The sequence below is a fragment of the Manihot esculenta genome, chromosome 9 (genome assembly GCF_001659605.2).
Source record: "Manihot esculenta cultivar AM560-2 chromosome 9, M.esculenta_v8, whole genome shotgun sequence".
NCBI lineage: Eukaryota > Viridiplantae > Streptophyta > Magnoliopsida > Malpighiales > Euphorbiaceae > Manihot > Manihot esculenta.
Window position 1 is genome coordinate 16,447,562 of NC_035169.2, and position 72,089 is coordinate 16,519,650.

Here is a 72,089-nt window from a genome sequence, read left to right on the forward strand (position 1 = left end):
ATCAGGTGGCTGGATGACTTGGGCAGTGAATAGCAGTGATTTGACCAAATCAAAGGCTGTTTTGTAATTTTCATCAAAGCTGAATGGCACGTCCTGCTGTAATAACCTGCACAAAGGCTGAGTTATTTTGGAAAAATCTTTGATAAAACTCCTGTAAAAACCAGCATGGCCTAAGAATGAATGAATCTCCCAAATGCTGGTTGGGTAGGGCAGGCTTTTGATGGTGTCTATTTTTGCTTTGTCAACCTCTATCCCTTTTGCTGAAACAATGTGGCCTAAGATGAGGCCATGGCTGACCATGAAGTGACATTTTTCATAGTTCAAAACCAGATTTTCCTCCAAGCATCTTTGAAGTATCTTCTCCAAGTTGGCTAAGCATTCTTGGAAAGAGTTGCCATACACCGTGAAATCATCCATAAAAACCTCAATAATTTTTCCATATAGTCAAAAAAAATACTCATCATGCACCTTTGGAAGGTGGCTGGTGCATTGCAAAGACCGAAGGGCATCCTCCTAAATGCGAAGGTGCCAAATGGACATGTGAAAGTGGTCTTTTCTTGATCTTTAGGTGCAACGGGGATTTGGTAGAATCCTGAGTATCCATCAAGGCAGCAGTAATGGCTTTTTCCAGCAAGTCTTTCAAGCATTTGGTCCATGAAGGGCAAGGGAAAATGGTCCTTCCTTGTGGCTGCATTGAGCTTTCTATAATCCATGCAAACTCTCTACCCATTTTGCACACGAGTGGGTACTAGCTCTCCTTCAAAATTGGGGACAATGGCAATCCCAGTCTTCTTTGGTACCACATGGATGGGGCTCACCCATTTGCTGTCAGAAATGGGGTAGATCACCCCAATATCTAGGAGCTTCACTATTTCTTTCTTCACAACCTCCATCATTGGTGGATTCAGCCTTCTTTGAGCCTCACGGACAGGTTTGCACTCTTCTTCCATGAGTATTCGATGCATGCATGTTGATGGTGAGATGCCTTTTATGTCTTCCAAGGTCCACCCAATTGCTTCTTTGTGCTTTCTCAACACTTCTAGGAGGCTTTCCTCTTCTTGCTGGCTTAATTGGTTGGAGATGATGACTGGAAGTGTTTTTCTAGCCCCCAAATAGGCATATTTGAGGTGTCCGGACAGAGTTTTCAGGTCTGGTGCAGTTGCTGTCTGTAATACTGCTTGTTGTCTGCTCACTGATTTGGACAGATTATCTGGTGCTGGGTCTGGTGATTTGGGCAAATCACTTTTTGTCATGTCTGTCTGCTCCAGTGATTTGGGCAAGTCAGGAGCTGCCTATACTGGTGATTTGGGCAAATCACCCGCAACCAGCAGTGAACAGTATGTTGTCTAGTCTGTGTCTTTTTCGGTGCTGCTGCTGGTGCTGTCCATTTCTTCAGATCTGCATAAATCAGCATTAAGTGAGTTATCTAGATCAAAATCAAAGATTTCTTTACTTAAATCATCAATAACATTAAGACCATAAATAGGAGAAACATCATTGGGGAATTTCATGGCATCATAAACATTAAACTTGATAACTTCCCCTTAAAACTCCATGGTTAATGTGCCATCATGCACATCAATTTTGGTTCTTGCTGTACTTAAGAATGGTCTGCCAAGTAGAATGTCAGAGGTGGTGTTGCTCTTATCTTCCTCCATGTCAATGACATAAAAATCTGCTGGGAAGACTAGTTGGTCCACTTGCACCAACACATCTTCAAGCACTCCCTTGGGATAGACAACAGATCGATCGGCCAATTGGATTACTATGCTGATGCCCTTGAGTGTTCCTGCATTCAACAAGTTAAAAATGGAAAGGGGCATGACATTAATTGAAGCTCCAAGGTCACACATGGCCTTCTTTATCCCCACATTGCCTATTTTGCATGAAACAGCGAACATTCCTCTATCCTTGCATTTGGTGGGAAGTTTCCTTTGAATGACAGCTGAGACACACTCCCCCACACTTACCTTTTCATGTTCAGCAAGTTTCCTTCGGTTGATGCATAGTTCTTTGAGGAATTTGGCATACCTTAGAATTTGCTTGACAGCATCAAGTAGAGGAATGTTGATCTCTACCTTGCGGAGTGTCTCAAGTTTTTCTTTCTCCTCTTTCTCCTTTTGGGATCTTGCAAATCTTCTTGGAAAGGGGGAGGTACCTTAAATTTCTCCACTGGTTGATGTTCTGCCTTGGTCTTCTTGGAGCTGGATTCTGCCTGGGTTGTTGATTTGGGCAAATCAACTTCTGCCTTCTCTGGTGACTTGGGCAAATCACCACTGCTGGGCAGTGTTGTCTGTCCATCGATTGGGTCCGTGATTTGGGCAGATCAATGATCCTGATCACTTTCCGGCAGTTTCTCCTCAGCAACTTGTTTCTGTATTTTCTCAGGCCTGCTGTCTTACAGCTCTTTTCCACTCCTTAATGTGATGGCACTAGCATTCTGCCTTGGATTTATCTCAGTTTGGGAGGGTAACTTTCCTTGTGATTCAAGTTTGCTCAAAGGATGAAGCCATTTGTCCCATTTGTTGCTCAAGATTTTGCACAGTGTTTGCTAGGGACTTCACTATATCTTCAAGGGGTGCATTGGATTTTTGAGGTGCTGCTGGGGCTGGATTTCTTTGCTGGTAATTTGGATATTGATTGGTCCTTGCATAACTAAAATTTGGGTGATCCTTCCAACCTGGATTGTATGTATTAGAATAGGGATCATACCTTCTTTGCCCATTGAAACCTCCAACTGCATTGACTTGCCGGTCCTCTTCTTGAAGGGAAGGACATAGATCAGTTGGGTGGTTTATATTTGCACATATTCCACATGGCTTGGGCTGCTGAATCTGCTGGACTTGTTGGGCTTGACCCACAACAAGGTTACGGACGACATTGGTGAGATCAGAGATTTGGGATGCCAAAATTGATGTACTCACCTCATTCACCCTTCTTGGTGGCTGTTCTTGGTCTCCAAATTGTTGTGAAGCTGCTGCCATGGTGGAAATTAAATTCCTCATCTCTCGAGGTGATTTGTCTTGAATTGACCCTCCACAAGCTGCATCAATAAACTTCATTTCCGCGGGTAGTAAACCTCTATAGAAATATTCAATGAGAGATTTGTCAAAAATATCAAGCTGAGGGCAGCTTGTGCATAACCTTTTGAACCTCTCCCAGTACTCATACAAGCCTTCAGAATGCTTTTGCCTTATACCACTTATTTCTCGACGGATGCCAATGGCTTTTGATGTTGGAAAGAATTTGCTCAAGAATGCCCTTACCATACCAGCCCATGATGTGATGGATCCGGATGGCATGTAGAATAGCCAATCTTTGGCATAGTCATCAAGGGAAAAAGGGAAGGCTCTAAGTTTGACATGTTCTTCAGAAATCCCTTGAGGTCTCATGGTTGAGCACACAATATGGAATTCCTTTAAATGCTTGTGAGGATCTTCATTTTCTAGGCCTCTAAATTTGGGAGGGAGATGGATCAGACCTGTCTTCAATTCGAAAGGTGCTGTCAATGGGGGATATGCAATGCACAAGGGCGCTTGGTCTCCTGCTGGTTCAGCTAGCTCTCGGAGTGTTCTCTCCCGTGGCTGTGGTGCTTGGACAGGTAGGTTTCTAGCTTGAATTTCAGCTTCTTCATGTGCAACAGAGGGTTCTGTCATTGCTGAATTTTCTGCAGCAACCTGGAATTCTGTTTCTGGTGCAAATTCAGCAGTGGTAGGTGCGGCAGTGGGCGAATCTGTTGGTGCAAAAAATTCTGCAGCAGGGGCAGTAGCAGATTTGTTAGATGGTGTTGTTGATGAAGATGGTTTTGAGGCTTGGTTCCTCAAGTTTGCTTACTTCTTTAAGCTCTTGGCAGTGCGTTCTATCTCCGGATCGTAAAGAAGGGTGTCTTTACGGCCAAACCTGGTCATAAAGGAAAAAATACGTTAGTTTAAATCAAATCCCCGGCAACGGCGCCAATTTTTTATAGCGGTTGTCGATGCCGTAAAAAATAAACCTATTATCAACCAACAAAATAATTTGCAGATAGTGGCAATAGGGTCGAACCACAGGGATTTGACACTACGAATTTTCCTATTAATGACTTGGACAAATAACAAAAGTAAATAAGAGAGGGGGTTTGATTTGATGGTAATGAATTAAAACTAAATAGCAAGATAAAGAAATAATTTAAAAGATAAGAATTTCAATGGGAAAAGGATTCTAGTTGAAGCATGGATGAGTTTCAGTTTGTTTAGAATTGATCATTAACTTTTTGATACTCTTATTTATTTCAATAAGTTAGTTTAGGACGTGGAAGACACTTCTCACAATCCAAATTCCTCCTTAGTTTTAGTTTGATTAGGAAACGTTCGCTAATCGAACTCTAGCTAATAAGTTGCCAAGGAACGTCCTTGGGGCTTTTACCATCGAACAACTGTTAACTGCATTAGGACTTAGAGAAACCCAACTCTAACCTTGCCAACCGCGTGGTCAAGTTTAGATTATGCAACTGATTATACTTGTGATTAAATAACTTAAGCAATTACGGACCTAAATTATTCAAACAATATATTACTCAAGCAATTAAAAGTAACAGGCCTTAATTGATTTTAAAAGCAAAGCAATAATTATAGAAAGATCAAGTTGCATAAATATTGAAAATAAACAAGAGTTAATAATTGAGTATTAAATCTCCCAATTCATCACAAATCTGAAATTTCCAACTTCAACTAGAAAGGAAAAGTGTTTTGCCACTCATGGTGGACAAAATACACAAAAAGAGAAGAAGAAGAATAGGAGAAGAGGCTGCTGTGCCTCTGCCGAGTTTCTGCAGAATTTTTGAGGCTGCTCAGATGCTTTTGCTGGTTTAGATGCTGTCCCCTTTTATAGCTGGAGAATCCTTATCCAATTAGGGTTTGGAAATCCCAATCTTGACTTGGTCTTCTTTGTAGTCTTTGATTCCTCTTTTTTTAATTGTGAATGGAATTCTTTAAGTGAAAGACTTTCTCGTGGCTCTTGGGACTGATCTTGCAGTATTTGAAATGGATTTGGACTTCTCCACTTTTGAATTTCAGTTTTCTGCACTTTTTCCGCTTCTACTGTCTTCCTGCGTCAAAGTGATTTGGGCGGGTGATTTGGTTAAATCACTTGCCCAAATCGTTTCTGTATGTTGCCTCCAGATTTCTGCCTTAGCTTTCTGCTTCTGATCTCTGTAGGTGATTTGGCCAAATCACTTTGACAGCTTTTTCTGCACTTTTTCTCCAACTTTCTATTTTCTTCCTTTTCTACAAAAACATAATAAAAACATAAATTAAGCTAGAAAAATGTGTAATTAAATAGTAATAAATATAATAAAAATGTGGCTAAATTATGCTTGATCAGTTGTCCCCAAACTCTATCCTTTTGATGTGTTCTTTCGAGTCAGTATGTTTGTGCTGAGGTTTTGCTCCTTCTGTTGCATTGTTTTCCATCTTCTTCTGCTTTATCTGACTCGCGGTTGTCGAAGCCGGTCAAAAATAATCTCTCTAGTTATCAACAATTTACAACTGCAGATAGTGGTGAAAGGATCAAATCCACAGGGAATTGAGAACTTATCTATTTTCCTTATCAAGACCAATAAAATAAACTGAAACAAAAATAAACTGAAAAAGAAATAAACTGAAACGAGATAAACGGAAAGCAAAATAAACTGAAAGCAAAATAAACTGAAAGCAAAATAAACTAAAAGCAAAATAAACTGAAAGCAAAACAAACTGAAACGAGATAAAACTAAAAGCAAAATAAACTAAAAGCAAAACAAACTGAAACGAGATAAAACTGAAAACGAGATAAACTAAAAGCGGAATAAAAATAAATTGCAGTAAAAGTAAAATGGGGGGTTTGAAATTGATTTGATTAACAAACTACTGAAAGCAATTAAAATAAGCGAATAATAAAATAAAGAGAAATAAATAATAAGAAAGCTCTAGTTGAAGAATTGGATCCACTTCAGTTGTTGGGATTGATCATTGACACTTAGTTTCTTTTGATTGATTCAATAGATTAGTTATGGAGATGGAAGACGCTTCTCACCACCATGTCTCTCCTTATGATTAAACCAGTTAGGGAACGTCTTCTAATTAATTACTAATTAACAAATTGCCAAGAAACGTCCTTGGGCCTTAGGCATCAAACAATTGTTAATTGCATAAAGAAAGAGAGAGATCCAATCCTAACTACTCAAACGCATGAGATGTTGCTAGATCATACAATTTTCTTAGTTTTTACACCAAGTGTTCTTATGTTTGAATAATACAAGCAATTACGGACTTAAATCACCCAAACTAACATATTATTATCTTGCAATCAAGAATCAATTGGCTATATTGATCAAAACAACAAAGCAACAATGTAATCAAGCATGAAATTACACAAATATTGAATAACCAAAAGATAAACAACTTATGTTCAGATCTCACAATCCATAAAACAACCAAAGTTTCAACCAATCTTCAACTAGAAAAAAAGATTTCAGCCACTCATGGCTGAAACAAAAACCAAAAATAAGGAAAAGAAGAAGAAGAGATGGTGTCACTTGCAATCCCATAAGTGCCTCCAAGGGGGGCTTGAAAGAGAATGGGGAGGCTCCTTATGTGTCTTTTTATACTTGAAAAGTGTTGACCTAGATGATACTTGCTTCCTAATTAGTGAAGAGGCTACCCAAGGTGTCAAGAGGCTGCCCAAAAGACTTTAAGAAGCTGCCCAAAATGCCCTTGGTCCAAGATGTGCCATCCATGCACATGTGAGAAGGGAAAAACGTGGGGCATGTGTTCAACTGCAAGGAGTGGGGTCTTTGGTCTTTGCTTGCTGCCCAAGTGTCTTCAAGATGCTGCCCAAGGTGCCCAAGACTTGCCTTCACACTCTCCTTGCCGCCCATGCACTAATAAGGAAGGTGGAGCCTCTTTTGCAATTTGAATTTTGAATGTGCAAGGCATGAGGTGGCAAGCATGTAATCTTTGGATTTAACTTCCTTAATAAGCTGGATTTTGAAATTCAAAATTTGAATATGAATCTTGAAGATTTGAATTTCAAAATACTTTCCTTATTTGGCTGTTCATATATGGCAACTTGAGACTTGGCTTCTTGAATAAGGAAAAGGCTACTTGGAGATTTGAAATTTGAATTTCAAATTGCTTTGGCTGAATGTTCTTTCCTTCTTTGTCACTTTCCTTATTTAGAACTTTCCTTATTTAGTTTCACTTGAATTAAACTTGGCAGGCTTGCTCTCCTTTGCTCCATTTAAGGCAGTTTTAAGGGTATTTTCTCCAAAATGTCCTTTTTCACCATTTTCTGCAAAATAATGTCAAGAGCACTAAATTAAGCAAAAATCATGTAAATAATCATCAATAATATCAAGATAAAATGAACTAAAATATGTTCTATCATTATCCGATCTAACCATTGGTTTTACTACTTCAGTCCTTGGAGAGGGTTGTCCATCTTCCCCAGGTATAAAAGACTCGATAAAGGGTTGGGCCGAGGCCTTCGTAGTGGTCGAGCTAAAGGAGATCTTGGGGATCAACTGGGATGTTGATCTCTCTTGGGGGGAGGTCCCTCAAGGCTGCAATGACCTTCTCCAGCTGACCCTGTTGGACCAAATCTGCCTTCTCTGGCTAACCTCTGTACGAAAAAAATATGATGTCGAGCAGTGCATGTTCATGTCCAACCTTTGAGACTGCTGAGAAGCTGGTACTGCTAATAATTATTTTCTTGCTTTTCTTTTTTGGTTGTGCTTTCCTTTATCATTTTAAGCTCTAACTTGAGTTGATTTCTCTTTTTTAGCTTCTGCCTTGCCTATGGATAACATTAAGCCCCCAAAGAACTTCACCTTGTCTTGGGAGAGCATTAAGGCCATGCTGGATGCCTTCAAGGCTGGCAGGACCATGGCGGACGTGACTCGCGAGGTCTTCCAGGTCATTGCCTCTACCTCTGCGGGCTGGACCACTGCAACTATCCCAGCTCTAGCATTGGCATCTATTGCAAGGGGCTCTCATTCTACAGATTTGAGGGCTTTTGTCCCTGCTAAGGCTCCAGCTTCAACCAAATGCCCAGCAGCCTCCAAGCTGACTTTCAAGGAGCCCATCGCCATCAGTGAATCTGCTGAGGGCGATTCTAAAGGGGGCGCTGAGGTCTCTCCTTTGGACGTTCAGCCTCTCCAAGCCATCGCTGCTGTTGTGATCGGACGGGCGTCCAATAATCGGGCCCGGACCTCTGAGCCTACTTCTAAGGGCAAGGCTGCTAAGAGGGCTCATGGAGCAGAGCCTGGAAAGACGGAACCTCCCCCCTCTGCTGACAAAGGGAAGGGAGTTGTAGAGCAATTGTCCTCAGCTCCTGATGATATGGATCTAATAGGACAAATTTCTAACAATGGTGTGGAGCAAACTTATATCATTCCAATGGATCCAAGAGTAGTTCAAAATCATATTCATATAATCCATATATATTTAGGGCGTGCTTTAACTCATATGGGACAGATTTGGTGCAACATTTGCAATCATAGGCTGAGGGAGCCTAATCAAACCTATGGGCTAAAACTACATAAAGGAAAGCCTAAAGTGAAGATCAAGTAAGGCTTTTGTGAAGATTCAACTTTGTTATGATGGGCTTGCTAGTTTTATTATTTAAACACTTGTTTTATTTTAGTTTTGTTTGGGCTTGTATTCTGGCCATATTTTATCTTTTAAGTTTTAGAGTGTTGGGCCATGTGGGCTTATATTTTAATACCTATGTGTTATTTTAGTGTGTGATTAGACTTGGGTCTTATGTGTTTAAGTCAGGCCCAAGAAGAGTGTCTTAGGGTTTTATTTGTTTTTCTCCTTACTATATAAGGATAAGAAACAATTGTAAGAGGCAGCTTTTAATCAAACTTTTCAGAATTTCTTTCATGCCTTTGGCGTGTATTGCTTTGAGTGAGAGTGAGGATTTGCTTTCATCAATTGCACCAGGAATCTTGGCTAACTTATCAACTATTCGTTGTGGCATTTGTCGGATTCTCATCTAAATCCTTCGATCATTGGTGTTTCAGCTTCTCTAAGTTTGGGGTGCCATAGGAGGTGGGTTTATCAGATCTTTGGATTCCGTTATCTACTTGTGCGTGTGGGTTTGAGGCTTGTGCCATAGGGTTCCGCGTCAGTTGGTATCAGAGCCAAAGTGAGGTAAATTCTGATTTATCTTAGGATCTAGGGTTTTTGAGTTTTCCTTTTCTTCCTTGTTCTTTCCGGTGAAAGCTTGTGTGTCCATGGCGGCACCTTCTTGATTACTAGTTATAAAAAAAAAAAAATCGAAATCCTAAAAAAAAAAAAAAAAAAATCAAAAGTCAAAAATTGCCTTTACCTTATTTATCTTGATCTGGCCGAAATTGTGGTATGTTTCCTTTTTCGTCCATATTGCCTTACCTATCTCAATTGATTGCTGTAATTTATGGGAATCAATTTTGAATTTTGAATTTGGTTGAATCCAGATTTGGAGATAAAATAATTTCTGCCTATTTCCTAAAGTGCACATTTAAGGAAATTGCATCTAAATTGATTTGATGTCAAATCCTTCTTTTAACACCAGAATTTTCGTCCATGTCTCTGATCTGAGAGAAATTTACATTTTTTTTTCTGATTCTATTTGCAGTGTTTTGATACTTTCCTTTTTGGGTAGATTTAATTAGATCCATATTTAATTTGCTTTGAAGTGAATTAATTTCAAACTTTTGTCCAGGTTCGTTTTTATTTGAATTCAAAGTTTCTTTTTTGATTTAAACTTGCTTTTGCTTCCTTGACATTGCTGGAGTATTGTTTGCTTGGGTCTATACTCTAGGTGATATTTTCAAGTAGCACAAAACCTTGTTCGTGTGTTACTTTCCAAATTGTCAGTGTCTTCTTTCTAGTTTTTGCACGCTTCGTTCTTTCTTTAGGTTTTCTTTTTTTTGTTTCATTAAACGCACCTTGTGGTTAGTTGGTTGACCTTAGTTTCTGAAGTGCAATTGAAGAATCAGCAAAAGAGTGGTAAGTGTGCAAACACTTGAGTTCTTTCTTTTCTAACACAATATTTGCTAGTTCGCTTTGTTCTTTGTTGATTAAAGGTAGGATGAGTAAAGATCAGAATGTCTCACCAGCGTCCACTTCTACAAGAATACCTCAAAGAACTCATAATTGCAATAATGACTGTGATGATTCAGATGTGTTTGTTAATAATGTGTTGCTTGCTGCACATTGTGAGATGCTTGTTGCTAGGCGTGCTCTGAATATGCAGGTTAAGGAAGAAAGCCTAAAACAACGGGAAAACATATTTCACACTAGGTGTTTGGTTAATGGAAAAGTGTGTACTGTCATTATTGATGGAGGTAGTTGTGCAAATGTGGCTAGTGTGTATATGGTGGAGAAATTGGGCTTGGCTTCTATTAAACACCCTAAGCCATACAGATTGCAATGGTTGAACGACTGTGGTGAGGTCAGAGTTACACGCCAGGTGGTTATACCATTTTCTATTGGTAGGTATAAGGATGAGATCTTGTGCGATGTGGTACCTATGCAGGCAAGCCATATATTGTTGGGTAGGCCGTGGCAATATGATAGAAAGGTGCAACATGATGGGCTCAATAACAAGTACTCCTTCACTCATGAAGGACAAAAGCTTATACTCGCTCCTTTATCACCTCAAGAGGTATATGCCGATCACATAAAAATGCTGGAGAGGGAGAGGGAGGCTTCGGCCTTGGCTACAAAGGTGAGTGAGAGCTTGAGTTCTGTGGAAAAAATGAGAGAAAAGAGTGAGTTTGAGGGTAACGAGGCTGGAAAAGAATCAAGACTAGTTCAAGGAGGGAAGATGGAGAAAGAAAAGGAGAAAGAAGAGGCTAAAGTTCCAATGTCAACTTCCATAGAGATTCAAATTGAAGAGGAAGTTGTAATGCAATCATCTAATGTAGTTGTTCTTGAAAATTCCATTAATGAGCTTATAGAAGAGGTTGTGAATGATGGTGGACATGGGGAGCACATGATTGATGAGGTGGAGGAGGTGAATAAGACTGTTTTGGAAGTTGTAGAGGAGAATGGGTCACATCCACATGATCTTTCTATGACTAATATTTTTATGTCTACTTCATTTGTTCTTGATGTGCAGGTTGTTGATGAAAACATCCATGATGAAAGTTTTATACTATTTCCAGCTATTCAAAAGGAGGTCTTTGAAGATACATGCGTGCCTAAAGCTTTTCTTCTTGACATAAATATCAGCAAGATTCGAGGACGAATCTTTTCTAAAGAAAGAGGGAATGATACGGATCCAATAAGACAAATTTCTAACAATGGTGTGGAGCAAACTTATATCATTCCAATGGATCCAAGAGTAGTTCAAAATCATATTCATATAATCAATATATATTTGGGGCGTGCTTCAATTCATATGGGACAGATTTGGTGCAACACTTGCAATCATAGGCTGAGGGAGCCTAATCAAACCTATGGGCTAAAACTACATAAAGGAAAGCCTAAAGTGAAGATCAAGTAAGGCTTTTGTGAAGATTCAACTTTGTTATGATGGGCTTGCTAGTTTTATTATTTAAACACTTGTTTTATTTTAGTTTTGTTTGGGCTTGTATTCTGGCCATATTTTATCTTTTAAGTTTTAGAGTGTTGGGCCATGTGGGCTTATATTTTAATACCTATGTGTTATTTTAGTGTGTGATTAGACTTGGGTCTTATGTGTTTAAGTCAGGCCCAAGAAGAGTGTCTTAGGGTTTTATTTGTTTTTCTCCTTACTATATAAGGATAAGAAACAATTGTAAGAGGCAGCTTTTAATCAAACTTTTCAGAATTTCTTTCATGCCTTTGGCGTGTATTGCTTTGAGTGAGAGTGAGGATTTGCTTTCATCAATTGCACCAGGAATCTTGGCTAACTTATCAACTATTCGTTGTGGCGTTTGTCGGATTCTCATCTAAATCCTTCGATCATTGGTGTTTCAGCTTCTCTAAGTTTGGGGTGCCATAGGAGGTGGGTTTATCAGATCTTTGGATTCCGTTATCTACTTGTGCGTGTGGGTTTGAGGCTTGTGCCATAGGGTTCCGCGTCACCTGACAATGAGCTCCTCAATATCATCGAGGTGACTCTCGAGTCTATGCCAACTTAGGTGGCTGACATGCTCTGTGGCAAGATGTTCAGAGGGGTCTCCGGATGCCTCAGATCCTCATTTTCTCGCCCTCATTAGCCATCTTACCCGTTCTACAAAGAAACAGGCTGCATTCAACACTCATTCCTTAAACGATCTTGGAGATGGCCTCAGGGAGATGTTCCTTATGGTAAGTCGTCTGTTCTTCTTGAGGGCATTCTTAAATTTCTAGTTTTCTTAACTTTGCTTTCCTTTTTTTGTGGTAGGCCTTTGGGATGTTCTGCGAGATTGATGCCAGAAACTGGTCTTATCAAAGCTCGGTGGAGCAGCGCATAGTCAAGGAGCAGCGAGAAGGGAACATCATTGCCACCGATGATGCTCGAGGTCAACTCATTGCTTCCTAGGGAGTCATAAAAGACCTCACCAAACAACTAAGAGGCATGAGGGAGGAGGTCGCTCAGGCTGCCCAGCACGTCTCTGCGGCTGAGTTCCAGCGAGATGAGGCCTTGTCATAGTTGTCTTCTTTGAAAGAGTCCTGTCGTCAATGCGATGAGGCTAGGGCCCAGCATGATGAGGCCTTAGCTCACGTTGATGTCCTGCAGCAGGAGCTTAATAATGACGTCGAGGACTTGAAAGGCATGGCCTCAGCGGTGGAGGAGTCTCGTCTTCAACAACAGCAACTCCATTGAGAGGTCACTGCTCTAGAGGAGAAATGTTCCGCTTTATTGAGGGATGCCAAGGCTGCCGAAGATAGGGTCCGGCTGGCATATGAGGAGCGTCTTCAGGAGTATAAGGACTCTTCTAAACTGAAGGCCAAAATCTAGCAAGCTTGCAAAGCGCGACTTGAGGAATACAAGGCCTCCATGGAGTTGAAGGAGAGAATATATAGGAAGGCCTTCCGCATGTTCGCTTCGAGCTATAATCAAGGCTTGAAGTCAACTAAGGATGCCCCCTCCACCCTGCTAGCAAACTTGCAAGCTCCTAAAGTGGATTATGATGGTGAGAAGGTGTGCTATAGGGAGGATGACAACCCTTTTCCTAAGAGGGCTCCTCACTTGACTACTGAACCCCAAGGGGAAGACACTGTAGATAAACCTTTAAACGATCTAGTCAGTTCTAGTTCCCCCTCCCTAGCTGCCTCTGTAACCCATTCAAACGATTAATAAAGATTTATTTTTCTTTATTCATTTGTGTTTATTTGTATGTATTGAACTCTGCTTTTTATGCCTTATACTTAAGCTATTTTGTGTATATCTCTTATGGATGTTATCGAGCTGGTAGCTCGTGAATTTTAACTTAGCGTATTTTTTTTGCGTATTTAGACAATTTCGAAATATGTAGTCTTTGTGTTTTTCTGGGCTGGTAGCCCCTTTGGACTCGGTTCATTTATATTTATATGGTTGGATTGCCTTTATATCTTTAGCCTGTGAGCTCGTTTTATCCTAATCTGTTTTAGTATACTTAAGCTATCTTTATTCATGCAACCAGCCGGGTTTTCTAGTTCGTTAATCCATTTTAATATACTTAGCCCGTTTTTGCGCATTCTGCTTGTGAGCCCAGCCGGGCTGTTGGCTTGTTTACTTCAGTATACTTAGGCTATTTTTATGTGTTCAGCTTGTGAGCTCAGTCGGGCTGTGAGCTCGATTAATATACTTAGACTGTTTTACATATTCAGTTTGTGAGATCGTCCGAACTGAGTGGTCAACTATTTTAATATACTTAGGCTATTTTAAGTATTTAGCCTGTGAGCTCATCCGGGTTGGGAGCTCGACTATTTTAATATATTTAGGCTATTTTATGCGTTCAGCTTGTGAGCTTGTCTGGGCTGCGAGCTCGATTGTTTTAATATACTTAGGCTACTTTACGCATTCAGCATGTGAGCTCGTCCAGGCTGCAAGCTCGATTGTTTCAATATACTTAGGCTGCTTTACGCGTTCGGCCTATGAACTTGTCCAGGGTGCGAGCTCGATTATTTTATTTTATTTTATTTTGCTTTCTATTTTTCTGAAGCCCTTATTTAGGCTAGGACTGGTTTTTCTTTATAGTTCTTTACTTCGTGTTGTTTCTTCACTAGCTGGGCTTTCCCTATTTTTCCTTCGTACGTTCATTTATAGAGTTTAAAAATAGGGCTTATTATTATCTTAATTTTATTTTTGTTTGCCCAAGAGCTTTGAGGGAGCTGGGTCCATTTTGCGAGATTGGGATCTCATTTCCATGCGGTTGGAGCCTTTTAATTAGGTCGAAGCTGAGTCTTACGTGTTGTTCCTGTGCGATTCGAGCTCTTCTTGTGAGGTCAGAGCCAGGCTTTTATTTCTCTGTTGAGCCGCCGAGATCCGGTCTTAGGTTGACTATGTATTTCTTAGTTTTTCTCTTATGGGCTTATGGCCTTTGTTAGCGTTGGTCCCTCATTGTTAGCCTTTGTTCCCTAGCCGGTTTTATGGTGCCGGGGGTCAAGTTCCGAGACCAGTCACCTACCTCATTGGGGTTTTCTTCTCCTCAGTCGATTTTGTGGTGCTAAGGGTCATATTTCGAGGACGGTCACTTGCCTCACTGAGGGCTTCACTTTCTCAACTAGGTTTTTTGGTGCCGGTGGTCATGTTCAAAGACTGGTCACTTACCTTATTGGGGTCTTCTTCTCCTCGGTCGGTTTTGTGGTATCGGGAGTCATGTTCCAAGGCTCATCACCTACCTCACTGAAGGCTTCAGTTCCTCAACTCAGTTTTTTGGTGCCGGCGGTCATGTTCCGAGACCAGTCACCTACCTCATTGGGGTCTTCTTCTCCTCAGTCAGTTTTGTGGTGCCAGGGGTCATGTTCCGAAGCTGGGCACCTACCTCACTAAGGGCTTCACTTCCTCAACTCGATTTTTTGGTGTCAGCGATCATGTTCCTAGTCTGGCCACCTACCTCATTAGAGTCTTCTTCTCCTCAGTCAGTTTTGTGGTGCTGCGGGTCATGGTCCGAGGCCGTTCACCTACCTCACTGAGGGCTTCACTTCCTCAACTCAGTTTTTCGGTACCAGTGGTCATGTTGCGTGACGGGTCACCTACCTCATAAGGATCTTCTTCTCCTCAGTCGGTTTTATGGTGCCGGGGGTCATGTTCCGAGGCTGGTTACCTACCTCACTGAGGGCTTCGGTACCTGCTTCAGGGATACCAATAGGAAGAGGGAAACGAAAATTTTTATTCATGTCTCAAAAATTAGGGGTTTACATCACATGCCTTTTATGGAAAATACATCTTCAAGTGTTGGATGTTCCAGGCGTGAGACTCCGGATTTCCTTATAGGTCTTTGAATCGGTATACCCTGGGCTCGATGACTTTAGCTATTCTGAAAAGGCCTTCCCAGGTTGGTGCTAGCTTTCCTATGGCCGCTCTCTTCCCTATTGCTTCCAGTCTTCTTAGGGCCAAGTCCCCAAACTTCAGGCTCCTTTCCCAAACCTTCTGATTGTAATATCGGGCTGCCTTCTGTTGGTAAGCAATTGTTCTTATCTGAGCTTCATCTCTGATTTCTTCCAAGACATCCAGATTACTCCTTAATTTTTTCCCATTAGTATTTTCATCACTGAATTGAACTCGGTGGGTGGGGATATGCAGCTCTATGGGGACTACAGCTTTGGTTCCAAACGCCAACGCGAATGGTGTTTCTCCTATTGGGGTCTGGGGCATAGTCCGAAATGCTCAGAGGATGCAGTGCAACTCGGCAGCCCAATTCTTTTTGGCACCATCTAGACGCTTCTTCAGCCCTTCAAGGATAGCTCGGTTCATCACTTCTATTTGGCCATTTGTCCGCGGATGAGCCACCGAGAAAAACTTGTGCCATATGCCCATGTTTCTCATGAAATCATTGAAGGATTTACAGTCAAACAGCTTACCGTTGTCTGATATGAGCGTCCTCAGTATTCCGAATTGGCATATGATGTTGCCCCAGACAAAGTCTATTATCTTGCGAGTTGTGATAGTGGGCACAACTTCTACCTCAGGCCACTTGGAGAAATACTCTACAGCCACTATCACGAATCTCTTTTGCCCCACAGTCTTTGGGAAGGGATCCAGAATGTCTATCCCCCACTGTGAGAACAGCCAAGGGCTAGATATGCTTGACTGTGGTGTGGCCGGACTGTTAATGGCGTTAGCAAACCTTTGGCAGATATCACATCTTTTGATGAATTCTTCTGCTTCCCTTTTAATTGTGGGTCAGTAGTACCATTATTGAAAAATCTTATTTGCCAATGTAGTTGCCCCTTCATGAACCCCACAGACTCCCTGATGTATCTCCCAAATTACTCTGGCTACTTCTTCCGAGCCCACGTATCTTAGCCATAGGCTGGATTTCCCTCTTTGGTATAGAGTTTCTCTCACTGCTTGGTAATTGGCAGTCTTAGCTGCAATTTTTTGAGCTTTTTCTTTGTATTCGGGTAACTTTTCTGCTTCTAGGTATTTCAAGTATGGGGTCATCCAACTCCGTTCTTCTTTGATCTGCATGACAGGGGCTAGTTTCTCGAAGGTAGGGGCATTTATTTGCTGTATATATACTTCATTTGGAAGCTGTTCTAGTTCTTCTATGGACAACTTACTAAGCAGGTCTGCTTCTTCATTTTCTTCCCGAGGTATTCTTTGATACTGCACAGCGATTCTTGCTCGTCGAGCTCGACTTCTAGAATTTTTACCGTGGCCAAGTATTTCTGCATGATGGGATCCTTTGCCTGATATGCTCCTATTATTTGGTTTATTACAAGTTGGGAGTCATTGTTTATTTTGAGGTTGGTTGCCCCTACTTCTAAGGCTATTTGTATCCCATTTATAAGAGCTTCATACTCTGCCATGTTGTTGGATGCAGGAAACCCAAAGCGTAGAGCATAGCACACCTTGAGTCTATCTGGCCCTTTCAAAAGTACCCCTACCCCACTGCCTATAAAGCTGGACGCTCCATCTGTGAATAAGTTCCATCTGAACTCGTGTAGCTGTTGGCCCCCTTCCTTTTCTTTTGTCAAGCTCGGTAGTGCTTCATTTCACTCTTCTTTGTCTAAATTGAAAGAGCATTCGACTATGATGTCAGCTAAGGCTTGGGCTTTGATGGCTGTCCGAGGTCGGTAAATAAGGCATTATGGGCTGATTTCCACGGACCAGGCTAGCATTTATCCTGAGGTCTCAGGCTTGTGCAAGATTTTCTTTAGGGGTTGGTCAGTCATTACAACCCCTTGATAGCCCTCCAGATACACCCTGAACTTCCTTACTGCTAGTAACAAGGTGAATGCCAGCTTCTCAATATTCATATACCTGACCTTAGCATCCTTGAGTACCTTGCTGACGTAGAAGATAGGCTTCTGGACCCCTGCTTCATCCCTCACCAACACAACACTCACAGCTTGTTCAGACACGGCTAAGTAGATTGGAAGTTCCTCTCCAGCTAAAGGACTACTGAGCATGTGCGGAGAACTGAGGTATTGTTTGAGGTTTCTAAAGGCTTCCTAGCAATCCTTTGTCCATTCAAAATTCCGGACTTTCCTTGGCTTTTTGAAGAATGGCAAGCATCTTTCTGCTGATTTTGACATGAACCGGTTGAGTGCCACCATTCTTCTTGTAAGTTTATGTACATCATTCACGCAGGTCGGCTCAAACATTCTCAGTATAGCTTCCACCTTCTATGAGTTTGGCTCTATGCCCTTTTCACTTACCATGTAGCCTAGAAATTTGCCCCCTCTGATAAAGAATATACATTTTTCTAGGTTTAATCTCATCTTGTACCGCTGTAGTACTCTGAGTACCTCTTCTAGGTAGGGTTGTGCAATCGAACCGAACCGACCTGAAAAAATGGAAAACCGAACTATAAAAATATTAAAAACCGAAAAAATCGATTATAAAAATATAATCGAACCGAATCGAACCGATAAAAATTGGTTTGGTTTGGTTCGGTTCGATTCAAACCGAAATCTGTAATTTTTTTTAATTTTCTATTTTTAATTTCAGTAGAATAATTTAATAAATATTTCACATAAATTTATCAATAAATATTGTTTGAATACATAATAATAATACTTAAAAAAATCCATAAAAATCCATATAAAATTTAAAAATATATATAAAATCGGTATTTCTATGTATAAAATCGATTTTTCGATTTTTCGGTTATATAACACGTTTAAATTGAATCGAACTAAAAACCGAATAAATTGAAAAATATTAACCGAACCGAACCGAACCTTCCGATTAACCGAATCATTAAACCAAAATTGATCGGTTCGGTTTGGTTTTTCGATTCAGACCGATTTATGCTCTCCCCTACTTCTAGGTTAGTTAGATGCTGCTGGAAGGTTTGACTTTTTACTACCATATTATCAACATAGACTTCCACATTCTTTCCTATATGATCTTTAAAGATCTTATTCATCAACTGTTGATATGTTGCCCCAGTATTTTTCAGTTCGAAAGGCATAGCCCTGTAATAATATGTTCCATCTTCGGCAATGAAGGAGGTCTTTCTTCATCTGACTTATCCATGGGGATCTAGTAGTATCTTGACATTGCATCTAGGGATGATAAGTAATCAAAATCGGCCATGGAATCGACCATTTTATTAATATCAAGAAGGGGATAACAATCTTTTGGGCAGGCCTGATTTAGGTTAGTAAAATCTATACACATTCTATATTTCTCATTATTCTTTTTTACTAGTATAGGGTTGGCTAACCATTGTGGGTGCATGACTTTCCTAATAAATATGGCCTCCTCCAGCTTCTGCTCTTCTTCCCTTGTAGCCTACTACTTCTCCTTCCCAAACACCCTTTTCTTCTGCTTTATTAGTTTGGCTCCCCCTTCTACTCATACGACCCCAGTTCCTCCCACGATCATGTTGATCATCCCGCTGGAGCCATCATTCACTGGTCTCCCTATCTGTCTACGGGGTTTCTCTGCCACTGCGTTCTGTTGAGGTCTCTATGCTTTCGACTTCTTTACAAAGTTCCTGAGGTGCCCTCTCTTGATGAGCCTTTCAATCTCATTTATTAATTGGTAGCAATCATTAGTGTCATAGCCATGAGTCTAATGGTATTGGTAGTACTTGTCCGGATCTCTTCTATTCGCATCGGCCTTCATGGGCTTGGGCCATTGTATAAAGTCCTTGTCTTGGACAGCTACGAGCACCTCAGCCCTGGACACATTCAAGGGAGTGATTACCTTAGGGATCCGGGAGTGGTATGGTCTTTGTTCCTTCCTTTCACACTAGTGCCTGTTCAATACCTCTGGCCCCCTGTTTTGCCTCCGCTCCTGCCTTTTAGATCATTTGTCTTCCACAACCTTCCCACTATCTCCTACTTCCCAGGCGAATCTACTAATGGTTGAGGCATCATCTTGCCTTATGTACTTCTCTACCTTTTTCATTAGCTCTACTAAGGTAGTGGGTGGCTTTCTACACCACGAGCTGAAGAACTACGGGGAGGTGGTCCCTTTCTGCATGGCTTCTACTGCTTTAGCTTCATTGAGCTCGGGGATCTGCTAAGCCTTCGAGTTAAACTTGGCTATGTACTCCCTCAGAGACTCGTTTCTCCTTTGCCTGACTATCTCTAGGCAGCTAGTCTTTCTCTCTACCGAGACCCCGGTAATGGACCTGCTAATAAACACGATGGCTAGGTCCATGAAGCTTTTAATGCTCCCTGCTTCCAGGCTAACTATACTCGAGCTGATCCGGTGAGAGTGGTAGGAAAGACCTTGCACATCAGAGTGTCAGAATGGGTCTATAGCTCCATAAATGTCTTGTAGTTCAAGACATGCTCTCGAGGATTCCCCATGCCATCGTATACGGCCATTGGTGGCATCATGAACTTTTTAGGAATAGTTTCCTATTGTACCTATCTCCCAAATGGGGATGAGTTCAGAAGCAGGGGCTACTATTTTCTCATGTCCCTAGTTCTGTCAGGAGCTACTCCTTCAGCCTCTCCAGTTTCTTATCTATGTCGCTTTTTCTCTCCTTGGCCGCTTTTCTAGGCGATAATTTCTCTCCAACTGTTCACTTTCTGATCTTCCTACTGGCTCAGAAAAATAGCTTTCAACTTCGTCGTTCTCAATAAGCTCCCTCACCACTCGGCCCTTTACTCTAAGCCACAGGCTCATTTCTCCTGTTGGTCTCTCCATCTCCTTCACCTGTCCTCCTGTTGCCCTGTTGAGGGATTTGGTGGTTCAAGGTAGGTTGGAGTTCATTAATGTTGAATCATTCGGCTACGATTGACATATTCAATGGGGTACTGAGTCCCCTTTGCTGCAACATTTGCCCCAACCAATGGGCAGTGTTTTGGAGTTGAAGAGCTATGTTTTGTAGCTCTTGGTCAGACAGGATGGTTCTAGGCATAGTCTCTGCCGAGCTTGGCGAGGGATTGAACAATACGGGTGGCTAGTTCAATAGGGCTGTGGGGTTGGAAAATGAAAAATATTGTCCTTCCTGAGCACTACTCAGGTCATTTGGAGTGTTTTGGGTGTGGTTTTCGCTGAGATTAGCCATGTGGATCTCAATGGGTATAATGAAGATGAGAACTCCAGTGATAAAAAAATCTTCCTTCGTTTCCCACAGACGGTGCCAATTTATAAGCTAAAATCCAATGGAGAGTAGGATTAGGGTATGTGTTTTTGAACTGGGTCTAGATGGCTCATGCCTACCTCTCTTTATTCTTTTTCCTTTTGTCCTCTGGTGACGTGTAACCATCGTCCTGCTATAGTACAACTCGTCATTATCATGTGGGCCGTACGTATGGATGTACTGCGCCCTTTCCTATCATCAAGCGGCTATTTAATTTCCTCCAACGCCGTGCGGTCGTGATCCTAGATGTATAGGGATCTATTCCCCCATTGATCCATCAAGTCATTTGAGCTAGATCCCTCTCCATTGGGGTCGAGTCCTACTCTGCCTAGCCTGCCCGAGCATGACCTGGACTGCGTGCTAGAGGACAGACTCGCGTATTGGGTTTTGATGGGGTTACGACTTGGCCTTCCAATATGGGTTCGACTATTGCCTGGGTATCAAAGGTCCAGTGGACATCAAGATTAAATTGACTATTTTAAATTATAAGGTAGAATCGTAAAGAATTATAAAGTATATAATTTTTTAGCAATTATTTTATATTATATTATAATAATGTGGTAATGATGTGATGATAATATGACAATAATGTAGCATCTCTATTAGTTAATTAACGAAATTTTATCATCTAGATGTAATTTTTAAAAATTTAAAAGTATAGATTTAAATTAGTTATTTTTAAAGTATAGAATAGAATTGTAAAAACATTATAAAGTATGAACTTTTTTAGCAATTAATCTTTTATTTAATTAAATACTTTTTATTTAATTAAATAGATTGTTCACTTCCTTTTTTTGAATAATTGAAATATACGTATACATTTTGATGAGTGATAAAATTAAAGTACAAGTTAAAATCATGATGATATTAAACGTACTCATTGATTCTATATAATCAACACACATACACCGTCCACAATATAAGTATGTATATTCTCAACTTTTCATTCATTTAATTGTTCAAAAATTTTATTTTAAATTTAAATAAAATTAATTGAAATTGAAATGTTTTATATTTATTGTAAATATTGATTAGAATTCTAATGTACAGATTGAATATATATATGACAATTGATTTCCATTTACAATATAATTATATATTAGAAACAGAATTCTAAAATAATACTGTCACATAAACATACTTTTCTTTAAATTAGTAGTGAGAAGTTGTAATATTATAATTATATTAGAATTAAAATTATAAAATAATATTTAAAATTTAATTAAAACCATTTTTGCTGGCTCACAATCCCTCATTCATAATTTTCAATTTTCGATGGAAGTTCATTGTTAATTGTCTTTAAATTTATCACTAATTTATCTAAAATTCTAGCAATTGATAAAAAAATTTTCATTGCTAATCTGTCTTATAATCCATTGATATTAAATTTTTTTGCGACAAATGCTACATCAGTCAGATAATTTATCAATAATTGAATTTCTTAGCAACCGAAGTAGTTTTAGTTGCTAATTTTGTCATAAAAACTATGTTTTTCAAAATTTACCTAACATAAAACTAATGCAATATTTTTTGAATATATCTGTTCAACATAAGAACTCTTAAAATTCTAATCATTATATCTCTTTTTTCCTTTATCTTTTGAAGTTGTGCTTCTTTAATTATTTTAAATGTTAGTCATCCCAGAAATGATCACATCCATATATTGTATAGTAAATATCATAATTAGTGGAGAATAAATAAATTAGTCACATGATAATATTGTAAATTAAAATAAGCTTAAAAAGCAAAATGAAAATACAATTATATAAAAATATAAAACACTAAAAAAACACATATAAGAAGTGCCTTATAATTATAAACCAATATTTCAAAAAAAATATTTTCTTAAATATTGATATAAGCATTCTATTTTCCTTTCATTTCTGAAAAATCTCCCTAGCTAAATTAGATATAAAATTATTTCACTCTGAAAAATTTTCAAGATGTTTGTGAGGGAGATGTTTAATTAGCTCTCCATCACAAACATCTTGCGGTCCTTGGTGTATGTTGAGATGATCCGATAAATAGTCTCTACATAATACTAAGTTGTGAATTTTAAAATATCCCACTTAAATTTCAATAATCTAAAACATCTCTTTAAAAATATTTCTTACTTGAGAATATTTCATATTATAGTATACTCCTTTGTTGCCGGTTCTCTAATCAATTAAATGATATTTTTTATCTTTAAAAGAAATACTAAAAAGCCATATAAATTTATATAACTCGTATCACGTAAGTAATAATGCCCTATAAATGAAAAATTAAAAAGTGTAATTACTAATATAAATTATATGACTTATAACATTATAAAGTAGAATTTCTTATGCATTATCTTGGAAAACTTTTAAAGGATTTTTTTTTTCTAAGTTCATCTCAAAATACTCTATTATTACATGTAGATCCTTCTCAATCAGGTATATATAAATAACTTGTAAATTTAGTGAACAAACTTTAACAAATTAATGGAAAGATTTTTCTTTTTATTCATGTATCTAACTTTGTCTTTCTTTGCCACACACACTCTAATGTGAGTTTTATCTAATGAATCCAAGCAATTCTATACTATGTATATTTAATATATATAAAAAAACTAAAAAGCACAAAGATTTGATATCAATACATAAACTCTATCTTAAACCATTTTCTTCTCATTGGAGTTGTTATCTTCAACTGGTTATGGCTTTTTAAGAAGAGGATGGCGGCATTTAAATACCGCATGGAGAATTAAATTAAAAGGCCTAGATATTGTCTTCCCACTCCTCATATACAATTATGTTCTTCTATTTATTTATCTTGTGGCTTTATGTATAATACTATAGCAACCATTTCTTCTACATCTCTATTCGAGTTCTTTGTAGCTTACCAACTCCTTAATTTGTGCATCTCACATGACTTATAAAAATACCTTCATTCGTAAATTTTCCACACCAAACTTCATCGTCAATATGAATAAGTATCTTAAAATTTGATAATCTAACTTGTAATTTTTCTTGAGCAAAATCACCAAACTTATATGTAATAGGTCTAAGAACTTCATCTCTTAATGTAGCAAACACATGCATCATCATGACCATCGTTTCCATAATCGTCACCATCGTTGTTTCAGTATAAATTATTGTAAGAAATATTTTTTTTTTTTAACTTAACAGAAAAGTCTTGCTATTACAGTAAAACATATATAAACCAAATAAATTTTAGATAAAAATTAATAATTGATTCTGCAGTATTTTAATAACAATTCAAATTTAATAAAGCAAAGAAAAACAAGACATAAAAACAGAAAAGCCTCCCTTCAATCTAACAATAAAAATAGTGAAATTATTTTATTTGATATTGTTTATCCTTTTTAATTATTTTTGTTGCAGTATTTCTTTTATATACGATTTTTTTCCATGTACGAAAGTGAGAAGTGTTAAGCCCTAATGATTCAGTGTACAAAATTTGATGAAACATATATATAGCAGTAGAATTTGTCAAATGTTAGAACAATATAGAAATAAGACATCAACTTAACCTCAAATGAAGTAGAAATTGCGAGAATTTCTAAAAATCCCAAATTTATATTGGAAATGCAATTGCAGGAATAACACTCATAAAAAAGCACTTACAATACAATAGACTTTGACTCTGATAATAAAAATAAGTTTTTTTCACATAAATAAAAATACAAGGAAGAAGAGAAAAACTCAGAAATTGTAAAATAGAGAAATTGAAGTCCAAATTAAATCAGTAATAGAGATGATAAATCTTACTTGAGCAGTAAAACTAGAACTATGGAACATATCAAGTAAGTTAAAAGACTTGGTAAATATGGCCAATCAAATAAGAATTAATTTAATACTATACAAAGAATAAAATTCTTATTTCCTTAGCTAAACTTCCTCCAAACAAAGTGAATATAATATAAATTTTATGATCTTTCATGAAAAAAAAAATTTATAAACCCAAAAGTGAAAATTTGTATAAGCTTTAAATAATTAGCCTAGATGGCATGAAAAGATAATCTTGATAAATTAATAATCATTAAAATTAATATATGAAGAATTCAAGATTATTTTGGTTATATAATTAAAACAATTAACTTAAGAAGGAGAGCAAAGTAGAAATTGAAAAGAAAAAACTTCCATTTGATTTGCGATTATATAATAGGAAATTATTAGATTAATTTGTATTTAATTTTCATATAATAACTACTAATAAAATTTTAATTACTTTAATTACTGATGGGTGGAGAAACTTTTTGTTGCACATTACACTTGCGGTATTACATTGATAAAATTGTCTATTTTTTTTTAATTCTGAAATGACACCGTTTTGTCAGTAATAACAAATTCCTCATGCATTTACTAGTAAAAGTGCTAAATCACATGGTAAATACTGCTTATTGGTTTTTTTTTTTATTTTTTTTTCTTTTCAAATAACTTCTCATAGTACTTCTGACATTACTGCTTTCTTTAAATTTTATTAAATTCAAGATCGGCCAAGAAAATTCAAGCAAATTAAATTGAAGTATTGATGATTTCATTCTTCTCATCTTTTGATTGCAATTCTAGTTTTCCAAGGTTTACATAATCTGTATAAAACTTTTTGGCAATTTCCATTCTGTTCAATTATCTTCCGTTTTAGCCTTGAGAGACTGTACCCTCAGGAGTTGCTCGTTCTCTGTTCTCTTTTTTTTTTTCACCATCAACAAACACCCTTCACGTTCAAATCCATTATCAAACTTACTTTCAGCAAACGAAAGAAAAAAAAAAAAAAGATGCATTAGATAAAACAAGTATATATTTAAGGTTGGCCAACTAGAGTGGCAAATATGCTGGCCACAGAATTATTTCAACATTACTTTTTTTTTTTTTTCATCATATAATTAAACTCTGTTTTTGTGTTTTTAAATTGAAGATCTGGAGAAAGAATCAGTATCTGTGGTACTGATACTGCTTAATTCTGTTAACAAGTCAAATGAAGTGAAAGAATTCGGCGAGAGTACAACATCCATATCTTTGCTGGCCTTGTCGAGCAGAGTTTGCAGAGGCGCCACCTACATAATATTTAAACCACAAACATTAAGGAAGAACATGTAGCATCTGTAGTTCCAATCTCTTATGTCGTAAATAATACAATTGCAGTACTTTCAGCTTCTTGAGAATTTTGGCAGTGTTGTATTCTCGAAATTTTAGCAATCATGGATATCAAACTGATGAAACAGGTTAGTAATAGACAAAACAGGTTAATCATTAACTAATCGTCATATAAGCCACACCAACTCTCGTTCTGCTTTAGTAGTAGATATTTCATCCTCAAGAAAATATCAATCTTATTCGTCATATCTTATTTATCATAAAACAAACGAATGTAAAGAGGGCTGTAGTTAGATAAGGACATTATTTAAAAAATGGTTAAGTTACTCAAACTGGCATAATAAAATGGCAGATGAAGAAAAAACATTCAAGGGAAAATGCAAAAACACCTTCATTTTCATCATAGCTAAAATATTCTCAAGGATGGAATAAGTAAGTACCTTAGATAAGAAAATGCTGGATAACACACGAGAGAATACACTAGCTCTAGAAATGAATAATATAAGAGGATATGTATATTTTAAATATTGAAGAAATCACCGAGATGATTTAAAATGTTGTAGGCAGAGTTATATGGCTGAAACTATTGCCATGATAGTAAATACAGAAAAATTTCAAAATTTAATTTGCTGAATGCTTGAACACGAACACATGTCCACTTTGTAAAAAAGAAAAAGATGCAAAAACTTAGTTCCACCAAAATATGGAAGAATATGATGATATCAAAACTAATTATCTTCTAGCAATTCACAAGAAAACAATGTGGCATAGAAGGAAAAATAGGAAGGATCAGCGATGTACCTTCTTTGGATTGGTAAAGGAATTCTCATCCATCAGATTAGCAGAAGTGAGTTCAGTCTTTGTTGATCCAGACTCCTGTATGGAATTGAGCCCCAGTCCATCAACAGAAATGTTGAGATTCACGGTACTGCTCCCAAAGTTCACAATCTGAAATTGTATTTACCTGAGCATGAGTAACTTCAACCCAAAATAAATAAAATATATTCTAACATGTTTGCACTTTGGTAGAAAACTATGAAAGCAAATTCTAGAAAATCATCTAGACATTGTGGCTAAAGGGCAGGGAGTGCTTAATCAAGAAAACTCAAACATCTACTATGCTATTGTATGCGAGAGTGTTGCCAAACAATGGCAGCTTGTTGACATCAAGAAGATACAAAACTAGTTAGTTGACATTCTAACGTCGTTAGGTTTTAGATATCCATATGCCCAGATGAAAACAGAACACAAGTTAACTGTAGAGCCAAAATTTCTACCAGACATTATCTATGTAAGCATTGCCGAGTATTAGATGATACTTAAGTTGAAAAGAAGAAAAAGTAAGACCTTTATTTTTAGGTAAGTTTTACTATTCACAGTGTCCTGCCATTTAATTGCAGAAGCAATAAGTGAAGCAGAGGCATCTGTTTGAAGCACAGAGTTGAGAAGAGTTGCTCCACTTGATTCCGTAAAAAAACGTTGCACCCAGTAGCTAGGAGTTCCATATTGCTGTGAGGAGTTGAAGACAATTGCATCTGGGTTCCATCTTCAATGCCAACTTTTCAATTAATTTAAATACAAAATAAAATGATATTCCCTGTTATATAATCAAATATTAAGAAATAGAAAAGTACCGCCTGTCGTTGACATGCACAAAAAGTGGTGCATAGCTTGCCATCTCAACAATATCACTGCCATGAAAGAAAATAGAGACCTCAGTATATTTCCCTTTGATGGGTGCAGAAAAAGGCCTAATAAGATTTAAAACATTATAGGAGCCACAGAAAACTCATGCAGTCCACATTATGATATTGATATTAATAGTGAATATGGCCAAGAAGAAGGGGGAAGGAGAGATATAAAAGAAAATGATATTCATAAATGCTGAAATTAGCATAATTCCTTTCAATTTGCATACTTCCTCCTACAGTAGGAATCATGAGCAGAGGAAAGCATTAATACCAAGCTGGTATTGAGTTGACATATTATTATGGTTAGGCTGGCCGAAAGGATGTAAATTATTAAACTAGAATCAACCTTAAGTTGTCTAAACCCCTAAATTTTTTTATTTATGCAGATTGGTCTAGAGAGAATAGAGGAATGGAGGGGGTTTAGAAGGCTTCACATTGGCCTCATCTGTAGCTGAAATCTCATATAGTTTGCCTAACCACAATATGCCAGCTCACCACTAGCACAGTAATACATATAACTTCTAAATAGACACAATATTACCACAATAACAAACCATGATAATTCACAAATTGTTTCAACCTTGAAGAATTACTGATCTCCCTCTCCCATGAAAGATACAAAATCCAATTCCTTTGATAAACATGATAAGCGCAAGTTCCTACAACTACAGCCAACCTGTTCTTTTCAAGCCCAATGAGGAATGCTGCTTCAGCAAGTGCAGCTAAAAGACTTCCTGTGCCAGCATCTTTTCCAGTCACAGCATACTCACTCACAAAAGCCTGACAAATAATGAAACTGGGACAATCTATCACAACGAATGACTGCAGCTTATACAAAATTAGTTTACATGAAGAATACCTTAGGACCATTGCGTGATGTTTGATCAAATTTATGTGCCATAGAAAACAAGTTGTTGGCAGATGTATAGACCTAGTTAAGAAATCACAGAAACAAGGTGAATCTGTTGAATTATACACATAAAGATGTGATAAAAGAGGGGATAATAAAACATTAAAATATCCATAAGACATTACAATTATAGTGACAAGATGTTTACATGAAAATCATAGTAATCAGCAGGGTGATCCAAAGAGCGGGAAGACCCATCACAGTTTGAGATTATTTTGATGTCAGGATAGGCACGCTTTATAGCTTCATAAAACTTGAGATAATTTCCTGAGCAACAGAACATACATAAATTTGAGCTCTCTAAGAGAGAAAGCATAACATTTGCATACATTTGGGACAACTTTTGTGAAGAAAAACCATCTTTGTCAATGTCACATATTATAAGAAGAGGTGTTGGAAGGATAAGGAATAGCTGAGGTTAATGGTATCCATTGCAGTAATAATAGTGGCTCAGTCTGTTGAGTAGGTGTAATTGGCAGAAATAAGTTGTTAGAGCTGCTGGAAGTTAGCTACACGCACTTATCAATTGCTATGTAACTCTTTACAGTGTATCCTTGAGATCTGCTCCAGAACAATCAAGAACACATCTTCTCTCAATTCTACTCTATTCTTTCTCCCCATTCTCTTCTGCTTTTCTCTTATCTTTTCTTATCTTTTCTTATCTTTCCCTATTTCTTCTCCATTCTTCTCTAAATTCTCTGTTAGGGTTATGTAACCCTAACAGTCCACTATGGGCTAATGACACATTGAGATATAATAACAAAATTAGATCAATGGAATATCATGAGATTAACTTTGAATCTTAACAAAAGAATATGTCATAAACACAAATCATAATTTCAGTGTTTTAGACTCCCATAACTATTTTCTCAAAGGTCTTAAAAAAGAAATTTATGAAGAAACATGTGAAAATCAAAATATGCACATGGCACCTATCATTACAGTGTGAGATAACAAAAACTAGCTTCAATTTGAAGTACAAAGATACTCGATATACATTCAAATTTGATTCTTTATCTGATGCAAATGGATTTGTGCATGTGTTCACCCTTGTGCCAGCACATAAAAGTACTAAAAAATGATGAAGTAATAATACGCAATAATGCAAACCTCTATAATTCTTCTTTCCACAATCCTCATTTCCAACTGCTACATATTTCAAGTCAAAAGGCTCTGGGTGTCCCATTGCAGCTCGAATTGCACCCCATGTAGAATCAGAATCACCTCTAGCAAACTCAATACCATCAAGAGCTTCCTAAAATTGAAACAAGTTACAAAGGCCATATACCAGAAAAGAAAAACTATTTTGGGAAAACACATTAAATTTTACTGTTGCTGGACATAAATGGAGCTAATGACATGGTTTAACAGGAAATTTTTGGTGCTAGTATTGACTTACCATGAAACTTTTGACGAAAGAAAAAGAAAATAACAAAAATAACAAAAAGTTGCCATGCAACTCATAAATCTCATAATGATAGGAAAATTTCCTATTTTTCTTTAGCATAAAAGAATCATCATCCAGGCATCGAAAACAGAAATTTCTGCACATACCCATTCATTGTTATAGATCCAAACTGCAGAAAATAGAAATGAAAAAATGGCCTAAGAGAATGACAAAATAAATTGTTAACTAAGCACTGCATTAAGAGCTCAACTAACAAATCAGGACTTATAAGTTCGAAGTTATTTCTGGTTTTCCTGCTCCTTTAACTCTTACGAGATTTCTATCCCCTTCAAAGGTGCAGTTTTCAAAAAATATTAAAGCCCAAATACCCTACTTTAAATCTCAGAGAAAAAAAAAAGGATTTCAATCTTGTAAGCTGAATGATTTTCATGATAACCCTAATCCCATCCACCATATCCTCTCCACAAAGGCACAAACACTGATGCTACACCTCACCCAACCCAAAAAAAATAGTGGCATGGGCATCATATCCGTTGGTCAAGGCCCCTAAACCACATCAATAGTGAACTATGAACCCCCCTGTACCATTTTCAATTGATATAAATTAATAGCAATTTTCTTTTTGATTTTGTTAAATTTGGGCCAGGCCTAACTCACCCCAAAAGCTAGCTCAAAAGGGAGGAGTGCCTATAGCCCATATAAGGGGCACATTACCCCTTTCTACAACCGATGTGGGATTCAACACACCCCCACACCCAGAATTTTTACTGGTGCGTGGCACATTTATGGGACGCCCAACATCGGATGGGGAGGCTCTGATACCATGTTAAATTTGGGTCAGGCCTAACTCACCCCAAAAGCTAGCTCAAGAGGGAGGAGTGCCTATAGCCCATATAAGGGGCACAATACCCCTTTCCACAACCGATTTGGGATTCAACAGATTTAATACACAGGAACAGGTCAAATTTAAGCAAGAACGTTTAACCAATCAGCTTCAATTATATGAGAAGTCTGCCAAATCACAAGGTAACTTTTCGGCATACAGTAAGACAAATATTAAGTAACAAACTTGCAGACATACTTGTACAAAAGGTGAAATTGTTGACGTATCAACTTGATCCTGATGGCTGATTCCTGCAAAGTTCATAATACCAAAAGTACCACAGCAGAATAAATCAAACATACTAAGCATCAGGAAAAGTGTAAATATCAAGTATATGGAAATTACCATTGTTGAACACCCATATAGGCGATGCGCCAAGATCTTCTGCTAGCTGCACAATTGATTGATTGTATAATACTACTTAATCAACATAGAATAGAAGAAATTAAAATTTGAAAGAAAACCATGCCCCCTGTGCAATCTGCATAAAAAATAAGATGCCTACTTGAAGAAACTCGAAATGACCAAGTCCATCATCAGTCCAATACATCCAAACATCACCAAAGTGCCCAGGCCTCTCCTCCCAAGGTCCAATTGTTTCCTTCCAGCGAAAAGCATTTCTTAACCATTCACCTTCAACGAAACAGCCACCTAAAATATTGTGATAGAAAAGTTACTGCTTTAGCCGGACAAAAACCTTTTCAAAGACCATAAAGCTATGCTAACTGTTAATCAATAGAAGGGTGCATGTAGTTGCAGATAAATGATACAATGAGCTTGAAATTTTTAGAAATTTGATTATCAAACAAGACTAGCACTGGAGATTTTTAAATACATGAAAAATCAGTGTTCATAACATCCAGCTCATCCAATTCCAACTAACAATAAATCAAAGTTCATACAATATAGTTTCTGGTATTTACATTTTCTAATTGCACAGCTAACCATCACAGTAGCCAATTCATGAAGAAATAAAGAAAGAGAAAATGGCCAAAAAGCATGATACCAATAGAATTCTGACAGCAAAAGAATGCACTTTCAGGCTTAATCCTATCACATATATTACTATGACCCTTACATTTTCTCAATTCTCATGAATGCTTCAAATATAAATCTTAGCCTTATTTAAAGGCAAGACTCTCTTGGGAGTGAGGAATATGCAAATGTTAAATATGAGCATTGACAACTTCCCTCTCCAACAAACCATTCTTCATCTCAGAGAGAGAGGGAACTTTAGTTGCCACTGATTAGCAAAGGCCATTGATTAGATCAATGAAAGACATTGTAGTCGATCCTAGTTGGAATGGTGGCTGGCATTGATAACTAATGATGACAAGGAGACGAGGAAAGATCAAGCCAATTCCTAAAAAGAAAATGAAATTCTTCATGTAAAAGCATAGAACAAGAGATGCTTTCCAAAATTTTGGCTTAGGTGATTATAAACATGCATTTCATTGATTAATTTTCCTATATTATATCACATGAAAACTCAAGAACATCTTCCCAGGTAATATAGAGTGATGCGTCCAAGCAAAAGCTTGCATCATCTCTTCTGCTAAAAAAGGTTTTGAGCTCCATTATCAAATAAAACTTGCCCCCATCAAACAAAGATAAGTTTTACGTAGATATAATTTCAAAAATATTTCTATACTTTCATTTGATTTAATTTTAATTTGGTTAGCATAGAATAGGGGGAAGATCTATCTTGGCCATGTAATATTAATGCAAATTCATAATTAAATCATACAACTTCGGTTGATCAGGTAAAATATGGAAAACTGGAAAAAGAAGATGGACAAAGTGACATGGTCAATTGATTCACTTGTGGACCTGCTATTCCAGTTTGTAGTGCAGTTCAGGGTGCAGGAAGAAATAGGACAGGAGGTGTCCCAAGAATTATTAAAACTGAAAAAGGTTAGAACTTTCAAATTTTCATACTATTTTTTTTTTTTCAGATAACAAAATCTTGCTGGTGATGACATAACACAAGCACAACAATGAAAAACCTCATTAAGTGCAGCAAGAGCTTAAAATGGAAAGGCGTGTGTATCTATTATTTACTCATAAAAATTCAGAACAAGGACATATTGCATGTAAGTAACATGGCCAACAAAGAAGCAACCGAAATTCAACCTCAGCAAGTCAGTTTACAAACACAAGCCTAAAGCCTACATAGTGAAATTCAGATATATGGAAAACTTAACATAAATAACCTAATATGAGCTTAAAATTATTCATACATATAAATTCATCTTATATACCTGGAAATCTGATAAAGCGAGGTTTTATATCTGCAAGCATTTCAACAAGCTCAGTTCGGAAACCATGCCCCTGTGACAAGATGAAAATTGCTTAAATAACTAGAAAATAATGCTAGGTTTATCTTCATGACAAGAAAAGAAATTATCCATGAAGGAGTAGCAGATTCATAGTTTTATCTCCAATAGCCTCTATAAGTCATCAGACATTGGAAATCTGAGTCAAACCTGGAGTTAAAGTTCAAATCTTATTTGCCCATATTTGGAAATTCCATTTCCTAACATTCATAAAATTAGGTACATTTTCAGAGAGTTTAGATACATTCTAAAAAACATTACTCTTTTTTCAGAGAAGGATTTGATTATTTTCAAAAATAGAAACATTTTCTGTAAAGTGGAAGAGCAGTTCTAAAGAGGGAAAATTTCCAATGACTGGTGGAACCTTAATTCCACCACTAAATCTACCGACATGAGATTCTGCAGCCTAGACCCATCTCATGTTTTTCTTCTGTGCACATATTCCTCCTGTATTTTGTCTTTTCTTTTTATGATGTTGTAACTTTCTCAAATCCAAGATCATAAGATTCTACTTCTAGAAATATTAATAGTGGTTAGAACAGTGAACATTCGAATAGTTAATGACCGACTTAAGTTATATCTTCAGTCAAATCCTCCGTGAGCATTCCCTTAATTATTCTTTAATATTTTAATTGTACTAATGAGGATTAGGTAATGAATTCTTGAAAAAAGTAATCTATAATTTCTTTTCATTGGTTGGTAGGTTGTGGGCACAAGGGACAAAAGGCTAATAGAACTTAATTGCTAATTTCTCCTGTTCTGCATTCAAATAATCTTTGGCATCTTCTGAAGATGTCCTATCTCAAAAAACCGAGTACAGCAAAATCATTTTATATCCATGTCTACATTATAACATCCATTTAAATTGATTTGATATAGAACATATAGTTAAAAAAAATGACCTTCGAATGTAAATCTTAATTTGCCTCTTGCATAACACAATATAATAGTAATTCACAAGGACAAATATTGAGGTAAGGAGTTTAGATCAAAATAGGGATAGGAGATAATAGCTCATGAAAGGTAAATTTCTTGTGTGACTTGCAATGATAAAGGAAAAAAATAAATTACCTTAAATGTGTCTAAGGGCATAGCTGAAACTTGATCAAACCATATGACACCTTTCTGGGATGATGTCAATTGAAGTCTGGAATTTTGATTTGTTCCTTTGGCTTCCAATAGAACCTCTGCCTTTGTCCAGTTCAGAACATCAGAAGCAGAAGCTCTGCAAGCATGCAAAAAATACTATTAGTTTGCAAGAAACTATTTATCACAGAATATCAACAGAATTGCATAACATTTTAACATGTTTCTCACATAATTTTGGCAGTAGCCAGTGTTTGCAATCCGTTTGAGTCCGTCAAAGACACAGATATATTGATTGACCCCAATGATCGAACATAAAGAACAACTTTATAGGTCTTGCCTTTTTGAATATTCTGGAAATGAAAAAGCAGAACCATAAAATGAATTGCAACAAAAAAAATATATACAACAAATATGAGTATTGAAAAATTTATCATAGAAAAATGTGAGAATTATATCATCTCTGTGATTAAACTCTATCAAACTGTTTTTACCAATAAAATGACCTACAAATTTCATTTAGGAAATTAAATTGATTTTACAATAATTTGAATGATCTGGATAAAGATGAAAAGATTCATTGAAGTGTCTGCAGCCAATCATTCACATAAGTCAAAAGAAAAGATGCATATATAAAATAATTATCTAGCTGGCTCTCACCATGCCCCAGAATCCAGGATTGTATATACCAACTCCACCATCAGGGCAAATATTGTTGCCTTTGCTATCACAAAAGACATCCATTCGGAGTGCAACCTTATTACGCTCAAAGCAAGATGAACGGTCAGTAGATACAATTAGAGATGAACCATCACCAATGATAGACCAAGGAGCAATATTTGAGGGAGTATTAGGGCCCCCAGCTTCAAAACCTAGAAGCAATAAAACAAAAAGTTTCAAGAGTATTGCATAATAATGAAAACTGATTTTTAACCTTACAGTATAATGAATCTTAAAAAACAATAAATGTTAAAATTAGGTTCTATTTGATAAAACAGAAAGCTTGGCATTAATATTTACAATTTTTAGAAATAAGTTGTCCATGATAAAATTTAGAACAATGCAATTTCAGACTGAATGTAATTACATAGTTTGAGAATGATATAGATGATGGAAGTGATAGTGATGGCTGAAGTAAGAACGATTGTGATGGTGGTGCTCATAGTATGAGGATTCATGATGTTGGGGAAGGTAGAACCAGCAATAGTCATAGTTAAACTGGTGGGTAATGGCGGCAGCAATAGCTGATGATAAGGGAAGAAATATTGATATAAAATATATATGATGAGATCTCATGACATTAATGTGTCCAGCAAACCTTTCAAGTGATTTTTATGATGGCAAGGGAGCAATTGCAACAGTGGACAGGTAAAACTAACTAGGTGTTTAATGTGTTCAACAAACTTTTCAGTTCTCACTGAAATTTAAAGCAACTTTTTCGCACAATAAGCTATCTCAGTGCATAGTACTACAACAGAATCCATATGCAGAATACCTTGGTTAATAGTTTCCTTCCAGACACTATTTCTTTTTTTTTAAGAAAAAATAGAATAGGTAAAAATTACAGAACAAAGAATAAGGAATCTTGCTTTTAGCTGGAACAAAATATTCAACTGAATTAATCAAAATGTAGCTGGCCCAAATCAAAGCATATACAGAAGGAAAAATTAACATAACAAATACAGTTCTTGTACCCAAATACACAATTCCAAAAATAGCGCATTAGCTTTCATACAAAAAGATATCACCTCCAATCCTATATCATCATTTCTTTCCAAAAGTAGTAAGCAATTAGAATAATGCAAAAGATATCACCGATAACCCAAAAAGGAATCCTGCAGTTACAGACATTCAAGCATTATATCTGCAGATTTTTCCAGACTCTAGAAACAAACAGATTTTGAATTTACCGCGGTTGTTCACAAGCTCTCCCCATATCCCACCAGCTCCAGCATGATTTATCTCCTGCAAAGATCATTTCAGAAAATGATCAAAGTTGTGGGTATGCATATTTATTGAAATAACATCGAACTTAATACATTATACGTTCAAAGAAAAATGACAGAAAAGGCCACTAGATTTCAGTAAAGGAAATGCCTCAAATTGTTAGTAGAGAAACTAACCTCAAAGAATATTCCAAAAAGCGTTTCAGGTATAACCCGACCAACAGAAGCATTAACGGACAATCGTGCTGTCAGGGTCGTATCAAGTCCAACAGCAGAGCATCGACATATAAAGCTCAGAAGAAGAAGAGTGAAAGCGAGCTTCAACGAACCCATATCTTCACTCACCGCATCCACCAATGTCACAGCCTAAATGTGCCAATTAAACCCAGAAAGAAAGAGGGAAACAACAAAACGTAAAATATCTCAGTGAAGAGATCTTTTGCGGTTGACCCATCCATCAAATGAGTAGAAACAACAGAAATACAGAGTCTAAGAATCAAGAAAGAAGCAAATATTACTGTGACGATGAGAAGAAAGAACCTGAAAGGAGAGCAGAAGCGTTGAAGGCAGCAATCGAGTGAGAGAGAGCAGTGGTGATGGTGTAGTTGACCGATGGGAGCATGAAGTGGTTATAAGGCGGCGTGTGAGTTATCACAACGGAAAGGCTTTGCTTCCACGTCAACAAAATGTCGGAGACAACACAAAACTTTAACTTCCTTTTTCTATTTGAAGAATTTTTGACATGGCAATTTCATTTCATGCGTGGAGTGGGGATATAAGCAGGCGTGGGAGTTATCGCAACCCAAGCCTTTGCTTTTACGTCAACATTTATCCAACCCTCACTCCATAACTGAATTACGAAGACAACACAAGTTGGAATTTCTTTCTGTTTCAAAATTTTGTTTCTTTTGTAGGATCCTATTGACAATTTCATTTCCTTTTATATATATAATTGAAATTTAAACTCAGAAATGTAAGAGAATGAAACGTAATATCTACTAAGGATGCGTTTGGTATGTTAATAAAGTCCTGCTGGATTTTATGGAATAATAAGTGGTGGGTTTTATGTTCCCAGATGGTCTTTAATTTCTTTATAATTTTATTAAAACTCTGAATTTGCCCCTAAATTATAGGATAAGGATAAAAAATTTCAAATTTCAATTTTTTTTTTTATCTCAGACTCAACTTGATAACAAATAAATTTAAAAATATCAAATGGATTTAGGATTTTACACTTTTAAATGTTAGAAATTTAAGAAAACTGTACTTCACGCTTTTAAAAGACCATACAATAACCCTTTTAAATTTTTAAAAGAAAGTATATTATAATTTTCATATTTGAATCAATAAAAATAAAAAAAGTATATTATGATTTTCAGATTCGAATCGATAAAAATAAAACGTTTAAAATTAATATATTATTTAAATAATTAAAAAATATGAATAATATTTTTATTATTATTTAAAAAATAAAAAATTAAAGTAATAATTTAAGTTAACTAATAAATTATATTATTAATAATGTTAATTATTTAAATTACAATTCTACCTTTTTATTACACTTAGTTTGTTGATAATATTTTATATTAACGTAATTTAATAAAATGATTTAAGTGAAAAAAAATACTGAAATAAATTGATTTAAACGGTTAAAAAAAATTTATTTAGCATGCGGTCATTGAGATGAATTATCGGTGAGAGTAAAATATTTTTTAGTTAAATGAGAATAGTTTAATTGTTTTTTCAATTCAATCATAATTATTTTAATTTTAATAAATAAAAAGTTAATAGTTAAATTATTTAATTTTTATTAAATCGAATCGAATTAATTTTAATAATTATGAATTATAAATTAAAATATAAAATTTGATATGTTTTTTTGGCGATAAATTTATCCCATTCACCTTTATACTTGCAAAAAATAAACTAAACTTGGGCTGGGCCTGCACCTTGTTGAGAGCCAGCAGAAATTTTAAGTTTTTTCTTTTGGAAAGTTTTTGGCAGTGTATCTCGTTGAACGGGGAAAAAGCATGGATTCTTTGCTTGTGAGCTTAGCTATCATTAGTTGACGTGAAGGAGCTTTACTGGAACTTTATTTTTATGACATTTGATTTATATGTCCCTAACCGACTGCCATTTTACATTTTTAGAATATAATAATTGACATAAAAATAATTTAAAATTACAAATTATTGTGTCGTATTTTTAAGGCAAATTCAACATAAAATATTTCTATAACAATTTCAGATGAAACTAAAAAATATAATTTAGATATAAAATTATTAAATATCCATCTAGCACTTAATATTTATATCACCTAATCGAATCTCATGATAGTTATAAAAATTATTTAATTATAGTCTAATTTATGTATTAAAGAAAAACAAAATATGCCTATAAATCTTATAAAACTATATCAATTAGCATACAAATATTTCTTTTACTTATTTGAGTATTAATAAGCACCAATAATTTTTCTTCTAAAAAAGTTTTTATTTGATGATTCTAAAATAAAAGACATTTTTTCAGAAAATATATTAATAATTTGATAGAGGAAAAATTCAAATTGTGTTATATTTTAACATTGTAATCAATAAATACTCAAGTTTATATATAATTTGAATATAAAAATATAAAATATATGAAATCAATTACTATAATATTCCTAATAACTTAAATACAGTATACAATTGAACTTAATAATTGTTTCACAATATTTTGAAACATCATAAAAATGCAATTCAATTTAATTAATCTTGAAATAAATTTAATATTCCTTCCATTATATAATTTTTTTTATCTTTCCATTTTTAAATATTTTAAAAGATTTTTCACTTTTTTTTACATTATAATTAATATATAATTAATTATTATAATTTGATTTAATTTTATCTTGTTTTCAATATAATCTCTTATTAATCGTTTTTTTTTTCAAATGAGAATTCAAATTATTTTTTAACATTTAATTTAATCCATATATTTCCAATAATAATTTTACTATTTTAATAAAACTTAAAATTTTCATTTTGTATTAAATATGGTATAATTGAAAAGTTAATATAAAGAAAATTTTAACTTTTAAATAAAATAACTATTATTTCTTTATTTATATGAAAAATATGAAGAAAATAAAATTTATGAGGTGGATGGATTAATATTTCTTTGTGCCCAAGGGCTATTACTTTTCAATAAACTAAGGCATATGAGAGCTCTAAGAATCTTCAAACTCTTAATCATTCAATATTAAATTATTATAGGCGAAAGAAAAGTATTCAAAATAAAAACTATATTTAGAAAGTATGAAAATATTCACGATACTTCATAAATAAGTAAGCAATGGGACAATCAAACTTGGGACACATGGGACCTACTAAAGGACTTAACAATCACCTAAAAGAGTCTAAGGAAGTAAATAATTGCAATACATAAACTCCAACTCATTTGGGGTATGCAAACCTATTTTGGCCATATAGCCCATTTAAGCCAAATTGTATTTGGCCCTATTTTGTTATTTCGGTATTTTAAATATTTAGGTCCATTTAAGAAGCTAAATTCTTCCAGCCCACATATAGAGATTAGTCCTCCAAGTTCATCTAGGAAAAATATCTTTATTTCTTATTTAGTAAGTTTTGGCTGTTTGACCAAGAATATTTTCTACATTTGAATTAATCCTTTTACAATCAGGATTAAGGTTCTAGAAGACTTCTAAGTAAAAGTCATGAATTAAGACTTGTTTATGAACAATTATTTTCTTTGATTAATAAAATTCTATTGAGAATTTTATTAATTTTGTATTGCATCAAGAATTAATATCTTATCGAGGTTAGTAACTTTGCGGTGATTCTACTCTTGCTTTCTTGTTCGATTGTCTACGTTCTTGTTTATTAATTATTTAAGAGTGTGGGAGAACAGTTGATAATTAATCTTGACGTGTGACTTGATATTATTGTGATGAAGTTTTAGATTGCATTATTAATATAGGGTTCCGAATAAATTAGTATCAGAGTATAGGTCATAGATAAATTCAAATTTATCTATCTTCATAGTTGTCTTGTTCAATTTCAATTTCATAGTTATAGTTGCTGTTAATTCACTTTCTTGTTTTGGTAGCTTATTTACCGTTTCGTTTTACTACATTTACTTCTCAAATTTCATATTATCAAAAGTTTTAGTAAAAAAAATGCAAAAGAAAAAAAAGATTTAGATTTGAAAAATTTATGGAAGAAAACAAAAAAAAAATTACTTCTTGAAAATTTGTGTTTGAAATTAAATACAAGAAAAAAAGTCTACTTTGCAATCTATTTAAGACATACTTTTGATGAAATTGCTGGTTTGAGTTATTGACAATATTATAAGTCTAAATCTATTGGTTTTGAGTATATTCTTTTGGTTTAACCCTTTCGAATATTTGTTAATAGTCTAGGTTCAGTTTTGGCTTCCATTAGAAATTTATTTTATTTTCATATTAGCATTTTCTTTTAATCTTTGTCATCCTTACTTCATTTCATTTATTAGTATTCCATACACATAGGATGATATAGTGCATGATACTTCTTAAATTGCATCTTTGACATATTTTTACTATCATATACTAATATTTTATTGTGTGCGTATTTGCCTCTAGATTTTGCTTTTATGTTTTAGGATATCGATGTTTAATTCCTATTATTATAATCTTATTAGTCTTGTATTGTGTATTACTTCTACAGCGCAACACTTTTAAGTTGAATAACGATAGGTAAAAAGCTTGAGTGGTGAGTTCATAAAAGGGTAACATCCAACTTGTGAGTGAAACACGAGAGTAAAACACCTTTTCGAGAGAAACACGTGAGGGAGCATGTAGGGATCAACTTTATTTTCTTTTATTTATATATTTTTTTAAAAAAATTTTAGGATAGAAAGTAAAGAATTAAGAGGTGATGGCAGGAGATTCAATGAATCATTTCAAAAATACTTGGAAAATTATGATGATTTTATGAAGATCTTGGAAAGAGCCATTCAAGAAGAGAATAAAAGAACCACTAATAATGATGTGGATCAATTTGAAAATAGTGAAGAATGTGATTCTGAATCCAAACATTGCCATATGGAATAAAGCTAAGAAGATGAAATATAAAATATTTTAATAGATCAAGTTCAAGAAATCCAAGTTGCAACCAATATGAAAATAATTTTGAAGACGTTAAATCTGAGCAAAAATTTGATACTTCTAACTCTAATTCAAAGGATTGTTTTATTGAAAAAATCCAAGCAGTTAAAATAGAAGCTCCTTCAATATAACAAAGTCATGACAATAAAGTTGCTTCTAAGATTGTTGCTCAAGAACACAAGTTCAAAGATGAGTATGTGTACATTGATCTTTTTCTCACTATTATGCTTGATGATTCGATCGATCATTTCCTCACTATTATGCTTGATTTGAGGACAAATCTTCTTAAAGAGGGAGAAGTTGATACGTGCACAAGAGGGCATTACTTTTCAACAAACTAAGATATACGAAAGCTCCAAAAAATTTTAAACATACTAGCTATGAAACTTGAAACCAACTTCTGAATCATCCAATATCAAATTATCATAGGTAGAAGAAAAATATTCGAGATGAAAACTATATGTGGAAAGCATGAAAACATTCACGAGAAATTATTCACAGTACTTTGCAAAGAAGCAAGCAATGAGATGATCAAGTTTAGAATGCATGGGAACCTACCAAAGGACTTGAAAATCAACTAAAAGAGTCCAAAGGAAGTAAAGAGTTATAATACACGAACTGCAACTCATTTGGAGTGTGCAGCACCTATTTTGGCCATATAATCCATTTAAGCCGAATTGCGCTTAGGCTCATTTTCTTATTTTGGTATTTTAGTATTTTATTAAATTTATTTTTAATTATTTTGGCCCATTTAAGAAGCTAAATTTATTCAGCCCATATATAGAGATTAATTCTCCAAGTTCATTTAGAAAAATTATCTTAATCTTTATTGAGAAATATTTGACTGTTTGATTAAGAATTCTTTTTGCATTGGAATTAATCTTTTTATCACGAGGATAATAGTTTTAGAAGACTATAAAAACTCTTTAAATGGCAGCCATGAATTAAGATTTGTTTATGAATAATTATTTTTTTTGTTAATAAAATTTTAGTGAAAATTTTATTTAATTTTATGTTGCGTCAAAAATTAACATTTTATCTAGATTAGTAACTTTACAGCGATTTCACCGTTGTTTTCTTGTTTAATTATCTATATTTTTGTTTATTTATTATTTAAGAATATAGTAGAATACTTTAATCTTGACATGTAATTTAATATTATTGTGTGATAGAAATTTTAAATTGCATTATTAATTTAGGGTTCTGCATTAAATATAATATTTTTCATGTACATCCATAGAAAAAAATTTTTAGTATTTTACATCAAACAATAAATTAAGTTGAAATTGGAGTTAATTTTAAAATTTCATTCATCTAAATCAACGCATACATTATATCATTTACACCCAAAATTAACATGTTATTAACGTCTGCGAGAATTTTTTTTTTTTTTTGAAATTAAGAATCTTTGTATTTATTAGAATTTACAATAAACTTTTTAAAAAGTTCTCTATTGTTGTTTTACATGTGTATGGACATAGATGCAATACATTTAGATCTAAAAATACCATTTATGGTATGAAAAATGATTGGGTTATTAGTTTATTCTTTTATTAATTATAAATCTTTTACAACTTTACCAAAAAAATTATACAATTTAAAATTCAAATAGAAAATTCTCTCTTTTTCATAAAAAAAAAGTACAAATTTCAATAATTTTGGAGGTAATTACAAAGTGTTGAAAATGGTAGGTTTTTTATGATTATCTCTAATTTTTCTCCACTTTCACTTTCTCATTATTATTCTCATATTCCAATAGGTCCCATTCTTTTTGTTTGAATGATTTTTCTTTTTTCATCTTCAATAAACTATTTATCTATTATTGAAGAAAATCTTCATTTATTCTTCATCTCCATTTTCATATTCATCATAGTTTGGCTCTTATTCCTTTCAGATTTTACATTTGTCTATAACTATAAATAATTTTTATTATTCATATAAATCAATAATCAACAAATTAATTGATATTACGGTGTGTGACTTAATTTATCATATAATTTTTTTATAGTTTCATTTTCATAATTACGAATCCAATTAATATATATATTTTTTAATTTATGATGTTGACTGTGTTTTCTTTAACAATTTGAATTTAATAAATTAAAATTTAATTATTTAATAATAACAATTTCATTTTAAATGTAAATTATAAAATTTTAATTTTGAATATATTGAATTTTTATTAGTAATATAAGTTTCTATTTTTTTTATAAATTCAAATAATTTATAGGAAAAAAGTGTTTTTATTCATATTTGTTTTTTTACAAAAATCTTGCATAGTGAAGTATGGTTTTCTTTCAAAAAAAAAAAATAATTATAATAACAATTAATTTAACTATTTTATTTAAATTTAAATTATAAAATTTTAATTTTTAATATATTAATTTTTTATTAGAATTCTATTTTTTATTTTAATTTAATTTAATTAAATATAATGTATATAACATAATTTTAATTTTAATTTAATTTAATTAGATATACTACACATAATATAAATTGATTTTAATTTAATTGATCTATATGTTTTAGATATAAAATGATTTTTATCTTAATTTAATTGATTCACTTTGTTTTAATACTAATTAATTTTAATTCAACCGATTTATTTTAGAGCTGACATAATATAAATTAATCTAGTAAATATGAGATTGTTTTGAATGTAATTAAATTTAATATAAGTAATAAATATAAAATAAATTGTTTTTAATTTAATTAACTTACTTTAATTGATATAAAGTGAATTGATCTTAGTTTAACCGACTCATTTTATAATTCATAGAGTATGAATATATTTTAATTTATATTACCTATATATTGGATACAAATTTATTTAATCTTAATTAAATTTAATTACAATGGTAGATACGATATAATTTTTATATTGATTCAATTATATAAAATATAGTGAATAAAAAATAAATTAATTTTAATTCAATCGAGTCACATTCAATAAATATAAAATAATTTTAATTTAATTTAATTAAAATTACAATAAAATGACTTGATTGTAATTTAATTAATTTATTTTATAACTAATATATTATAAATTAATCTTAATTTAAATTGACTCAAATATAATGAAAATAATATAAATTCACCATCAAGCATGCATAGGATTAGTCTTATGGTAAATATATCGGAATAAATTTAAGAGATCTCAGATTCTACTCTCTCAATTTTCAATCTCCATTTTAGAAAAAAAAATCAATAAATTAAAACTTTTATATTTTTATTAATAAAATAGGTATAAATGAATTATTTTTAGTTTTTATATCTTAAAACGTTGGTTAAGGATATTATATTTTTTTTTATATAATTGATTTCATATATTTAATGAAATTTACACATTAAATTTCATATGTTATATAATTTTATTTTAATATGATACATATATTTAACCAAAAAAATCATAATATATGTATTAATAGTTTTGATAATAATGAAAAATACAAATACGAATATGATTTAAGGTTTTTTTTATAGAAAATATTTTTTAATATTTGAATACTTAAAAATTTAATGAAAAATATTTTTTTAAATTATATTATTTTAAAGAAATTGACTTTTCTTAATGGAGAAAGTTATTTTTCAAATTTTAAAAATCTTATTAAGTTTTTATATATAAATTTATTAATAGATTTTATTTTTAATATTTAAATTAAATAATAAATTATTTTATTAAAAAATATTTTTTAAATATAAATTATTTTTTATAAATAAATGGAGACTTAATTTATTAAATGTGAAATTATTATTGATAGTTAAATAAAAAATAAAATTATTTAAAATTGATAAAAAATTATTATAAATACTTTTTATCTTTATTTTAAAATATTTTACTAAGATAATTTTATTACTTTTAAAATAATTATTATTTTTATCATAATTTTAACTCCTACCAGTTTCAATTTTATAACTTTAAATATTTCTTTCTCAAAAGAAACAGTTACATTTCAGAAGAATTTACCTAAAATTTTTATTATTAAGATAATAAAAATATTTGTTATATCTATTTATATTCATAAAAAAAAATTATCACATTAAGTATTTTTGTCAAAAATTATTTGTCAGACTCTAAATTACTTTCATCATCATATAATTTTTGATAAATAATATTGTTATATGAATAAATATATGATAAATAAAATATTATGATATGGGCATAATAAAGATTCTAATAAATAAAATTACAACTAATAAAATTATAAAAAAATAATTTAATAACTATTTACAATTTTATTATTAAACTAACAAAAAATATTTATTACACTTATCAATGTTAAACAAAACTATTAGGTTAAATATTTGTATTATAAATACTACAAATTACTATCATATTTTTTACAAAATTATTTTCATTATAGTTTTGACAAATAATATTATCATACGAATAAATATATCATAAGTAAAATGTTCCGCAATAAATGCTCTAACAAAACATTGCAAATTAATAAATTTACAATAATTTCATTAGTATTTACAATTTCATTATTAATCTAACTAAAATTATTTGGCATATTTATCTATATTCACAAAAAAAAAAAATACCACTTTTTATATTTGTATAGAGAATTATTTCTCACACTGTTATATTTTTTATAAAATTATTTTCTATTATTATATAATTTTTGATAAATAATATTATCATATGAATAAATAATGATAAATAAAATATTACCACAATAAAAACTCCAATAAATAAAAAATTATTTACAGTTTTAACAAAAATAATTTTATTACGGTATATTATTTACTCTTTATAAAATTATATATTTTGATCATTAAATGAAAATAAAATTGTGACAAAATATTATTTATTATGATAAAAAATTATCTTGTTACACACAATTTTTTTAATAAATTAATTTAAAGTGATAAAGTAATGTTATTATCATAAATAAATAGGTATGATGATTAAGTTTTTCGTCATTATTATACGCTTAAAGAGGATAAGTATTTACTTCTATTAAATCGATTTTGATCAATTTAATTCGATATTGAATCAAATTAATCGATACTTAGTCCTAAATAAATTTACTTTGACAAACTTAATTACAAAATCAATTAGTAAGATATTCATAATTTTTTAATTTAAAATGACAAATTATTTTATTGAGACAAAAGCTAATTCATGCTCTCTGAATACACTATTATCAATTTCAATCATATTTTAACATTTAAATAATTAATAACTAAAATAATGAATAGTTTATCTCTTATTTATAAATAAAATTTCACATACAAACGAATAATCAATTTATAAATAAATTTGTTTATATATGATGCAAACTGCTAATTAGTTTATAAATCTATCTGTAATACAAATAGGTAGTATGTTTAATCCGTTATAATTTAAATGACTTATCCATTTATAAATTCATTTATAACTAATCCGTTAAAAATTTTATTTATAATTCAAATAGTTAGGTATAATCCAATGGACCTTATTTTTTCGATTTAAGTTTGTTTATTAAAAAAATTTATAAGTTCAAATTCAATTTGTAGAATATTTAATGAATTCAAGATTGATTCAAGCTCAACTTAGTGGTGAGTTCTTAGTTAAGCTCCATTACTAGCGATGGTGAGTTCTTAGTTAAGCTCCATTATTAGCGAGAGCTCAAAAATAATTTAAAAATAAAATTAAATAAAAATATTTTAAAATTAAAATATTTAAACTTTTTTATAGGTTCCATATAAATGTCTCATATTATCATGTACTAGTGTTGAAGAAAGAGGGGCCTTCTTTGTATGGGGAATGAGAACTCCTCCTAACTTATGATTTTACCAATGTGGATAGAAATAAATTAGCAAATGAAAATATAATTTATTTATAAAATTGAATGATACAACCATACATGAAATCTATTTGTAATACATACAAATGATTTCTTAAACGGAGGTATAATTTGTTTGCAAAATTAATTAAATAAACACAATAAAATGTAATTTATTTATAAAATTAAATATATACAAATAGATATGTAATCCATTTATAAAATTAAATAGATACCGACAACTCTTTAAATGAATGTAAAATCCATTTGTAAAATTAAATTGACAAATAAAAACAAATATGTAATTCATTTATAAAATTAAATAAAAACGAATATGTAATCTATTTGTAAAATTAAATAGACACAGAAAATTTCTTAAATGGACTTGAGAGGTCTAAGGTTTCTACTCTCCCAACCCCTATTTCAAAAAAAAGAAATTAAAAAAAAAATAAAAAAGAATATATAATCTATTTGTAAAATTAAATGAAGACAAGTAGATTCATAGATAAAAATATAATCAATTTGAAAAATTAAATAGAAATAAATAGCTTTTGAAACGGACGTGTTCATTTGTAAAATTAAATGGATTTATTAAATAAATATAAATCAATTTATAAACGGATATATAATCTATTTGTAAAATTAAATGGATATAGATAAATTTATAAATAGACATATAATTTATTTAAAAATTTAAATTAATACAAATGGATGTATAATTTATTTATAAAATTAAATGGATATAAATAAATTTATAAATTAATATTAATTTATTTATAAAATTAAATAAATATAAAAGATATAGTAAAATCAATTTATAAAAAAAATATTTTTTAATATTTTTTTTTAAATGACTAGAGTTACAAACAAATTTACATTCGTTTATAAATTTCATTCATTTAGAATTTTGTAGTGTTTGTGCTTCATTATTGTAACTTTTAATGCAAATGCTTTACATTGTAAAAAAATAAAAATTAATAATATAATAAATTTTATTCCTTTTATTTTCATATTTATATTATAAATGGATATTGCTTTATCTATATATACCTACATATTTATATTTAAAACTAAATAAAATTTTTAGATTTGCCTCTGCATGAAAATATAACAAGGGAAAGCCATTGAGAGAATGTGATATATTCTAAGAGGAGCTTATTTTCAATTTTCTCAATTAATTCCAATACTAATTGTAATACCAAATGGTAATGGATGAAATATTTTTAGATATTTAATCTGGATGAATTTAAATAATTATAATTGAATTTGAAATGCCTTTAAATTTAAAAAATAATATCTATTACGGATTAGAATTGGGTTTAAATTTTATGTATCGGTATTTATTATCCGAATTCGTTTATATAAATAATTAATTTAATATAAAAATATATTTTACAATTTATAATTTTTTATATATATTTTTATTTAAAAATTAAAAATTAAATATTTTTTATAAATAATTTTTTATATAAATTATTAATTAAAATATATAAAACTAAATACATTAAATAATAATAATGAAATTTAAAATGTATTAAATAATTTAAATTAATTTCTAATTAGATTTACAATAAATTTAAATAGCATTAACATAAATAAGTTGAAATTCAAATAATTTAATTTTTTTAGATATTCTACAATTCACCGATGGTAATACTACATTAAGCCACTTGACATCAAATTAATGATTATACAGATATTGCATATTTTAGTCCAGATTTCTAGTAGAACTAGAATGAAAAATTGGCAAAAACCTGAATCGTTCTTATAGAATGACGTCGTAAATTGAAGGGGCACCGCCAACGGCTAATTGAAAGGAGACATGACATTCCAACGGTCAAATGGCCTGAACTTGAGCCCCAGTTTTCAAATAATTATTATTATTTTAAAATTTTAAATTTTATAAATAATGGTTACCAAACCCATGTCCCGACAAACTACCGACTTGGGCACCCACCGAACCCTCTTTTCTTTCGAACCTTTTCTGTCCATTTAATTTGTATGACTGAACTGCCCTTGCACAATCTTCCCAAATTACCGCTTCACCCCCTCATTCAGATTTGAAAATATTTTACAAAACAAATTATGCATTAATTTAATTTTATCTTCAAATATCTATCAAATTCATGTAGTTTATAGAAATTATCAACTTAATTTTATTTCGAGAAACACTTATGTTTTATTTTTTAAAAAACAATTAGAATATCTTATACTTTTAAATTATTTAATAAAAATGTAAATCAAATTATTTTAATTTCTGAGAAATATAAATAATTAAAAAGTATAAGTACAAAAACAACATAAAATTTAATACTAAATAAGTTTGATTAAATTTTTATTTAATAGAAAATTAAGAGTCATTTTAACAGAAAAATTTATAACATTTGTTATTACTTTTGCCGCATTTTATAAAAAAGCACATTAAAAAATAGTAATTACATAATGTTTAAAAATTTAAAATTAAATTTGATAAATTTAATATAAAAATACTAATATATTTTTTTTCTTAAAAAACAGTTTTAATCCTTAAATTATAATGCACAATAAGCATTAAATGGCTTCACTTCACAAAACATACCTATATTATAAATAATTAATTTTATTAAAATGCATAAACTTTATATTTATTTATCTTATTGTTTATGTAACAAAAATTATAAACAGTTATATATTCTATGCAATAAATTTTCACATATAGATTAAACTACTTAATATATCCTTCATTCCACATATTTATTTATTTTTTTAATATACAATCTTTATTTAAAATTAGTAACTTTTAATTTCAATAGTAATTTTATAATATGCAAATAAATAATTAATTATTTGAAAATTTAATAATACTTTATTTCTAATTTATTTGTTTATACTCTATTTAGTTTACCATTGAATTATTAAAAATAGTCATTAATTAAAATTTATTTTAGAAAATAAAATTATAATAGAACCCATTAATATATATTTGTGAGGGCTAAGAGTAGTTATTAGACAAAAACAAATTAGTATTTTTCTTTTCCTTTTTGTGGAAAGAAACAAAAGCATTAAAAGTGACAGACAGTTTGGGAATTCTCCAACGAGACAAGGCGAATAAATTAGGGTATTATCAACGTAAATTTGGAGGAATATCGGAAGGTCCAGCTAGAAAAAAGTTTTAATTAAAATATTTAAAAATAAAAATATTTCTAAATGTTACCCACGAGCAGCCACATAGCGTGAATGTCACTGACGACAAATGCCAGAAGTAGGGAAATTCACGAGGAGTGAAGCGCGTGAAAGAATCCTCCACCATCGACTATAAATCTTCAAGATCTAGGTAAGTGACCCGTTATTTCAACCCTAATCATTAAATAAATATTAATAATTGAGGGATTATTTATTTTTTTAGTAAATATTTTGAAATTTATTATTTAAAAGTTAATTTGATACGGAATAATAAACTCAATTTCATAGTTTACTTCTTAAAAGAATCTTATCCCTATTTAGGTATTATAAATATAAAAAAAATTTAATTTAATTAATTTTTATTCACAGCCATTTCCCTGTTTGAAATAAATTTAAATTCTTAAATTTGAAAAAATTATTTTTAAAACAAAAAATTCATGCAAATAAGTATAATTTTATAAATCTTGATCCATTTTATTTGAAACGTAGTCTCCGTTGGAGCTGCTCATTTGATAAACTCTTAAATAGACTAAAATATCCCCAGATAAGTGGGTTTATTTTTTAAAATATAAGCAAAAGAGAATTTGATATATAAAAAAAAAAGTCCGATAATTTATAGTCAGTATTTTATGAAAAATACATATTTTTCAACAATAAATTTATAAACTGCAACATAATATTTAATTTAAAAATTATAAAATTTATTTTTTTAGAGATAAATATTTAAAGAAGAAAATTCGAATTTCAGTCACTAATCCTCCACTTAAAATTAAGAACTTTATAAAAATTTAAGTGAATTTATTTTTCTTTAACAATTCTTTTAATTTGAATAAAAAAAATAATTTTTTTTAATTTAAAATGAATTGAAATTATACATAATTATATAAAAATTCATTTAAATTTTTTACTTTTACAAAGTAAATTTAGACGTGTCTCATCCACTAGATGCTCATCTACTGGGTGCTGAGTTTTATATGTTGAATTTATAATAAATTGATTGCGATGGCCATTTTTTATGGGAGAATTATTAATGATCTCATTGCAAATGAAAGAAATTTTCTGTAGATTTTTTAAAACCATTTCCTAGTGAAAGGTTAGTGCAGTCTTTACATTATCAGTGTAAGCAAAAACCGGTAGAGACCTAGGGTGGAAAGAGTGAACCTTTTTTTTTCACTCAAATGAAATGTACTTGTATTTAAATTAAAATAAAAACGTCTCAAAAAAGAAAAAAATAAATAAAAAAAGAAACTTCCTTCTGTATAAATGGTAGTCTCTCTCTGTCTCTCTCCCCTTCTCTTGCCAATCATTCCAAGGAGAGAGCGCTTGCTCAGCCTTGAGTATTGTAATACACATTACATTACACATACGGCTCTCTCTCTCTCTATCTCTCGTTGGACGGCTGGAGAACAGGTGATTTCTCATCTTGGTTTTCTTCTTTCATCTGTAGTGGTTAATGAATGATCAATCTATGTCTAAATTTTCAATGTACTACTAATCCAAGTTTTTTTGATCGTTTTGGCTGATTGTGAATTAATTCCTTTCGTATGTCTTGATTATTATTGATATATTAAATGATTCCGATACTGTGTTTCTCTGTGTTCCAATTTTTTTGGTTCATCTGCTTGAATGGTATGATATACTTTTGTGTTTAGTGTTTTGAAAATCCTGACCACTTTTCATGCCTGTTTTCCAAATTGGAACAAACTGCTAAACTGAAACAATGAATCATCTTGCTATTTACAGGTTATTTCATCATTTGGTGAAGTTTTGGCACATCATTTGCTGATTGTTAGCCGTGAAAACAATTGTTTCTTTTGTAGCCATGGTAAGTTTTTCTCCATTCATGGAGTGCCTTCACTCTCTTCTTTTCCTTGGGTTGGAGTGACACAATTGTCCATTCAAGGGTCATGGATAGAGAAATCTGCTGCATAATTTTACCCAAGAATTGCTTTGGTAAATAAATGCGTCATGCTAATTAAATTCACTCAAGATTTATTAGACCCTTTATTTGCAAAAGGAATTTGGTATATTTTCCCCTATGTCCATATTATTGCTTGCTTGCTTCCTTGATGATTTTTTAGAAGTAAATTTTTGTAGAATTTTATGAACTTGACAATCATCAGTTAGTCTTGGATTGGTTAATGGATGTTACAAACGACAGTGATCATATTTCTCCCACTTGTATATAACAAGACCTCCAACCTTACAGTGTGTTATTTGACATTTTTGTAAGGCAACAAATGAAAACCTTCCTCCAAATGTAATAAAGCAACTTGCCAAGGAGTTGAAGAATCTTGATGAATCACCGCCTGATGGTATAAAAGTTGGAGTTAATGATGAGGACTTTTCAACCATATATGCTGATATTGAAGGGCCAGGCATGAATCTTTCTCTTTGATAATTTACACTCCCTAATACGGATTTGGGTTTGTTGGTGAAGTTTGTTTTTTTGGCCTTGCAGCGGGAACGCCATATGAGAATGGACTCTTCCGAATGAAGCTGTTACTCTCTAGCGACTTTCCACACTCTCCACCCAAAGGTTTGTGAATAAACATGTTGATTAATTATTCTTCATCATTGTTTATTCAATTTAGTGGGCAAGGAAGATTTTCTTTTGGCGAAGGAAAATTTGGTGTTAATTGGCTGCTTTTCTTTATATGATAGTGTAGAGTTCAGTTTGGCTTTATTTGGAATGATTTATTTTATAAAAAAGAATTCAGATGAATTCTAAAAAATCATGCATGATTCAATTTCTTTTAAAACAAATTATTTGCAGTTAAAAATATCAAATTCTTAAATTACAAATAAGAAAATTGATAGAAAAAAAAAGCCAATAGAATTGAATTCTTGTAAAATTCTTGATTTCAAATAAGGACGGTGTCAGGAACTTTGCTATTCTAGCTATGTAGCTATTTTGTATGGACCCAATGACCAAAAAATTTCAAATTTGTACCTGCATTTTCATTTTTTTAGCTCAAATTTTTAATTGTATCAATTTTATTCTCAAGCTTTGAGTTAGTTTAACTTTATTAATCATCTAAACATTAATGTTTTGTGCTAGTCAGAGCATGCTATCTTACTGATTTATGTATTTGACCTATCACATGAATTCACTGTTACAATTAAAACAAATGTTAAAGGTTGAAGATCATATTAATAAAATTAAATGTTTTGATTAAATTTGAAAATGTGTTAAAAGATTTGCAATTTTTTTTATATATGTTGTAATTTTGAAATGTTGTTGAAGGGTATTTCCTGACAAAGATTTTCCATCCAAATATTGCAACCAATGGTGAGATTTGTGTCAATACATTGAAAAAGGACTGGAATCCAAATCTTGGACTACGACATGTTCTCATTGTAAGTCTTTTTTTTTTTTTGAACTTTTGTTGAGTTCATACTTCAACTTTTCATTAGTTAATACATGGGAGCTGTTCAACAGAGATGATTTGAGGACTAGAGAGTTTGAACTCTTTCATTGTTTTCTTTTCTATAAAAATGAAAATACATGTTGATTCTCCTTCACTTTGTGCTTTTGATAACAGGTTGTGAGATGTTTATTGATTGAACCATTTCCAGAATCAGCCTTAAATGAACAGGCTGGCAAAATGCTCCTTGAAAACTATGAGGAGTATGCTAGACATGCCAGGTAAGCCAGGATTTTTTTTTTTTAATGTGGTGTTGTTTCAGTTGAAAACAAGAGAGCTTCACATATTTTGAAATTTTCTACCATGGAAATAAAGCAAGATGTTGAACCTTCAAAATATTTCTAAGCATGCAAGGATGATCCCTTTATTATATGGAACAAACACTCTTGGGCACTCTTGTTTTTCATAAAGCTAATTATGGTTGTGTGGTCAGAACTTTATGACATGCTCTGTGATTATACCAAGGGTGCAAGCATTGTAAGATCGAGATTATATGAGAACTAGTTATTAACCGTTGACTCACATATTTGCATATAGATTCATATATGTTCGTTTATACATTTTAAATTGATTCTGTACATATTTCGATACAAATATTTAAAAATTTAACAGTAATTAAACTCGTTCTTATGCGAAACAAAGCTTGTATTATATGCACTTTTTTGTATTAAATGACTGATTTGTGGAATGTGGGAAGGAAATCACTTCATTTCTTATATATAATGTCATGGATTAGTCGTGTGAATAATGTTGAGTTATTGCTCGGAGTTCATTGAATATGGAAATTTCTGCTGATTCAAGTCAGGCTATACACTGGAATTCATGCTAAACCGAAACCTAAATTAAAGTCAGGAGCTATTTCGGAGTCTACTACAGCTTTAAATGTTGATCAAAGTAATTCCTCCGTTCTCAACAATGACCAGAAGAACACAGCAATTGCTCCAGTGATAGCATTGCCATCTCCATTGGCTCCTTGTACAGCAGCCACAAAAGGAGGAAACGGTCAGGAACATTCATCAGCCATTGTTCCAGTGGCTGAGACAGGAGATGGTGAATCTGAGACAGTGGCAACACCAGTAGTCAGTACTCAAAAGAAGGAAAATGGAGCAGCCAAAGTTCAGGTAGACAAGAGAAAAATGGATGCAAGAAAGAAGAGCTTAAAGAGATTGTAATCATAGATGTAAGGAAAGGTATTGTGATGTAAGGAATTTCAACTGGGACAAGTGATGGATTAAATCCTCTTTATTTCAGTTGCATTCTGGTTTCCGAAGAAGAAGAAAAACACTATCCTCTTTATTTACTTTACATTATGGTTTCCGCAACAAAAGATAAAAGTGATTTGAAAAACCTTAAGGGTGGTTCAGTTACTCTCGTCTTGCGCATGGCACAAAATATTTATAATTAGGTTATTTAAATATATGTTAGCATGTAAAGGATGGCAATGAGTATTCACGTTTGTCTCAACTCTATCAAAATTCAGTTTAAATTATTTGACCTGAGAATAAATTATTATTAATAAATAAATATTATAACTCATTAGTTTTAAGGAAATTACAAAAATTGATAAAGTGTTACTTTTACCGTTGTGTCATAGTAAATAAAAAAAATTCATCTACCAACATTAAATATCATTGATGTGCTAAGAAAATTATATATCTATATGTAGTTTTGTAAATTTTTAATTAAAAGTCTAAACTTAAATTTATAATAAATAGACAATTATCCGAGCGGCACTTTTAGTAGGAGTGAACAGTATAGTGATCTACAAGAATAAATTAAAAATCAACTTTAATGAATTTATTAAAATTAAATTGAGAAATCAAATTTAACTGAATTACAAAATTTTTATTTTATTGGACAAATTTTTTATTTAAAATTTTATTTTTAGTATTCTAAAATTTAATTTAAATATTTCAATCTTAATTTTTATCTAATAATATAACCAAGAAAAATTAATACAATAAATTGAAAACTAAAAAAAAAAAAATTCATAAATCATATTCCCTTTCATACAAAAATTTTAAAACATATATCATCATGATTAAAAAACTTGAATATATATCAATATCCATCAATCTATCCATCATATTAAAAAAAAAAACATATACTATTATATTCATTACTCGGTTGGATTTTATTTTTTTATTTTTTTTTAAATGAAACTAAATTGATATCATTAAAATTCTTAAAAATAAATTGAAACTAAAAAAAAAATTAAAACCAACCAAAATTTTAAATTAGATAAGTTTAATTAGTTATTTCAATTTAAACGGAATAATGTTTGCTTTTAATTAAGATCATAAATTTTGATGATGCAATATTAAATATTTTAATTTTTTCAGATAAAAAATTTATTTTGTTCCTTACAGTATTAACCAAAAAAATCTTGATTTTTTATTTAAATAATTCATTCGACTATTAAAATAATTCAAACATACTACCGAGTATATTATGAAAAAAATAATATATTACAAATATCAACAATTGAATTATTGATTTAATTATAGATAAAATATTATAATTATATTTTTAATTATTTTAATAAAATAAATCTTTTAATTTTTTTTTAAAAGAAATCAAATATGTTCTTAGGACATACCATTGAAATCATAAAATAGAATAAATAAGTTTTTTAATTTTTAAATACAAATAAAAAGATATTAAATTATAACTTGCTTAAATTAAAGTCCATTTAAAATCTATGGACGAAATTTTATAGTATATGAGGTTTTCGTTAGTTATTTTATATATTTAATTTGTAATATAATGATAAATATTTAGTGTATTTTAAAATAAATTGATAATTATACTTCTTCATTGAATGGTTCAAAAAGTTTTTCATTATTTTTACTATTATTAACATTAATAATATTACTATGATTTGATGAAACATGATGATAATTATTTATGAATAGGTGAATAGAAAATATGGATATTATATTTTACACTAGATTTAATTTGATAGTAAATACATCTAAATAAATTTAAAAGATCTTATATTTTACTCATCAAATTCTCAATTTCCATTTCAAAAAAAAATATTATATTTTATTTGAATAATTTAATAAAAATTAAAATAATTTTATATATAGGAACTATATTTTATTTCGGTAATTTAATAAAAATTAAAAGAAAATGAAAATTAAAAAAATAAAAAATTAAAATTTGTGATTTTGAAATTTAAGATTTCAATCATTAGTAGTTAGTCAATTTTTCTTGCAAAATATTAATTTTCATTAAATTTCAACTTCGTTCGCTCTTAGTTTTAAAAATGTTAATAGTTTCTCTTGTTTTAATTAAATTAGAATTTTAATCTAAAAAAAAGAAGAAAGAAAAATTTAAAAAATGAAAAAAGACAAAAATTAATTTCAATTTTAATTTTTAATTTTCTTTTTGTACTTTTCACCCTTGCTTCTTTTTGTACAATTAGTTAAAGAATTTTACTCTTTTTGATCTCAACCATCCATTTTATTCTTTAATTCTTGGCCATTAGATTTAGGGCTTTTGATCCCTATATAAACCTTCCTATTTACTGTTCAAAAGGAGGAGATTTTGGACAGAAGAGTTGGGGGATCACTCTGAAATTAACCAAACCAACTCTCTCGTTTCTAACATGAGTTTTCTTCCCTGAAACGACTTGATATCTTGCCGTTTGGCTCCTCTCCATTTCAATCAATCTGCCCCTTCGAGATTGAGCTCCTCCCTCAAACTTAGGGATGGCAGGCAGGCGGGTTTTCACGGGTACCCGATCCGCCCAAATCCTATTAGGACGGATTTGGATTTTTACAAAACGGATTTTTGCGGATTCAGATTTGAAAAATTTTACCCCTCTCGGATTCGGGTAGGGTTTGGGATTAGGTGATCGGATACCCGTTACCGAACCCGATTAACTATACTAACAAAACTAACCCTAATCCCTAATTTATTTTTTCATTTTACTCTGCTTTCCTCTCTCCGTCTGCGTCTCTCTCCCTAGCTTCCCTTCCCATAGTTCTCAGTCACGCCTCTCCCCCACTTCACTGACGACTGCCGGCAGCCCAGTCGGCACCGGCGACGTCTCCTTTCTCTCCCCAGTCGACGATAAATCTTCTCTCTCCCCAGTCAGCGATATCTCATTCTCTCTCTCCAGCGGCGACATCTCCGACTTTCCAGTTGAAGACATCGGCGATATCTCCTTCTCTCACATCGGCGATATCTCCTTCTCTCGCATCAGCGATATCTCCTTCTCTCTCTCCAGCGGCGATATCTCCGACTTCCCAGTTGAAGACAACTCTTCCCTCTGCTCGGTCGGCATGGGCGATATCTCCTTCTCTCTCCCTAGTCGGGCGAAATCTACTCTTTTCGATTTACGCTTCTCTCCCCAGCACTTCACTGACGCTAGAGACAACCCTTCCTCTCCTCAATCGGCGACATCTCTTTGACCGGAACTCTGTTCAGGTTTCAAGATCTTTTATGTGCATGTTCTTAAAGAATTTTAGAATTTATGAACTATTAATTTGATTATTTGGATATGTTAAAAAATCTAATTATTTGCTATTTGATTAATGTAATACTGTTGATTTTTAGAATTTATGGCCAATTAATCTGATTATTTGATTATAAATCATTATTTGCTGGGTTGCTGAGTTGCTGGTTCTTGTTATTGAACATTTCTCCTCAACTGTTAGATAGTTTATTTGGTAGTTTTTGTCATTGAATTGAATTAAAAAAATTATTTGATGGGTTGATGCGTTGCTGGTTCTTGTCATTGAACATTTCTCCTCTTTGTGCAACTGTTAGGTAGTTTATTTGATAGTTTTTGTCATTGAATTGAATTAAAAAAATCGAATTCAGGTATTGTGGTATTGTATGTGTATTGTTAAACGGATTTGAGACGAGTTCGGATAGTAAAATTAAAATATTAAACGAGTTCGGAAATTATATATATAATCCGATTCGAATTTGGTTATTTTGCTGTAAGCTACCAGTTTACATCCCTACTCAAACTCAATCTCTACTCCACCACCAGAACCCATTTCACCAGCCCCGACACTCCTTTCTCTTCCTTCTCCCTCATCTTCGACCACATACACGCCCTGTTCCGTGACCGGATGCCAATAGTCTTGCCCAGCTCGTCCCTTTACGTAGTAGAGTCGGTCGCCCATTTTCTTTCACCTCAGTAGCAAACCAGATACATCCAGTCCCTCCACCTACGCCCATTCTCTCTCTCACAGCCCCGACAGTCCCATTCCCTCAGTCATCTCAATCCTACCAGCCAAACCCATTTGAAAACAGACCATTGCTCTCCCTTCGCACAAAGCAAAACACCAAGACTCAATCCCTCACTATAGCACCGGACGAAATCGCAGCCTCTCCCCTCTTTTGTTCTCCAGAGCCCCGTCCAGACGGAGCAGCTGCGCTTCACCCTCGTCGAGAGCCCTTCCATCTCAAGCGTCCCTCCATCGCAGCAATAGACATCTGATACAAAGAGTGACAGCAACCCAGCCGTCCGCTCTTTGAAACTGTAATTCATCTGGGTACAGTCCAGAATCTTTGCGTTTCGCTTCTCTTGGCTATGTTGTTTAGAAACGGTTAGTTTGATTAATTTCCATTAGTCTATTTATTTCTGCATTTTTTTTTTTTGGTTCAGATTTTGGTATTTGGAGATGTTTGTGACCGGATGGGTTTATGAAGCTGTTGATCGGGTGTGGTATTGTGATGAGCATAGTGAAAATGGTTGTTGATAACTCATTGAGCTTTGACTGGAGAGTAATTTAGTCCAGGTGTCCGATCGAGGATCGGAGTTATTAAGAGGGATTCAACCGGAGAGCAAGTCTAATTATGGTACGAGCCTATCAGGTGTTCATGGAGCTTATCAGGTGTTCGCATGAACACCGATAGAGAGTTAAATTACTGAATTATGGTAAAAAAATAGATAGGCCCGTATGAATGGTTTGGTTTTATATGATAGTGATAAGTGATATGGAAATAAAGCAGCAGCTATGCGTCGATAAGAGAAAAAGGAATATAAAAGATAAGGTCTCAACTATTCAGGCTAAATTCATTCATTCATATTAAAATTCTACCTTTTTTTAGACATCATATTATTAATTTGCGTCGTCTATGGAAACGAAAGGATTTTTCTTGTCGCCGGAGTTCTCATTCTCACTACATCTATTGAGATTTATATGATCAATCACGACGAAAATTACATCAGAAGCATTTCAAACGATTTGAGCTCTATTCAAGAATGACCGCACTTCTTATTCTCTAACTATGTGGTGTCACAAGATAGAGAAAGATCCAAGAATCACCACCTACATCAAAAAGTCACATTGCGAAAGTCGGACATAGAAAGATGTCGATATAAAGAAAAAAGGCAACGCAGGGATGATTCACAAATTATGAAAAAAAGGCGTCATATCTAAGTTGCACGGTCACTTCTTTAACTTAATATATTTTCATTATCATAATTAGTTATAAAATTAAGATTGTAGACGAAAGCCTTATATGTATGAGACTGAACATGATAGTATACTGAAATAGTTTAAAGGCATGAATTTTAACGTGGGAAATATTGAGAAAATGATTATTTATTTACGCATGTCGTTGAAAAAGAATAGTAAAATAAATTAAGCATATGAATTATTATTTAGTGAATCATTTAAATCACATAAAAAGATAGGGTTGATCAAAATTAATATTTGCATTCACTTGTAATATATACTCAGGGCAAGCTTTTACTTTGCAGAAAAATATTAAAAGGAATGAAGAAGACCCAGTGAGGTAGGTGACCTGTCTCGGAACATGATCGCCGGCGCCACAAAATCAGTTGGAAAGATGAAATCCTCAGCGAGATAAGTGATCTGTCTCAGAATATGACCACCGGCACTATAAAATCAGTTAAGAGGAAGAAAACTTCAGTGAGGTAGGTGACCGGTCTCGGAATATGGCCGTTGGCATCACAAAATCGGCTGAGAAGAATAAGACCCCAATTAGGTAGGTGACCGGTCTCGAAACATGACCGTCGGCACCACAAAACTGGTTGGAAAGATGAAGACCCTAGTGAGGTAGGTGATCGGTCTCGTAACATGACTGTCGACACCACAAAATCAGTTGGAAAGATGAAGCCCCAAGTGAGGTAGGTGACCGATCTCGGAACATGACCGGCGACACCACAAAAATGGCTGAGAAGATGAAATTCTCAGTGAGGTAGGTGACTGGTCTCGAAACATGATCGTCGGCACCACAAAATCGGCTGAGGAGAATGAGACCCCAGTAAGGTAGGTGACCGGTCTTGGAATATGACCGTCGGCACCACAAAATCGGCTAGGAAGATGAAGTCCTCAGTAAGGTAGGTGATCGGTCTCGAAACATGACCGCCAGTACCACAAAACCGGCTGAGGAGAAGAATACCATAGTGAGGTAGGTGACCGGTATCAGAATATGATCGCCGGCACCATAAAATCTGTTGGCAAGCGAACGCCAACACAGAAAAACTGCATCAATAAAGGCCACAAACTTTTAAGAGAAAAAGTAAAGGCTTGGCTCTGAGCTCACAAAAAGAGCTCGGATAGCACAAAAAGAGCTCGGATAGCACAAAAACAAAACATAGAAACCTAGCTCCGACCTCACATGAAGGATTGGAGCACTGGACCACAAATAAAAAATTTGAATCTGACCTCCCAAAAGAGTTTGAATCATAGGATAATGATATTTTAATCTCACAGAACAGTCAGCATGTAAAGAAATTAAACTAAGGCATCTCAACGCTCGCTTCATGAAGCAATGAGACCTATTAAAGGCTAATTCAAGGCTCACAGAGCCAAAGTGCTATGCCGACTTCAAGAAAATGAGTTCGGTGCCGGTAAAGCCAATAGACAGACATAACTAAGGCAAAGCGAATTCTAGGCAAAATACATATCGAGATAGAGAACTAAATGAAAGGCCAGGGATAATAATAAGAGGCGCCCATCTCGAAAATTGACCATTGGCACCAAATCAGTTCGGTTAGCCTAGAGAAAGGTGTAGGCAGTAAAGAGCCCGAAAAGCACTTGGGAGCAAATAACCAACCAATCGGAACGTACCTGAGAACCAAACGCTCAGATAAAGAATCAAGGAGTCAGGAGCGATGTAAAAAGCTGAAGAGTTCAAACAAAGAACCAGGGCTAAAGAGCCTGGCAAAAAGCCAACATGCTCGTAAAATCTAATGTGCAAGATTGACATGTAAAAAGGAAGCACCAAAATAGCAGAACAGATTTCCTTCTCCGACGGTCATAAAAACCATCGGAGATGTGAAGGGGTAACACCAACACTAAGTAAAATAAGACCCATCAAGGTTGTGATGCATGCATGCGTAATTCAAAAAGGTTGAATGGATCATTCCGAATGGTCGGACTGGACAGTAGAAAACTCCAATTCATTGGGTACAAAAGAATCAAACCCTAGTATGGTCAGGACCAAAACAGATAGTCCGATCTCCCCAAAAGTCCAGAAAGGCCAGACATACCTCCTCAAAAGTCTACATTGGCAAGGCTATAAGCTTATAAGAGAAAAGTTGAGAACTAAGCAGCCAACCTAAAAAAAGGACTCAGCACGCGTAAAACTCAGTAAATAAGACAATAACCTAACTCCGACCTCACACAAGAACTCGGATTACAAGGACTTAAGTGAAAAATTTGAATCCAACCTCACCAGAGGACACGAATTGCAAGAATACCAACAGAAGATATAGCTCTGACCTAGTCAAAAGGCTCAGACCGCAGGAATACGAGACTGTAATCCCACAATAACTATTAAAGTGTAATTCAATAATCAATTCATTATTTATCTCTCCGTGTATGCATATGGCCAATTTAAGTGGATTCGTCTTCTTTTGCATTTTTCTCAAGAAAATTCATCAATGCAAGTACAAAGCTTCTCCACATTTTCTATGAGTTAGTTATGGGCTCAACTTTCACACGTCGACCTTTAGGCCCATACGCAAACAAAAGTATGAGCAATAATAAGAAGCGCCAACCTCAAAGATTGACCCCCTAATATCAAACCAGTCTTGTAAGAAGAGAACTTTAGGACTTAACCTAGAAAAAAAGGATCTGAAAGACGCCTAGAGGCAAACAACCCGAAAAGCGCATGCAGACAAACTCAAGAGTAAGAGACTTAAACCAAAGTCAGAGTTAAAAGGCCCAGAATGATACGAGATCCAAAGAACTCGAACGAGGGAGCAAAGTAAAAGAAAGGACCCATCGCGCGTGAGACTTGGGGAAAAGGGCACAAACCTAAATGACCAGCCTCATAAAGGGACTCAGATCGCAAAAAATGAACCATTTGCGACCTCTTTGAAGAGCTCAAATCACAAGAGAATGAGATTGCAACCTCATTAAGAAGCTCGGCTCATAAAAAAAAAAACTAACGTAAGGTATGATGCCTACCTCATAAATAGAGTTCGATTAGTAGAAAAATTAACTTAAGGCATCGTAATATAAATTTCACAAAAGAGTGTACTCCATAAGAGAGTTAATCCAAGGTTTGTAAAGTCTAAGGCAAAACACCGACCTCGAAAAAGAGCCCGATATCCCTAGGAGTTAAAGAAAAACAAAGTTAAGGCAACATCAAAATAAAAATGAAACTCAGAAACTTCAAAGAAACAAGAGATAGAAAAACACGAAGGTATCCAACAGATAAAAAAAAAAATAATAACATAATAAATAAAACGGTTTGCTGGTAAAACAAGTCAGCAGAACAACAACGCAGCACAGGTTGAATATGCGAAAAACAGCCTAAGTGTAATGTAGCTGAGCTCGCACTCCAAACGAGCTCACAAGCTAAAAACACACAAAAATAGCTCGAGAGTAAAGCAATTGAGATCATGGCATGGATGGGTTCACAATACATGAAAATAGTTTAAATGTAAGACAACCGCGCCCATAGTGCGAACGGGCTCACGAGTTAAATATGTGAAAATAAACTAAGTATGAGATAATCGAGCTCATGGCTCAGAACAGATCACAGGAAAAGAGCTTAAGTACCCTCATAAAAATAAAGAAAGGCTCACAGACCTAGTGTATAATAAAACTTTAGATATATAAATCGAGCTCACAGCCTGGGCAAATCTACCAGGTAGATTGCGCAAAGAACAGCTTGAATTCATTAACACAGGCTAAGCGAACTAAACAAGTCAAGCTTATAAGCTGAACATACAACTCAAAGTACTTTATGTCAAAATAAGCTAAAACGGGCTCATAAGCCAAAAAAATGAAGATAGTTCAATACATAAGTGCAATCAAACTAAGTCCCAAAGAACTAAACAGCTCGAAAGTGATACAGATTCAATATGGCAAATTTATAACAATAGTGTGGAGCAAACTTATATAATTCAAATGGATCTAAAAGGAGTTCAAAATCGTATTCATATGATCCATATACATTTGGGGTATGCTTCAACTCATATGGGGGCAGATTTAGTGCAACACTTGCAGTCATAGGCTTAGGGAGCCTAATCAAATATATGGGCCAAAACTACACAAAGAGAAGTCTAAAGTGAAGATCAAGAAATATTTTTGTGAAAATTTAGGTTTGTCATTGTAATACCCGGCTAGACTCCGGTGTCGGAATTCCAACTTTCCGACGGAATACCTGTTGGAATCCGGAATCTCGAATACTGGAACCTCTTAGAAGGGTAAAATATGTTTTTATAAAATATTTTTCATTATTTTATTAATTGGTTTTGAGTTAAAGTTTTGAAAAATAAAAGAAAAATATTTTTTGAGGGATAAGCCCAGGTTCGGCCGCCGAACCTTATGTTCGGTCGCTGAACCTTATGTTCGGTCGCCGAATATGATGCTGCTGCGGGAGCTCTCTTTCGGCCCCCGAAGGTGGTCTAGCCAGCCACCTATAAGAGGCCTCCAGTCCGAAAATGGGGGAGTTTCTCTCTCCATTTTCGGGCAAAGGTGAGTTTTTGCCTTTCATTTGATGATTTTATGTTTTTCCTTCAAATTTTTATGGGTTTTCGCTTGTTTTTGAAGTTTTAAGCTTAAAATCGAAGATTTTAAAGTTTGGGAGACCGTTTTCTCCTCAACTCCAAGTTTGTGTCGCATCTACCTTAGATCGTCAAGAGGTAAGTGTAGATCCTTATCTTTTCCTATGTTTTAAGTAAGTTTTAAAAATAGTTAAGGGTTAAAGATGCATGTTTTGGTTAGATCTAATGTTATAGGTTTTGAGTTGGGTTTTTGATGAATGTATGCTTATGCGATGTTCTTCTTGTTGTTGTTGGGGTTTAAGTTAGTTTTATGCCCTTTATGTTTGATGGAGTGAGTTTTTGCATGTTTTGAGAAGTTGGGTATGAGTTTGGTGAGATTTGGTGGCTGAGTGTTGAGGCAGAATAGGTTCGGCCGCTGAAGCAAGGTTCGGCCGCTGAAGCAAGGTTCAGCCGCCGAACCTTTGCTTCAGCGGCCGAACCAGCATGGGAGGCAGCCTTTTGGCCGCCTAACCTGCCCCCGAAAGCAAGCACTTTTGGATCTGTAAGGGAGTTTCGGCCTCTGAACCCGCCCCAAAAGTCCCCGACTTTCGGATCTATGGAGGACCTTCGGCCGCCGAACCTGCCCCCGAAAGTGCCTGACTTTCGGATCTTTAGGGACCTTCGGCCGCCGAACCTGCCGCCGAAAGTCCCCTGCCCAGCCTTCCTTTGCCTGTTATGAATGCATGTTTTATGATGTTTTAGGTGGTTTTTGGGGAGATATTTAGAGTCTTGTTAGAGATGTGTTTGGTCCCTCATTTGAGTCCACCTGTGTAGGATCGGACCAGGGAGACCGTAGAGGCCCTCAGTGAGCCAACTGCGTCTTTGTCAGTCGAGCGTCAGCCAGAGGTAAGTAGAACTAAACTAATATATTATTTTTAAAGTAATCAAACTTTTAAGTATGTTCATGCATCATGAATGCCATGTTATGCAATAGGTTGTTGCATTAGAATTCATGAATATGATGCATTGCATAATTTTACTGTTGATGTGGATGGATGTTGGATGACCCATTAGCCCTCGATATGATATGATATGAAATGATACGGAAGTACAGGTCGAGGCCCATTCTACGCCCCTAGCACAGTTGGACATGTTATGTTATGTTTAAGAGGAAGTCCTAAGGAGTTTCGTCAAGGGTCGGGCATTATTTGGATATGTAGAGGGTTACTGGTGACAAGTCCATCCTTGATGTGTATTGTTTGTATTGTAATGCATTCCATGAGAGCATATGTTTATTAAACTGTTTTTATGTTCTGCTCACTAGGCTCTTGTGGCTTATCCCTTTCCCCTAACCCCATGTAATACCCGGCTAGATTCCGGCATCGGAATCCCTGCCTTCTGGTGGAATCTCCGTTGGAATCTGGAATTTCTGAAGATGCCAGAGGTTTCTAGAGGGGTAAAATGTGTTTTCTAAAAGGTTTTTACCTGATTTCATGGTTTTAAATGAAAAAGAATTGAGTTTTGAAAGGAAAAGACCAAGGAGGCGTTTGCCAGGTTCGGCCGCCGAAAGTGAAGTTCGGCCGCCGAACATGGGAAGGCTTCGGGAGTGCTTTTGGCGTCCGAAACTCTTGTTTGAACGAGCCAAGGTTCGGCCGCCGAAAGTCAAGTTCGGCCGCCGAACATGCATGAGTTTAGGGGGCACGTTAGGCTGCCGAAGGTGGTTCAGCAGGCCACCTATAAAAGCCCCTCAGATCGGAAATGGGCGAGTTTTCTCCCCATTCTCGAGCTCAGGTGAGTTTTTGTCCTCCCTTGGCCGTTTTCATGTTTTTCTTCATCTCCTTCATGTTTTCATGAGTTCCATGGTTATTTTGAAGAGTTTTAAAGCTTAGATCGAAGTTTTGGGAGCTTGGAGCTTTTTGGAGCTTGGATTCTCCACACCTCCGAGTTAGAGATCACGCAACCCTCGATCTTCAAGAGGTAAGTGTAGATCTTTGCTTTCCTAGTGTCTTTTGAAGTTTTATGAAGGTTTTAATGGTAGAGTATGGGTAGATATGCATGTTAGGATTTATGTGGGTTTTATGCCCAATGTATGTTGTGTGATGCTCATGTATGTTTATATGATGCTATGTTGAATGTTTAGGCTAGGTTATGCATGTGGGAGTGAGTATGCATGATGGGGAGAGAGTATGTGAGGATTTGGGTTGTTTTGATGGTTTTGGCCTATGTGGGTCATAAGCTATCTATGTATGTTTTGATGCTGTTTTTGGAGTTTAATCAAGCTATTAAGCTCCTTTGTGCATGGTTAAGGGTTTATGCATATTTTGGAAAGGTTGGGTGCTTGTTTTGGGGTGTTTGGAAGGTTTGGGAGGCTTGAATGCATGAGAAGCTGAGTTCTGCCCTTTTGGGAAGAACTCAGGTTCGGCCGCCGAAGGTGGTTTCGGCCGCCGAACCTGCCTTTGGATGCATGGTTTGGCCGCCTAACCTTGCCCCCGAAAGTTGAGTTTTGGCTTGAAAGCAGGCTTTCGGCCGCCGAAGGAAGGATTCGGCCGCCGAAGGAAGGATTCGGCCGCCGAAAGTGCCTGACTTTCGTCTCTGGAGTGGGACTTTCGGCCGCCGAAGGTGCCGCCGAAGGTGCCCGAGTTTCGTCTCTGGAGAGAGGGTTCGGCCGCCGAAGGTGCCGCCGAAAGTGCCCTGTCCAGCCTTTTCAAGGTTGTTTTCTATGCATGTTTAAGTGATGTTGTAAAGGGTTTTTGGGTAGTTGTTTATGAGTTGTTTAGAGTGTGTTAGCACCTCATTCGAGTCCACCTGTGTAGGATCGGACCCGAGGGATCGAGGAGGCCATCAGTATTAGCAGTTGCAGAGTCAGTTCAGCGTCTGCCAGAGGTGAGTAGAATTAAACTTAATCTTTTAATTTATGAAATCAAATACTTTTAGCATGTTTCATGCATCATGATGAATAGTAGGATTGATTGCATTAGTGTACACGAATATGAGGCATTGCATTTAACCTTGTACTTGGCACTGCTCCTTGTACATTGTATGATGTGACAAATCGGACATAGTTTTGGATACATTAGCCCTCACAGTAAAGACCTGAGGAGCCCCATCGAGGGCCGGGTACAGTAAAGTCCTGAGGAGCCTCTGAGAGGGGCCGGGCACAGAGTACTTCGGTACTATTTGATTGTACAGTAAAGACCTGAGGAGCTCCTTTGCGGGCCGGGCACAGATCCGAGGGAGTTTTGATCCGTCCATATGAGATGATGTGATTTACTTGTGATGTGATGCATTCCATGAGATCATGTTTTATCACATGTTTTATATGTTCTACTCACTGGGCTTTTTAGCTCACCCCTCTCCCCTAACCCCAGTTTTGCAGGTCAGAGGTAGGCCAGGAAGACGTCAAGGGTAAAAGGCTTGTAATAGCAATAGCTTAGTACTTTTAGTGTGGACATGTAATGTAATTTGAGATACGGTTATGTAATGTAAAGTATAGTAGAGTTATGTTTATGGTTTAGTACTGTGCTTGGTCCTGAGACTTGGTTAGTCCCTGTTTAATACATGATGTATGTTTTGGTTTTTTTTTGTGGAGTTATGTTTGAACTAAACTGGTGGCATGTGTTGTTTACCACGCTAGTGTTTGATAAGGACCCTAGTGGAGGTCTTATGTTTGTGGTCTGATGCATGCTCAGGTTAGGTTCTAGTTCCTTGTATGTAATCCCAGCTTGATGTATGTTATGTTGACCCAGCTAGAGTTTTGATGAGGGCTCTAGTAGGGGGTTCTTTATGTTACCAGTTATGTTGCATACAGGTCAAGCTCGGTCTATACATCATATGTTTTCAGTTTTTATGTTGCAGTTTCGATCATGTATGGGATTTGACCAGGTGATAGGAGGTATGTTTGGCTTGCTACGGGTCCCGGCCGCCTTAAGCCGATCTGGATCCTAGCGCCGGTAGCGGTTCGGGCCGTTACGGAGGGGTATCAGTTTTCGGGTCGTTACAGAGTGGTATCAGAGCTTTGGGCCTCGAGAGTACGGTGTGTTGTACATCGAAAAGAGGTTGGCTTAGAGGTCATAGAAGGGCAAGCACAATAGGAAAAATCATGTCCACTAGGATAGGATGTTGAGTCCTGTCTTGATTGATGAAGTGAAATGCCATGATTTTATGCATGTGCATTAATGTTATGTATGTATGATATGTATGTGGGTTCATGTGTTTTCATATGAACCGTATGATGCTAATGATTGATTGCATGCTTGTGTGTTGTTCTTCAGAGGAGCCAGAATGCGAGGTGCTCGTCGATCTGTGGAATCGACTAGAGTTCCATCTGAGAGGGAAGGTACGGACACCTTTCCCCCTACTCTGCCAAGAGCGCAGTCGTGGGGAGTCAGCAGATGGGGAACATCAAGGGACCCTGGAAGGTCTTTTGATGTAAGCAGAGAAAGAATGGCTCCAAGAAGGATGTCAGCTAGTGCGAGAGAAGTGGAGATGGATGTTCAGAGAAGATATGTCAGTATGGGAGATTCTCAGGAGAATGCTCAAACTCAGGATTCCAGGATCTCAGGATCAGGAGGGATTGATCCCTCCACTCTGAGTACAGCTGCCTCAAGAGATAAAAGGTGGGGAAACACCACGAAGAAGTGGAGCAGAGGCCTCAGAAGGTCGAAGAAGAAGTTTTGGAAGAATTTGAAGGCTAGTCTGGGTTTAGGTGGTGGTTCGAGCTCTGGCTCAGGCAGTTCAAGATGCTTGAGGTGCGGAAGGCCGCACAAGGGAGTCTGTCTGGTGGGGACAACGGCATGTTTCAGATGCAGGCAGGAGGGGCACATAGCACGTGAGTGTCCTACTATGCCCTGGGTGGCTCATCCCCAGCGAACAGCTTCAGGTAGAGCGGCTAAGCCGGTAGCTCCAGCCATGGTTCAGGTTAGTGGTCGAGGCAGAGGAAAAGGGTCAGCCTTTTCTTTTGGAGGTTCCCGTGGAGAAAGTCCGTCAGCTCCAGCTCGGATCTTCACCCAAGCTCAGCAGGAGGCAGACACATCGAACATGGTGGTGTCAGGTACGCTCACTTTTGAATGTTTTGATGTGTATGTTTTTGTGAACCCTAGTGTTTTTCTCTTTCTTTAGTTACTCTAGGAGCCGTCGAGGGGTTGAGTTGATAGCTTCTGGGTTAGAGTGTTCTCTTTGGGTCAGTGGAACCGAGTGTGATCCATCTGTGGCGGAGTTAGTCTGCCGGTCCAGTTCTGTGTCAGTTGAGGGTAGATGCCTTCCACTCGACTTTGAGGTCCTAGACTTGACTGTCTGGACGTCAGTTTAGGGTTGGATTGGTTTCTGCTCGTGGTGCTATCTTGGTCTGCAGAGACAAGGTAGTCAAGTTCAGAGGACAGGATGGGTCAGAGATAGTCTTCTGAGGGGACACAGTAGGGATGCCTAGAGGTTTGATGTCAGCCTGTCAGGTTCGTAGGGTACGTAGGAGGGGTTGTCAGAGGGTTCGAGTTCTTGTTGAGAGTTTAGCAGTCAGGTCGGGGAACCAGCCTCGATGCCAGTTGTTAGAGAGAGTTCTTAGATGTCTTCCCAGGCGAGTTGTCAGGTTTACCATCTGTCAGGGGGTTAGAGCTTGGAGTAGGAGTGGTGTCTGGATCCAGAACCATTTCTTTCCTTCCCTATGGGATGGCGCCTGCGTAGAGAGAGGTAGTAGTCAGAGTAGAGGCGAGACTTGGTAGACAGGAGTTTTATCCGACCTAGTACCTCACCCTGGATTGCTCCAGTGTCGTTGTGGGAAAAGCAGGATGGATCCTTGACACCCTGTGTCAACTTCAGGCAGTTGAACAAGGTCACTACCAAGGGCAGGTATTCCCATGCAGGATGGATGATCTATTGGGACAGCTAGTAGGAGCTGGTTGTTTTCCAAGATAGATCTGAAATCCGGGTACTACCTGTGAGAGTTAGAGTTAGTTTTGGGTCAGAAGTGAGAAGAAGCCAGTTAGTGAAGATGGAGAGAAGGAGAAAGGATCAGAGTAGCGCAGTGGAAGCATGTCGAGTTTCAGGAGTAGGTTGGGTACTGCTAAGGTGTTTCTTTTGATAAGGGTGATTTCCTATGGAGAAGTCCATTCGGATTTCCGGATTCCTGTGTTACGGAAGCTCATGTCAGATCCAAGTGAGGTTCTCAAAGAACCAGAGGTGGAGGTCTCAAGGGATCTCACCTAAGTTGAGCAGTTAGTGCGGATCTTAGACACATAAGTTAGGAAGTTGAGGAACAAGGAATCCTGATGGTGTAAGTGCTTTGGAATCACCACAGTATGGAAAGGTGTGTTTGGAAGACCCAGGAGTTTATACTCCAGCAGTGCCTGTGTCTCTCTTTCAAGAGAGAGATTTTTAGGTTTTGCTTGCTGGTTTGCTTGCTTGTTTATGTATGATTGATGCTATGCTTGAGAATGCCTGTTTGTTTGGTGAACATTCGGGGACGAATGTTCTTAAAGGGGGCAAGAATGTAATACCCGGCTAGATTCCAGCATCGGAATCCCTGCCTTCTGGCGGAATCTCCGTTGAAATCTGGAATTTCTGAAGATGCCAGAGGTTTCTAGAGGGGTAAAATGTGTTTTCTAAAAGGTTTTTACCTGATTTCATGGTTTTAAATGAAAAAGAATTGAGTTTTGAAAGGAAAAGACCAAGGAGGCGTTTGCCAGGTTCGGCCGCCGAAAGTGAAGTTCGGCCGCCGAACATGGGAAGGCTTCGGGAGTGCTTTTGGCCTCCGAAATTCTTGTTTGAACGAGCCAAGGTTCGGCCGCCGAAAGTCAAGTTCGGCCGCCGAACATGCATGAGTTTAGGGGGCACGTTAGGCTGCCAAAGGTGGTTCAGCAGGCCACCTATAAAAGCCCCTCAGATCGGAAATGGGCGAGTTTTCTCCCCATTCTCGAGCTCAGGTGAGTTTTTGTCCTCCCTTGGCCGTTTTCATGTTTTTCTTCATCTCCTTCATGTTTTCATGAGTTCCATGGTTATTTTGAAGAGTTTTAAAGCTTAGATCGAAGTTTTGGGAGCTTGGAGCTTTTTGGAGCTTGGATTCTCCACACCTCTGAGTTAGAGATCATGCAACCCTCGATCTTCAAGAGGTAAGTATAGATCTTTGCTTTCCTAGTATCTTTTGAAGTTTTATGAAGGTTTTAATGGTAGAGTATGGGTAGATATGCATGTTAGGATTTATGTGGGTTTTATGCCCAATGTATGTTGTGTGATGCTCATGTATGTTTATATGATGCTATGTTGAATGTTTAGGCTACGTTATGCATGTGGGAGTGAGTATGCATGATGGGGAGAGAGTATGTGAGGATTTGGGTTGTTTTGATGGTTTTGGCCTATGTGGGTCATAAGTTATCTATGTATGTTTTGATGCTGTTTTTGGAGTTTAATCAAGCTATTAAGCTCCTTTGTGCATGGTTAAGGATTTATGCATGTTTTGGAAAGGTTGGGTGCTTGTTTTGGGGTGTTTGGAAGGTTTGGGAGGCTTGAATGCATGAGAAGCTGAGTTCTGCCCTTCTGGGAAGAACTCAGGTTCGGCCGCCGAAGGTGGTTTCGGCCGCCGAACCTGCCTTTGGATGCATGGTTTGGCCGCCTAACCTTGCCTCCGAAAGTTG

At 34.4% G+C, this 72,089-nt stretch overlaps 2 protein-coding genes across 2 annotated transcripts; one reads left to right on the forward strand and one right to left on the reverse strand.

Moving 5' to 3' along the window:
• Positions 1-25,158: 25,158 nt before the first annotated feature.
• LOC110623139 (alpha-L-arabinofuranosidase 1) lies at positions 25,159-36,919 on the reverse strand. Its single transcript, XM_021768041.2, has 18 exons — positions 36,559-36,919; positions 36,196-36,384; positions 35,983-36,037; positions 34,733-34,944; positions 34,304-34,425; positions 34,058-34,211; positions 32,912-32,981; positions 31,156-31,301; positions 30,996-31,041; positions 30,849-30,901; positions 29,470-29,614; positions 28,508-28,626; positions 28,309-28,380; positions 28,126-28,229; positions 27,393-27,449; positions 27,106-27,304; positions 26,560-26,706; positions 25,159-25,718 (listed from the first exon to the last, which is right to left on the reverse strand). Exons 2-18 carry the CDS (start codon positions 36,349-36,351, stop codon positions 25,569-25,571), a joined length of 2,007 nt encoding a protein of 668 aa, XP_021623733.1. The 5' UTR covers positions 36,352-36,384; positions 36,559-36,919; the 3' UTR covers positions 25,159-25,568.
• A 14,446-nt stretch (positions 36,920-51,365) lies between these two features.
• Positions 51,366-54,787, forward strand: LOC110622384 (ubiquitin-conjugating enzyme E2 22). Its single transcript, XM_021766868.2, has 7 exons — positions 51,366-51,513; positions 51,847-51,928; positions 52,337-52,481; positions 52,565-52,642; positions 53,351-53,463; positions 53,649-53,752; positions 54,337-54,787. The coding sequence occupies exons 2-7, from the start codon at positions 51,926-51,928 to the stop codon at positions 54,701-54,703; spliced, it is 810 nt and encodes a 269-aa protein (XP_021622560.1). The 5' UTR covers positions 51,366-51,513; positions 51,847-51,925; the 3' UTR covers positions 54,704-54,787.
• Positions 54,788-72,089: the final 17,302 nt, after the last annotated feature.

Excerpts from the sequence above, each read along its gene's own strand:
- LOC110622384 (XM_021766868.2), top strand. Across the intron at positions 52,482-52,564 it reads TGCTGATATTGAAGGGCCAG|CGGGAACGCCATATGAGAAT; the intron begins GCATGAATCTTT and ends TTGGCCTTGCAG. Across the intron at positions 53,753-54,336 it reads GAGTATGCTAGACATGCCAG|GCTATACACTGGAATTCATG; the intron begins GTAAGCCAGGAT and ends GATTCAAGTCAG.
- LOC110623139 (XM_021768041.2), bottom strand. The coding sequence starts at position 36,351 with ATGGGTTCGTTGAAGCTCGCTTTCACTCTTCTTCTTCTGAGCTTTATA. Across the intron at positions 28,627-29,469 it reads TGGAAAGAAGAATTATAGAG|GAAATTATCTCAAGTTTTAT; the intron begins GTTTGCATTATT and ends TCTGTTGCTCAG. Across the intron at positions 26,707-27,105 it reads AAACTTACCTAAAAATAAAG|ATTGTGAACTTTGGGAGCAG; the intron begins GTCTTACTTTTT and ends ATACAATTTCAG.